This window comes from Mytilus trossulus, chromosome 2 (assembly GCF_036588685.1).
Source record: "Mytilus trossulus isolate FHL-02 chromosome 2, PNRI_Mtr1.1.1.hap1, whole genome shotgun sequence".
Taxonomy (NCBI): Eukaryota; Metazoa; Mollusca; class Bivalvia; order Mytilida; family Mytilidae; genus Mytilus; species Mytilus trossulus.
The window spans coordinates 102,775,561-102,847,649 of record NC_086374.1 but is presented as its reverse complement, the minus strand read 5'-3'; the positions used below and the strand labels follow the sequence as shown (position 1 = coordinate 102,847,649).

The following is a 72,089-nucleotide window of genomic DNA, read 5'->3' as shown; positions in this document are numbered from 1 at the left end:
GCGTGACCTGGTCAACCAACCAAGATGGCCGCTACCGCTAAAAAATGGTCAGTTGACCCCTTTAGGAGTTATTGCCTTTTATAGTCAATCTTTAACCATTTTTCATAAATCTAAGTAATCTTTTACAAAATCTCCACTGAAACTACTAGGCCACAATCATCTTTGGGGTATCTAGTTTGAAAAATGTGTCCGATGACCTGGCCATTCAACCAAGATGGCCGCCACGGCTAAAAATAGAACATAGGGGTAAAATGCAGTTTTTTGCTTATAACTATGAAACCAAAGCATCTAGAGCAAATCTGACAAGAAGTTAAATTGTTAATCAAGTCAATATCTATCTGCCCTGAATTTTTCAGATGAATTGGACAACTGGTTGTTGGGTTGCTGCCCTCCAATTGGTAATTTTTAAAGAAATTTTGCCGTTTTTGGTTATCTTGAATACTATTATAGATAGCGATAAACTGTAAACAGCAATAATGTTCAGCAAAGTAAGATCTACAAATAAGTCAACATGACTTAAATGGTCAATTGACCCCTTAAGGAGTTATTGCCATTTATAGTCAATTTTTAACAATTTTCATTAATTTGGTAAATTTATGTAAATTTTTACCAAATATAGTTCTCTGTTACTAATGGGCAAAGTTCATGATAGATATAATTGTAAGAAGCAAAATCTTTAAGTAAAGTAAGAACTTCAAACACATCACCATCACCAAAATACAATTTTGTCATGAATCCATTTGTGTCCTTTGTTTAATATGCACATAGACCAAGGTGAGCGACACAGGCTCTTTAGAGCCTCTAGTTATTGTTGTTGTTGAAAAATGAACACAAATGCAGAATTAATCATTGTGGTTTAATTAAGAGCTGCCAGAACAAAATTGAATATTTATTTTTGTAAAACTGATCAAAACACAATTTGATAATAAAAACATAAATAAAGTTTCTGAATTCGGAGTAATGATATATTTATCACAATCATCATTTATGAAACTTTGAATTCATGATTTATTTTTTACAGCACGTCTTCCACAAAGGCCATCATCGTCTGTACGTAGAGGCAGAGCTCCTACAGTGTCAGGCAGGTTATATGTCCCTGATGGCGCATCACCTTCACCTTATATTAATAGGTAAATTCAAACTAGATCATTTTATGACTTTATTGTTGTTTTCTGATTTGTTTAATTAATGTTTTCTTCTTCTTCTGAAACTAAAGTCATTTAGCCATAATTATGTATACTGAATTAAAGTTTTTAAAAATAATAAGTTTTTTTTATCTTTGTTGAACAAAGAGACAACCAATAGACCACTTTCGAGTTCATCCGTCACCGGCAAAAACTCGTCAATTATGCACGCCTTTATGACGTCATTTACCAGATAGAGGGGCTCGCCTGTATCCCTTCACTATTTACGTTCATCAAGCGTCTTAGTGATCGTCTTTGTGCAGGATAAACTAGAAATAATGGTTGCTCCGTAGGTACTTACTGACAATTCCCTAATGACAGCAGTGTTGATTGTCTATTTTCAGAATTCAATTTGCCGAAAAAATTCGTACAATATAGAATTATAATTTTCCAACCACTCGCTCAACATTGTAGGGAAGTGACGACGCCCCCAAACGCACAGATGACGGTGATAAAGGCGCATATAATTGACGAGTTTTTTCCGGTGACGGATGAACTCGAAAGTGGTCTATTGCTTTTTTTCAGTTTGGGTTGGTGTAAAAGTAGTAGTTAAATGATTGGAAAATTTTTGTCATTCTAAATTTGTATTTAATTCAATTTTAAATTGTATTATAATTGGAATAATTGTATGATACAATTACTATAGCTAATTTTGATTGTAATACATTGAACATTGAATGTTCCTAAATTGCTAGCTAGCAAAAGCATTGTATGATGATGTTTGGTCTTTCAATGTTGTTAATAATTTAGATATTTTTGAAGCTACGAATAAAAGAAATTTGCTAAGGAACCCAAACTATTTTTTTTTACAAAATAAAAGTATGAAGACATATATCTACCAGTAAAACTTTTGGGTAAATGCAAGCATATTATATGCAATTTGGTGTTAAATAAACATATGTGATGATGAAATGTGTAAAATTAAAGAATGTGTTTGTTAAATGTAAAAACCAAAAATGAACATCACCAATAAACAAGCTAAGAAAACTAATGTTTATAGGCTTCTTACATTAGCTAGAATTTGAATTTGTAGAATTAAACCAAGTCGAGAAGCTCTTCAGCCATTTAAGCTGCACGCTGTTCAGCTATTTGTAAAGCAGCACGTTTGGTAATCAAAACATTCTTCATTATGGCAAATGGAATATCATCATTTACAAATTATTGGATTATAGGAAATGTTTTGTCTTATTATGGGAAATTGTATTGCTATTAGAAATATTCTCTGTCGTTAACTTGCTGGACTGGAAGGAGATTGGCTAGATGGAATGGCTTTTAAATCAACTTAATTGGTAAACATTTAATGAATCTTTTCTTCATTAAAAAATAAGATTAAACAATGTTGATGAATGAATTAACATGATTAATATTTTAGCTGTTTCTATAGTAACAGATCTGTAAAATATAAAGTTCCCTATTATATCTGGAGTTATCTCCCATTAAATGATTTTGTAAATGTAAAATATTTGTAATTAGCATGTGTTTATTTGCTGAATAGAGATAATTTGCGACAGACAGCTAGTGCTCCCAGTAAACTTCGAAGACGGTAAGGTCAAAGTGTGAACCTGGCATGAGTTCATTAAAATGCACTTCCTCCCAATGTGAAATTATGTTATCAAGGTCAAAGTGTGAACCTGGCATGAGTTTGTTAAAATGCACTTCCTCCCAATGTGAAATTGTTTTATCTAGGTTAAAGTGTGACCCTTATTAGGCATGAGTTCATGAAAATACACCTCTTCCAATTAAATTATTTTATGTAGGTCAAAGTGTGAACCTGGCATGAGTTCATGAAAATGCACTTCCACCAATGTGCAATAATGTTATCTAGGTTTAAGTGTGAATGTGGCATGCGTTTGTTAAAATGCACTTCCTCAAAATGTGGAATTTTGTTATCAAGGTCAAAGTGTGAACCTGGCATTAGTTTGATAATATGCGCTTCTTCTCAATATGAAATATTGTTATTTGGGAAAGTTTAAATGCACATCTAACAAAAGTCTGCACCCCTGTCACCAATTGAAATTTGCATGGTTTATGAATTCACTTGTTAAATTGATCCTACACAAGTTGTTTTTTACAAACATTCCATATTGTTTATTTAATTTTGTCAGCATAAACTTGCAGGTAAGTTATACAGATTATATAAGCACTGAAAACAGTCACATTTGAAATGATAAGCAAAATTTCACATGAATTCCACATATGAATTTATAGTTTTTAATGGACACAATTTATGTTATTTCCTTCATCACAATGCTGGAGGTCTAAGTGCAGAAATTTCTTTACAATTCTGCCAATTTAAAATGTTAACTGACCGTGCCTTAATTAGACACTAAGTTTTTTACAAACAATTTTTATTATTTTTAAAAGTTTTATGTTATTCATTCAATACTTCAATCTACTAAGACTCTCATATCAAAATTGTATGTATAACATGTTTCAATTTGGGTGAACTTGTATAATCCAGACAACCATTTAAACCACTAAAACAGCAGCCAAGGGAAATAATTCAATCTCAAATTATCTGACTTCTAAACCGTTTCATAGGAGAATAAGACTTTATCAGTATGTATATTGTAATAAAGATATTTTATATACCATAGGGTAAACAAAAAATTTGTAAAGTGGTATGTATGTTAGAGTTCCCTTCCCAGTTATATAGTGTTTTGCTTACAGTTCTCAAAATATAATTTCTGATGATGCTATGAGCCTATCAATAAATATGTACCTTCTTTCAGTCTTTCATTCATTTCTAGCAGTAAGTCTTTTAATGTTGTATATTAATTAGTAGAACTTAGTGTAGCAGCTATTGACAATGAATTGTGTTAGCAGTGGCTAGACCAATAGGCATTAGCATGTAAATAATTATTTTGTAGGTTTTTAAGATAATGTTAAATCAAATGGAAGTACATCAAACATACCTTAAGTCAAATGCATTTGTATTTTGTGAAGATCATTTTTTCTTTAATTTCCTAGATCACTGGACTACACTCAGAGAAAAAAATTCCAAGAAATTATTATAAATATTCAATGTTTTTTGTTTAAATTATAGTTTCTTCAGGAAAATGATAATAAGCTTTTATTTTAATGTCCTGCTATCACCAGAGGCTCAGCATTCTGTGTTCCCCTTGTCTACCCAAACATCCGTCCATATGAACGTTTCAAAATTGGTTTCTGCTCGCTTACTTTAGTTTGCCTCAACCGAAATGTCATGAAACTTACACACAATGCTTATTACAACAAAACACAGATAAAGGTCGAATTTGGGTGGTGTCACTTTACTGTGGATTCATTATTCGTTGGATACTAATTTTTCGTGGATTTCGTGGGTACAACAGAACCACGAAATTAAATGTTCAACGAATTCAAACTTTTATATAGGTTTATATATACAGACTCGACAAAACCATGAAATAAATATCCACGAATATGCAAGATTTTCTTAATCCACGAAAATTGGTATCAACGAAAATAAATGAATCCACAGTAACTGTTCTTCGAAATTATGCCCATTTATAATGTTAAATGCAATCGGGGGGAGCATCATCTGTGTCCAATGGAAGCATTCTCCATTTTTTTTTATGTTCCTAAAAATTTTCATGGGTTATTCTTTTTCATTACTCAAAATTCCTTATAGGTTTTATGTTGCCAGCTAATCTATGTCCAGATTTATGGATTCTATTTTGTCATAATTCTTCTTTTTTTTTTGAAACAGATTGATGAAAACAAAATGTTCAGTTTCTGTCATGATAATTCAGCTTTTAAGAAGAATAAAATAAGAAAACTTGCATGTCTGAATTAGGTCACTTCACTCTACTTTTTGGATTTGCATGAATGCATCTGATCAAAGTCTCACTTGACTGCTATAGGAATTTATTATTATTATTAATGAACCTCTGAAATAAGGCTAATATGTTGAATATGTGAATTAGAAAATGCATCCATTTGCATTTAAATGACCTGCTTCAGTTAACCATGAATGAAGGTTGATTTAACTTTACCATCCATACAAAAAATGTTCTTTCCAAAATATTATGTTTTTGGAATACTCTTGTTAATTCTAAAAGATTCTTTTGAAAATTGTGAAAAGCTACAGGTTTTCCTGACCCATATTAAGAAACACTTAAACCATTGTAGAAAATTCAGGTCACAAAAATTATGTGTGAAATTCTCATTTAGAAATATTAAAGGTACATTGTTATTAGAAATTTCTTTTGCTATTTTGCAGTGGAAGGAATACACCGGCATCTTCAATCTTTGTATCACCTACAAATCGACAGAAACCCAAACCAAATGTTCACATCAAGTCTCCTTTCAAACATTCTATGCAGAAGACAGAAACATCTCAGGTAATGATAAAAAAAAATTCGCAAATATTTTGATTTATTGTTATTTTTGGAAATTTTCCTTTGATTTTAACGACTGATAATATCACTTCTCATCACAGTAGAGTAATATGAAAAGTTATCGCTATAAAGATACTAGGGGCGCAAGTTCACTTTGTCAATGAAATTAACGACGTTGTCATTATATGGTTAAAAAGCAATTAATAGATTATTATTGGTCATCTCAACTCGTACCGGCTCAATCAAGAATATCAATGTTGCGGAGATGATCAACCATAATCTATTATTATATCAAAAAAGAACATGAAGTACGGGTATATCAGTATATTATACTGTGTGAATCTTTAGCAATTTTTGCAGTACAAAATTTCCCATGAAATTTATGCTCCTAGAACATCTCATCGTTGATTAATAAAAAGGCATGAAAATAATTGAAGATTTAATGTGGTATCTAAGTCCTAACACTACAGGGAGATAACTCTGTAATATTAGCTAAACGTTTTAATAACATTGCATTGTGAAGGCAATGTAAAGCCTCTCAATGATCAAAATTAGTGTTTATCAAGCTGCTATATAACCAGTGAAATTTTCTGATAAAACGCTTGGTTAAAATTTTTTGAATTTTTTATATTTTTGTAAAAGGGTCAAAGTAAATACATTGTCAAAATTTTATGAAAATTAAACGAGGCAAATTAATTTTAGGGAAAGTGTTAGGTACCACCTTAAGGTGGTATGGGTGTCTTTCGCCATCTTGGATTGTAAAAAACAGAGAATCTAAGGTCAATATTTTCTATCAAGTTATCAAAATTTGATGCAGGAATGCAGAATTTAATGTGAATTTTCATCTAAAAGAACCACTTTATAAGAATATAACTTAGAAATATTAATATTTTTACAAGTGTAGATTAATTTTGGTTGTTTTTGAATATTTTTCAAATTGGCATTTTAAGGGGAGGTAACTCTATAACAGTGCATTTTCTGAAGGACTCTACATGAAATTTTCCTATTTTGTCTTTTCGATGGAAAAAACGTACGGTGACCCTATCTTTTCTTTTGATATTCTCAAAGCATTGTCTGAAAGCAATCTTTTCCTAATGTATTTTACAATTCTATCATTTTGTTTAGTTTTTATTCACAAAATGGTGTTTTTTCCTGTATAATCCATACAAAATTTGTCATTTTGTGACAACCTGTAGCTTGAGAAAATGCACGGTGACCTATCATTTTTATAAGGTGTAACACCACTAATTCAGGCCCGGCCAGAAAGCACATACCAGAAAGTAGTACATATTTAACACAAAATAGTTCCTACGCATGAGTGTAACTTTCAAAATATGTAGAATATTTAGGTATTTTTGGTATCAAATGAAAGCTGAAGGACTGGTGATCATTGTAGAACACTTTTGGACTTTTAGTTTTGAATATTAAAAGAACTGCACCAAATTTTAAAAAGAGGGTACATTTTGTCTGTTTGTCAGATCTGAAGTACCTGTTTTGGTACTTCTGAACTTCCGGGAACCAGTTCTTTCTTATATGCCATGCAAGGTATGTTGATTTTTTTAGTACAAGACACCATAAAGTGTTGCTTTGAAATGCAATGATTGCCACTTTATTTGAACTTAAAATAAAAGAGGTGTGCCTTTTTGAAACGGAGGAATTTAACATAGAAAGCAATGGGACCATGAATTAGTGGTGTACTTCCTATTACAGAGAATCACCAGAAATCCAATTTTTAGAAGTTGTACCTATTCCAATGAAAATAAGTCAAATATGATGTTAGTAATCATGTTTAATCATCTTTTTTTGGTCAACCAACCTGCTTATGGGAAATTTAAGCTCTTAAATTGGCATACTCAAGCATGTTAGCCTTTTATGGTCATACAACATGCATGCAGTCAGGAATTGACTCCAAGTTCTTATTTTTGCATTTTTTCTGATTGAAATCCATAAAACATGTATTTTATGACTTGTATAAGGAACAGAAAAGCTCTTGGTCAAAATAATTTTCTGATTTTCAAGATTATTTTTTTTCTTATGGTAGCCTTTTACAATCTAGGCAAATGGTATATACTCATATAAGAATTCTAAAATCTCACTGTGCATGCAATTTTGAACCAGTTTAGCAAGTTATATAGCTGAGGGATATATGAATTGCTCTTATTTGTCTATGTTTTCCCACAGAATTTATGGTTCATACAAAAAAAAGCCTTTTTTGAATTTCAAGAAAAAAGGGGGGATTATTTCTCATCTATGTCCTAAGTTTGGACTAATATATTTTTATTTAATGAAGAACTTCTGATAAAAATATGACTATTAGTAAGCGCATAGCTTTCTTAATAGAAATTAATAAATAAAACAATGATATTGAGAATAAAAAAAGTATATTGGTCACTGGTAATATACATATGCAGTTTTCTTTGAATAACCCATATGTTACTACCAGTCCAATTTGAGCTTTGAAGTAATAAAATAGTCTTTGGACTAAAGCTTTATATGTTTTTTATTGCTCGAAATAGATCATAGAATGAAAAAAAGTAATGCTCAAGTCAATATAGCAACTTTGGTTCTGTTATAGGTGTAACACCACTAATTCAGGCCCGGCCAGAAAGCACATACCAGAAAGTAGTACATATTTAACACAAAATAGTTCCTACGCATGAGTGTAACTTTCAAAATATGTAGAATATTTAGGTATTTTTGGTATCAAATGAAAGCTGAAGGACTGGTGATCATTGTAGAACACTTTTGGACTTTTAGTTTTGAATATTAAAAGAACTGCACCAAATTTTAAAAAGAGGGTACATTTTGTCTGTTTGTCAGATCTGAAGTACCTGTTTTGGTACTTCTGAACTTCCGGGAACCAGTTCTTTCTTATATGCCATGCAAGGTATGTTGATTTTTTTAGTACAAGACACCATAAAGTGTTGCTTTGAAATGCAATGATTGCCACTTTATTTGAACTTAAAATAAAAGAGGTGTGCCTTTTTGAAACGGAGGAATTTAACATAGAAAGCAATGGGACCATGAATTAGTGGTGTACTTCCATAATATTTTTGATTATGTATCAATAGATACTACATTTTGACAAAGTATGAACAAATTCTATCATTTTTATTTTAGACTCCCATACCACCTTAAATGCATCGTTTGGGCTTAACTGCAAATATAACAGAGTGTGTGAATAGCTTGATATATGATGATATGTATAAAGTATAAATAAGGATTTGAGCCATTGAGGTATATTTGACATATACTTTCATCATAAAAGAAATATGGTTCTTAACTTGGAAGAATTAATAATCAATATTGCAATGTTTTAATAGTACATACATACATGGAAGTTTGTATACATATTTTAGGAAAGACCTTCCTCTCCAGCACAAGATCTAAAAGACATGACAGCATTTGCTACGTTCCAAGTCGGTAAAATGTTATCCAGAGAACCAGTTGAACAAAAGGCTAAACTCCATGGGAGGCTCCTTAAGGGAAAGTAAGTACATGTATAACAGATTGGTACAAAGTGTGAAGGATCATTGTAGTCATTTTTTATTTATAGATATTCAACAGTTAGTATTTTTTTTAATGTATTATGAGAATGTTTGAAAGTATTAAGAAGTTTTACTTGGCAAATGGTAAAAAGAAAGTAACCATAAAAGAACCCTGCAGAATAAAGATATATATGTGTCTTTTGGGTCTGTAGTTCTTAATATTTTGTCTAAGTCACTATAGAGAAAACATAGTATTTTCGGTATTGCCCTGTTCACCAAAATACTACCAACAAATGTTTGCGAGTGATTAAGGAGGCTCGCGGGTATAAGATTTTCAGAAAAAAATTAAACATTTATTTTTCATTACAAATTTTAATAATTACCTTAAGTAGTTGTTACTTTATCATATAGTACAAAAATCATTCCAAAAATTCAATTTGTGTTGGCCCCAGGAGACTTTTAAAATGTAGTTATCAGTGAAAAAGCTCCAAATTATCTCCCTTTGGTGCAAAAATGCCATGTTTTGGCATTAAAATTGAAATATCTTTTTTAAATCATAGGTGACCTATATTTTTTATAGTTGTTTTCGAATAAGCTGTACGTAAACTAAATAATTGTAAAATTTAAGCGATTTCTGTAATTTAGTTCTTTTTTTATTTCAATATTACCCTTATTTCTCCTATTAGCTCAACAGAAAAAAAGGACATTAACAAAAATGTACGCTTCTTTCAAAGGCAGATTGTGAGAGTAAATGAACGGTGACCCCATTTTTTTATTTCATTTTAGTAGATTTGAAATTGGCAAAATTAAATTGCTGCAAATCGGGCTTGGAAGGGCTAAACGCGAAATAAATAATCCATGAAAATAAGTTGGTTTAGTTTCAGTAAATCAATGAACAAATTCATAACATTTCATCGTTTTTTTTCTCAATTTTGTTACAAAACATTAACTGAAGCAGATAACTTTATAAATTAAATTAAAAATCTTTTTTTTTATTCTTATTTGTATACTTGATTTGTAGAGATAATTACATGTAAGAAAATTATAATTTTTAATACAAATGAAGCATGAACTGGCTACACATATACATACATACAGGGAATATGGTTGCATGCAAGCATTTATTTGAATTTATACTATTTAAGATTACATTGCCTTTTAATTAGAAGTATGTAATTGGTGATCTAGGCCAAGAGGATGAATATCACTTATTAGTTAAATGTAGAATAGTTGCATGCACACCAACTTATAGAATGTCACCAATTATACAAAAATATATTATTGTATTTTAACATTTTCTTTGGAAATTGGGTTTTATAAGCTTTTCAAATTTTAATTTGTTGTTTCTGATGACCAAATGGAAGTCAAGTTCCATATTGACAGTATTCACTTTCACTGTTCAGGAGTTATGGTTCTTGAAAGATTGAAAAATGGTGTTTCCATTCATATTTGTGTTTTATCTCATGAACCATTCATCCAAAGCTTTCAAATTTGAATATGTTGTTACTAATTACAACATGAAGGTCAAGTTCCACGTTATTTGATGAAATACACCATCACCGTTCAGAAGTTATTGTCCTTGTGATATTGAAAAATGGCAGGAAACAAATACAAGTCTGGTTTGCTGACACTCTAACAGCCTCTTATATCAACCATAGGATAAACACACTTTTTTCTGGAGGTTATTGATGTATAAAGTGGGGCAATTAATTGACAGACTGAATAATAGTCTGAAGGAACTCACGAAATTCATGCATGTGTATTGTGCATGAAGAGTTCACAATAAAATGGACATAGGTTTTTGCATAGGTTAAGGAATCAGATTCTGCAACATGGTCTCTTGAGGCCTTTCAAAGCTCTGACTGACCAATACAGTTCAAGTATTTGTAGATATGCAAATCATATCAGAATCATTTCTGATTTAATGACTTAGGACTATGAAAATGCTTTTATTCAATATGCCATGTTATTTTTGTTTCCATTTTAATATGTTACACATTGGGCCTACATATATATCTTGCGCTTCTGGTGCAGCTGTTTATTAATATAGGAGATTTTCAGCACAATTTGATCAGTTGCATACTTTGGTGCTGTATAGTTACCTTTAAATTTTAGCAAACAATAAATATGCATAGATAGCGCAAACATTTCTGCAATTTTTTCATACATGATTTTTTCTTTAAAATGCTAATACTTCCATGAAAGTTGAAGGGTCAATATTGTGTTTGGTACTGACATGTTTTAAATGATATATATTTGTCTAGTAGATAATTTGAATAACAAAGGTTGCAACTCCTTCTGCCTAAGATGATTTGGATCATCATAATGTTTATTATTCTTTTATATGTTTTCTTTCTATACTGAGTGGTCTCATGTGTACCTTATAATGGATATTATCGTCCTTTCCTACGCCAATATAACCCTGCTCTGTCGCTCAGTAATTTTCGTATCAAGACTTCAAAACGAGACCAGGCATTATCAGCGACGTCACAATGTGAGAGGAGAAGTTATCAGCGACGTCACAATGTGAGAGGAGACATTATCAAGCTTCCTTTCGTCAAGCGTAAAACTGTCTTAGGGAGAGAAAAAAAGACCATTAATAGAAGGATAAACGAATATAGACCATTAATAGAACGATAAACAACTCGTTCCCTCTGTTCACTCTCCAAAAGGTTCACATTGTGGCTCGCAGCTGATATTTAACGATATCAATGTGTAGAAAACCTGTTAATCTATATGTACAAACCAACTAATGTTTTCCAGTGATTTGTGTTGATTAACCTTGTTCAATGTCTCTTTTTTATTGACGTTCTCTGTATAATTTTGTAGATTAAAGCCCTTGAAGCCTGTGAATGTTAAAGGCCCATCAATAGAGAAATGTAGAGGTATTGTTTCTGGTAAGTAGAAAGTACAATTATGGTACAGGTCTGTGAAAGGCAGGCACACATTCAGAGGGGGTGCTCCCTCATAAAAAAGTTAAAAAATGTAGTTTACAGACAATTTTTTTATTTAAAATATATATATATATATCATGTATAAATGGTCTGCTATTTACTTCTTATATTATCAGGAGTCTCTCAACTTATATCGAATCCTGAACATATGCCTGAATGAAACTTTTTTTTTTTATGAATTTGAATAATTACAAAACTTCTGAGATTGACCACTCTAGAATAAAGATAATTACATGTACTACTTTAAGATTTTGGGTTGCTTAATTCTCATCCTTACGTGTTATTTCAGATTTTAAACCTAGTAAGTATTTTATCAAGTCATGCACTTTTCAGGAATTTCCATAATCAGGAATGCTAATATCTCAATAATAAAAAAACAATAATTATTATATATACTTAAAAACTTAAGGAGCTATGTTACCAAAAGAGACCTAAAACAGCCATATATATTCTTGAAAAAAATACCAGCTAAAATTGTATGGTTTTGACTCTTGATTTGAACAATGTTTTTTTTTCCTCCAAAAAATTTTAACAATGTTAAGCCATTATAAATTATACACATGATTGAAATTGTTTTTTAACTGAAATGCTTACAACATGTACAAATGGCATATGAAAAAATTAAAAACTTTTCTTTAGGTTAAACCTACTCCTGGTAAAAACTAGCACAGCTGATCCCACAATTCACAGCCTTTTGACTATGTATTTTATAGGAAGTCAGGAGGAAGAAATCTTAAATAAACTTGAACTTGATCTTCATATATTTGACATGATGCACTGCTTATAATCTTGATCTTTATAAATTTTTGTAAATACATGAAATATAATGATAATTTTGATTTACTTTCTTTATATATAAAAAACGAATTTGTGGTATGATTACCAATGAGACAACTGTCCACAAGATACCAAAATGACACAGACATAAACAACTATATGCCTGAGTTGACAGACATGTAATGACACACCATTGTGTCCCTTAATCATTGACCAGTATGTCCATCATTATGTATTACTCTAACTCTATTTGTCCTATCTAATCTTTATATGGTTGATGCAGACACTTCCTATTTGACAATTCTTTTTTTTTTTTACTTTGAATTGTTTTTTATATGGACTAAAAGTAAAAAACAAAATGACATTGCCAAGGCAAAATAAAACGAAATAAAACTATCAAAAGACCTAAAAAAAAACCAAAAAAACACAACATAGAAAACTAAAAACTGAGCAACACAAACCTCATTAAGTACTGGTGGCACCAGGTCTAGGGTAAACAGAATGTGCTCCATATGCGACACCAACCTCATTAAATACTGGTGGCACCAGGTCTAGGGTAAACAGAACGTGCTCCATATGCAACACCAACCTCATTAAATACTGGTGGCACCAGGATTAGGGGAAAACAGAACATGTTCCACTTGTGACACCAAATACATAATTTCCACAATGTACAATAACTTCTATTGTATGCTTTACATGAAAGATGTGCAACTTCATATTTGAAGTATATCTTGAATGATTATGACTTATTTTTTTCATTTTTGATTTTACAATAAATTATACTGAAAATTGTTTTGGTTTTATCCTTATTAGGCTTATATAAACCTTATCCACATTTTACATCATTTGATGGGCATAAATGTTTTGTATCTACACTTATGGTTTATAAATCAACTACACAAATAATATGTAAATATATATTATAATGATTACCTGTGATGCACACCCTTTTCACTTGACACTTGATTTTCCTAGAAGGAATTATAAAAAGTTGGAAATTCCCTTTAAACTCACAGCACTGATGAATTAAAAATGCACTTTCCTAAATGTTTTCAACTTGTACAAAGTTATGATCCCAACACCAACCAAATACATATATTTTGTCATAATTTATTAAGGCAAACCAATCAGTTTGCTCTGATAACTATAAAATTTTCATAGCTATATGTATATAACTTAAAATTGTGATGCTGTGTTACATTTTGTAACTAACAGTAAAATGCCATTATATTAAAAAAACAAATTTTTGTTTTGGCTCATAATCATGATTTAAATATTAAGATTTTATTGATTTTTAAAAACAGGTATCATTTAGTTATTAATATAAACTACTTTAAATTCATGAATGGAAAATCAGCAACACTAGCCAGAGAGGAATAAAAAGATCACTTTGAGGTCAACATATGAGTATATGATTAGTAAGAAATCTTATTTATCTGTATTTTTGTCTACTTTTAGAAAACAGGACAGCACTGCCTCCAGCTAACAAAACTTTGGCCAGAAGGAGGGAGATCTTAGAACGTATACCCAATGTCCATGAATACCTGTATGATAGGCCCCGTACCGAGGAATCTATTCATCGTACATCTCGTGCTTCCAGTGTGGATGAAAACAGAGACCATATTATAAAGGAGGAATCAACTGAACTAGAAACACCAGAGTAAGACTGTGTATAGAAATATACTATTAAGGTGGAACCAAACAACATAACAAAAATCAATTTGGCTCGTTTAATTTTCATAAAATTTTGACAAAATATTTGATTTGACCTTTGACAAAATTTAAAAAAAATGAACAAACTTTAAGCACACTCTTTCTTTGAATGAAAAATTTCATTAGATAGCAGTTTGACAAACACAATTTTCATTTTTGAGAAGCTTAATATTTCCTTCACAATACAGCTTGATTAAAAAATTAAGCTGATTTTACTGAGTTATTTTTCTGTAGTGTTAGGTACCATGTTAACTGTTAATTCATCTTTCCTTGTTTTTTCTCTCTCTCAATTATAGTTGAAAATTGTATTTTTGGGGATGTTTGATTTCATGGTTTTGCCATAGGCTACATACAAGCCTATAGAAAATTATTATACTTGTTAGAACATTTAAATTTGTGGTTTGGAAATTCTCATGGAAATTGGTATCTATATGAAATATTACCATAAATTTGAATAAGAAAATTGTTGTAGTTGAGAATGGTAAACAATAAAAATGTCATTAATGTCATTATATTGAAGGCATATCTGTTTTAGAATTAATTTTGTTGTACATTTTACTTTTATAAAAGAAAAAACTTATGGTAACTTAAATCATCTTTTCTGATTGTAGTGTTTACCAAAGTGACTCATTACCAATAGGTCCAACTGGTTCACGAATGACTACAAACAGTGGGCTTTCTGGTATGTATAACATTAACTTATTTCTTATTTCTCAGAAATAGGTTTAAAAAAATATATTGAAATGATTTAGTCATATGGTAAATATAAAAAAGATGTGGTATGATTGCCAATGAGACATCTCTCCACAAGAGACCAAATGACACTGAAATAAACAACTATAGTTCACTGTAAGGCCTTCAAAAATAAGCAAAACCCATACCTCATAGTCCTCTTTTAACAGCCATGAAATTACAGACCAACAAACAACAACCACTGAGATTAAAACATGGATTTGAAATTATTGTGTCAGATTTTTAAGGAGATCAATAAAAACATTTTTCTCAAATGTTCAATTTTATGTCCATTTCAGGTCCAACCCCCACACCAAGAATGTTTGTTACAGAAATAAACGGGAAAGGAAAAGAAAATACACCTTTTGATAATGATATCAATAGTAGAATCAAAAACCAACTTGAACTTCAACAAAACCAGGAATGCACTGCTGGAGAGACCAGTGAGAGGACCGAGAACCAAAGTAGACCAAATACTGCAGGAAAATTGGTCAGATTTGCTGAGGGCTCTAAAGAAGATGGTGAAAAAAGCAAAGACATGAAACAATTCCAAAATACTAAAATTGCTGAAGGCTTGAGAGAAAACACAACAAACACAGTTTCTACTGAGAATACACAAATGGAAATAGCTATGAAAGTTGATATAAAAATTGTTGATAAAACTGAAAAATCAAAATCGGAAGAAAACAAAATAGTTAAAGGGGAGATAAAAATTGTAGACAAAGGAGAACAAATTGAAAAAGACAAGAAAAAATCTAAAGAAAGTTGTAAACCTGATGATGAGGTTACAATGAAGAAAGATGATGATAATGATGATGACGATAATATTAAAGACCAGAATGACAACAGATATGCTGAAAGTAAATCTCAAAATATCACTTCATCCCAGAATGCTGGGCAATTTAGTTCCCAGTCCACTGAACCCAGTGATAAAAATGTGAATGGGAAGCAGAGCTCAGTACATGCATGCAGGAATAGACAAAGATACAAAGCACCAAATACATTACAGATTCAGTCTGTGTTGCATGATGGGAGTGTTTATTATACTTTAGGTGCAGAGAGTCCTCGTCGTAGTCCTTCCCCAGCAAGATCACCAAGTCCTGGGGTGTCATCACTTCGTAGTAGTTCAGATGGTTCTAGAAATAAATTTAACAAGCTGGTGAGGCCTTCTTCAGCTAATCGAGGAAAAAACCACAAACGAAGGTCTTCTGAATCTTCCCAGTCAGGCATCTCTATGGTAACCAATAAAAAGTCTGAATCAACAGAATCTAGGAAATCAAAAGTTTATTTTGAAGGAGAACATCCTCCACACCAATCAATATTCACTGAGAATAAAGTTGGAGATCAGATAGAGATCTCTCTTAAAGATGACAAGACACTAACATTTGACGATTTAGATCAGGAACTGTTGGCCATTCAAGAAAGTATTCAGATGAGACGAGAGGAGACATCAGATGAAGCTACATTTATTAACCTTAATTCTGAGTCCACATTGACAGACGTTGATAGTGAACTCCAAAGACAAACTCAAGAAAATATCCTGCATTTAGAACTTAATAGTAAGACAGACGAGGATTATATGTCTGAGACACCAAAGGACAATGGACAATCATATACTGACTTGTTAGATATGTATAGAAAGAAATGTATGACAGTCAGTGAAAACTGTGGTTGTATAAGTGACTCATTAATGACACCAGGTCGTGTTACGACTAAGGTTAAAAGGAGTCATTCATTTTCTAGACCTTCTTCTGCCTCCAGTAGAAAATCTTCACCTAAAAAAAGGGAAAGAAGAAATAGTTTCCACTTTGAGAAGCCTACTTCCGATACAGATATTCCGAAACCAAAAGTATTATTCAGATCACCATCTGTTATTTCTATGGCAACTGACAGTGGATGTAGTATAGGATTTGAAGCAGACGACAAAATTCCTAATTATTATTTGACGTCTGCTGCAACTGATTCAGATGTTTGTGTGACTGATAGAAGTGAAGAGGAGAAACCATTACTGGCTATGGTTTGTGATCAACTGCCCCCTGATCAGGTTTGTTTACTTATACAAATAATTATTTATTTATTTACCTTTTTTTCTAAGAAGTAAATTTGTTTTTTTATGATCTTTATAAAAGAAGAAGTTACAAACTTAATGTTTGTGTCATTTTGTTCTTTGTGGATAGTTGTCTCATTGGCAATCATACCACATCTTCATTTTTATATTTGGATTTATTTTTGTTAGTATAAATTTTCATGGTAAGAATTTTTATTTTTCATTTATAACTTCAGTTTGTTTACAATCCTATAAATAATTTATACTTTGCTGATCATTTTTAAAAGTGAGCTATCTATCTATAACTACAAAATCATTGAATATTCATACCCAACAAAGAATAATGAATTCACAGTATACCATTTTGAGAAAATACCTAAAACAAACAAGAAATACCGGAAATTTATTTGAAGATTGTTGAATTTGGTCCTTTATGTCAATTTTTATTATTATAAACACATTGTTGATTTCTGTCAAATTGTTTTGCAAAGAAAAATGGGAAGTGCCTTTGAAATCATTATTTACAATAAACAAATTAAGTTTCAATTTTCAATTAGTTTTGTTAAGATTAATAATCTGTGTCCTCAAACTGTAATTGAAATTTTGTATTATAAATAAAGATTATGTTTGATATTGAGTATGTGTTCATGTATTTTTTGTATTTTGCAGACAATCAACACAAATATTACAAGGTAAGATTAGTAACTAAATAATGCTGGTGTTGTCTAGAAAAGAGGCAAATGATACCAAAGGAACAATCAAACTCAAAAGTCAACACAAACTGACAATGTAAGGGAAAAAACTAAGAAAACAATCGAAAGACAAACACAACACAGAAAACTAAAGACTAGAACACAAAACCAATCAAAAACCAGAGGTGCTCTGATTCAAGTGCACAGGAAAGGTAGCAGATACTTTTACACATGTAGCACCCATTGTTTTGCTCATGTAAGAGCAAACCAATTGACTAGCCAATTGCTGTATCTCACATTGGAGATAAAAGGGGAGGAATTGTTGTTATGACAAAATCTTTGCAAAGCGTCCAATCATATTTCATTTTTATCACAGTTTTTAGCAAGTAGTCTTAAGTAGATGAATCAAAACATATACAATTGCCAAATGTTTTGACCACTGTTCATTAATTACAAAAGAAAAATTAAATGCTTTGTGATGTCATAGAAACTTTTACCACTGTGATTAATGTTTTTAAACTTAAAAATCAACAATCTGAAGGGCATACAGATATTTTTGTCAGAAAACTATATCATATTTGAATAAATAAAGTGGTGTACCGGTATACCAAAATGAGACAACAACTCTAGATAAGAATAGAACAAAAGAAATCAAAGGTCAAGGTTCAGTCTTCTGTTTTTAAAAGCTTACAAGTAGTTCTTTCTTTCTTACTGTATTCTATATTCTTATATATACTTTTTGTAAACGAATTGTATAAAGGAGTGAACTTAATGTGCTTTGTTGGAAGAAAACAAATTCTAAATGATGCTTATTTATTTATACTGAATAGAAAATTTCTATAACAATTTCAAATCATCCAGTATACTGGCATACTGCTTGCTAATATTGAGTCTGAGGATGCTACATATATTTTTAAAAAGTAATGTTTTAAATCATTATTATTACTTTCAGTGATTCTACTAAATCTAGTTTCCAAGTAGTTGCTACAGCTGCAGAGATTTCTAAGCCAAAGTAAGTAGCTTTAATAAAAAGCTTGTTCATTAGTTATAATAAGATTTCAATAGTGTTTTCTGCTTATATTTTGTATAACTCCATTTCAGGTACGACTTTGTACAAAGGGATATAACTCTAGGACACAGAATACACTATGTGCATTTGTTAGCAAACAATATAAAAATGTGTAACTTTTATGAAACAATACAAATATCTCCATTTCCTGCCATTTTAAGCTGGTGTAAACAAAATAATATATTAGATCAATAACAGATGACTAACTTTAGTTGTATATCAGCACAAAACCATTGAAAGGCTCAGTAAACATCATAATTTCCCAGTTTTTAAGCTTTATACAATGATGTTTACCCAATATTATATATTGATTTATAGAATAATCATACAATGCCTGGAGATATAAAAGTCATTTGTACAATGCTTAAAACAGGCTGAATGTGAGAATCTGTCCAGCATTTCTATCCTGTTTTGAGTCCAGTAAAAATAAGATTTATAGATTAAAAGATAACGCAGGGTTGTTCTCTTAATACTGCATCTCTTACAACTGTTCCAAATAAGATATTTTGGATAAAAAAACCATCAACTTTTAATTTGAAGCAGACAACAAAAATGTCTGCAAACCCATTTTTTAATAAAGTTTAAATAAAACTTTACTTTCTATGGAAAATGTTCTCAATGACTCAATCAAGGCCATTTACAGTTAGCGACTACCAATATATATAACAGGAATGAAAATATGGTAAATACAATTTGACTGTTCATACAGTTGTAGAATAGATGGATGTTACAAATTTTTAATTTAAAATTATAGGCAAGTGAAGAAACCAGTAAAGAAGGAACCAGTTGCACCATTTGCTCCTCTATGTTTCACTTTGAATGCTAGAGCCCCTACAGGATATTTATATTACTTTGCTTATGGACCTGACATGAACCCATCAAGGTAAGTCTCACTTAAATCATCTGCAGTGCCAACTCCAAACAAAATGCTGTGGTATGTACAAATGTAAGGGTTAGAATAAAGAATAACCAGCTTAGGAGTAAAGATATGTCTGGATTAGCCTACATATTTTCCTGTATACTTTTATTTTTTTTAACTGGAAATCTTATAATCAGACACAAAGTATTGGTCCAGTACTAAAATAGAATATCAAAAATACTAAGCTCCAAAGAAAATTTAATGGTAGAAGTCCATAAAATTGACAAATCGAACTCTATCAATCAACAGAACAAGTGGAAAACAACTGCCATATTCCTGACTTGGAACAGACATTTTCTGAAGAAAAATAACTTAGCTTTTATAGCTGACTAGGCGGTATGGGCTTTGCTCATTGTTGAAGGCCATACGGTGACCTATAATTGTTAATGTTTGTGTCATTTTGGTCTTTTGTGGATAGTTGTCTCATTGGCAATCATACCACATCTTCTTTTTTATGTTAGACATTCTGTTTAAATAATATTAGCATCTCAACAACCATAATACATAAACAAGAAAACACTTCAGGTTTAATATGTTCATCCACAGAACATCATTCTAAACAACAGACTAAACAGCAGCTAATTTCACCAGTTGTGTCCTTAAGTAATGAATGACTGCATAGTGATCCAAGATCACTTCATACAATTAACATTTTAAAATCATCGATGCTTAAATGGTTTGTTCCATTGTCATTTGGTAATTTGTAGAGTGTCAGTATGCACCTTAATTGTATTCCACCGTGCACAACATGTTAATGTTTAAAAAGCTTGTTTGCTTTTCCATGATGTTTTACTTCTCTACTGATGAATAGTTTAATTTTGGATGTAACACGTCTTCTAATTGGCTGCCGTTATTTTTATTATGAGCCCATAGACATAATTGAGTCATGTGACTGTGATGTCATCAACATTTTTTCATAGTTTTCTATGGTTTAAAATGTAATTTAGAATTAAGTTGTAAGAAATGACTGTAATATTTTTCTGTTTATTCGAAATAACATAAAAAATGTGGTGCAAACTGTTAAATAACCTGATATTTCGCCTTAAATAAAAATGAATGAGCTGAATTATCAAACCGACAGCAACCCTTTGACAAAAACCCCAAAGGACAACTGTTAGACAAAAATGTAAAATTATGTGTTCATTTTCTGTTATTTCAGGGTATCTGCTTATTTAAAAAGAGAAGTAAATTGCAGGTATTGGGGGCTTTTGTATGGTTTCCAGCTTGTGTTTAACAAAAAAGGTTTGTCATCAGTTAAATATATATCATGATTATATTTTTATATATTTGTATATATGTTATTAAAAATAAGGGTCAGAGGTAAATTTGAAATGCTTTACAATTATGACTTTGATAGTCTGTCAGTAAATGGTTTTGTTGTAATTAAAATTAGATGGGACACTGAGCCATACAACAGAGGATTTGAGAGAAAGAGGATAAAAAGAAAAAAAAAGGAATGAAAAATGTTGAGCAACACAGAGATGGTTAGAATTTAAAACAAAACAGAAAATTGATAATTAAAAGTTTTGATATTTGTTGCAGTTTACTATCTATATATGAGACAATCATACATGTATAGAGTTATGACTATATTAAATGCATAATTTTCTGCATTAGTTAAAACAAATTTGCATAAAATAAATAAATAGAAGACCCAAAGAAGTTATTTAAAACATACCTAGCATGCAAAATAACCCTTTGAAAATCACCATGCACATAGATTTAAATAAGCAGAACACATTGAACGAGGCACCTGTCTTGCACGACTGAACTTCAAATGAAAAACTGTGATCATGTTGCATTATCACCCTTGTTATTTTGTGATAGATCAGGTTTAAATATATTATCACGAGTAATTCCCCTTGATTGATGGGATATTCTAGATTATGCATTAAAGTTTGAAGTATTTGTTTAATTGGATTAATTATATTTCAGGTTTAGATGTTGAAGCAGGAGGTTTTGCCAATATTGAGTTAAACCCATTTTGTTCAGTTGAAGGTGTCATTTATCAGATAACGGCAGAAGAATTACAATTATTAGACAATCACACTGGATATCCAGAGGTAAGAAACTTTGTAAACGCATGCAAAGAAATGATGTGTGACAGATGTACATGTACAAAAGATTTTTAATTATTCAATATATTGAGTCCTATTACTGTATAATTTTCTTACATATTTACACTCTATAACACACAACTTACAAATTTTATATTTCCACTGAATTCAAAAATAGGTCATATCTCGAGAAATAAACCTAACCACATATATCTATTTAAATCTTGTTGGGAAATTTACCATGTAAGGAGATGGTTCCTAATTCTCCCATAGGCAAAGTTTACTATATCAGTAGCTGTTTTTTGTCCTTCCACTAGTCAAAGAGGACCTTTTTGGTTGGTAGATGGTTTCCTAGATTAAACAAACTGCAGAAAAATGTATCATCTAAAACATACAAGATGCTTTCAAATAACAATGATCTCAAAGTTATTCTGAATTTTATTTGATGCTTTTTTTAAATTTATAAAAGATGCAATCGTGTAAATTTTACAGGACATTTACTCTTTGTGTTCCATCATACAGCATTATATGTATGATGTTACTATAGTCTGAAGTTATTGAGTTAAGAGTGAGTGTTTCTGTTACAGCATTATACACATTTGATGTTACCAGTGTGGATGTCTAACTCCACCAACCCTGACCAGTATGGAGTAGCACAATATTGTGTACCTGCCGTTATGTATATAGCTCAGGATAAATGGATAAACAAAGGTAATATATCAACAAGATATTATGTGGTTCACTTTCAATGCAGTGATATATAGAATCTTTTTAATAGAGGTCAATTTTTATTTTTGATTGAAGAATATTAATTTTTAATATAAGATTTAGAGTTTTGGACTATCCAATATCCAAAAGGTTCAAAAGTCATAATACATAAGTCAAAAATTTATATATATATATAAATATATTTGAATGGTCTTTATATGTTAAAGAGTCAGATAACATTGATACACTAATTTCGAGTTTGTTTGCCATTGAATGAATTACCAATAAACAGCTGCGCCATGAGCGCATGATACGCCTGACGTCTTGTGTGGAAGTTTTCTGCAATAATCATAAATAGTTTTTGAGATAGTTTTAAGCATACATTGTTTTTGATACACGGCAAGACATGTGAAACCCCTCACCCTGTTTTTTTTTTACAAAAAACTAAATATCACTTAAGGGATGACATCAAAAGTTCAATGAAGGATAAAAAACTTAATTCACATAGTTTTTTCACTGACCCTCACAACCCCCCTCTTAACTTAATTTTGGAAAAATTGATTGACCAATAGGGATATATGTAAAATCGATTTTAGATTAACAAAACTTGCAGCAATGTTGACCCCCCCCCCCCCCCCCCCAACCCCCAAACTATTTGAATGAAGTTTTTTTATCCTACATCGATCTTTTGATGTCGTCCCTAAAAAGAATTTTGAATCAAAACCAAAAAGTATACAAATCTTTAGATCAATATAACAAAGAAGTGTGTAAATTTTAAGCAATAATCATAAATTTATTTTTGAGATATGGTGCAACATGTAAAAAATCCTACCCTGTTTTACAAAATATTCAATAACTCAAAAGACAAATTTTGAATCACCAAAAAGAATACAGATCTTTAGATTAATATAACAATATTGTGTAAAGTTTAAAGCCATTATCATAAATTGTTTTTAAGATAGGGTGCTACATGTACCCCTCCCCCTATTTTACAAAATACTCAATAACTCAAAAAAAAAATTTGAATCATCACCAAAAAATATACAGATCTTAAGATTAATATATCAAAGACTTGTGTAAAGTTTTAACCAATAATCATAAATTGCTTTTGAAATATGGCGCGACATGTAAAAAACCCTTCCCCTTTTTCAAAATACTCAATAACTCAAAAATGAAATTTTGAATTATCACCAAAAAGTATACAGATATTAAGAATTGTATAACTAAAAAGTGTTTAAAGTTTTAAGTCATAATCAAGAATCATTTTTGAGATACGGTGCGACACGTGAAAAAAAACACCCCTGTTTTAGTTACAAAGTGCGGTAACTCGAAAAGTTTTAATCTCATTTTCACCAAAAAGTATACAGATCATTTGACCATCAATAGAAACAACTATATTAAGTTTCATGAAATTTAGATAAGTTGTTCTCAAATTACGGTGCAACATTTTTACCAGGACAGACAGATGGACACTGGACATTTGTATACCATAATATGTCCCGGGCATATAAAAATAATGTTATTATTAATAGCATAATTTTTGATGACACAGTCTTAAAGGGATTGTTTTTTGCAAATGTCAAGGAGCCCAAAATTAAAGTCATCCGTAACTATGTCTCTGAATTTTAAGTTGGTATATTTAAGATTTAATAAGTATTGGTTTTAGACTGAAATCTTAGAAATTAATAAGCTCTGAAATACCTGTCAACATGAAAAACATAGAAAATTTTAAGCCAATTTATAAGACATTTTCATTGAAGTATATTTATTTGGAATGACTCAGAAAATTCAAATATTTTTCTCTTTTCAGATGAAACAATCAACTGTGACTATGCATTACAGCAGTGCATCAAAAGTTCTGATTTGGTTACTCCTGACTACAGAGATCACATGGTCAATTACTGTCAGCCAATGAAAGAACAAGTTATGTGTGTATAGAAGTCACAGTGGACAGAAGTAACATTACTTTTAATTGGTTACAGAGTTAATATAACCATATACTGCTGGCAGATGTGTAAGAGAGAATGATTCTTATAATTGGACAAGTTCTATGTAAAATGTACAGCAAATGTTGAACAAATTTACTATAGAAATGTAAATCATTTAGTTTACAAGGAGTCCCTATCTTCCAACTTTGGATGGAAATTGTGATCTTAAGGGGGGGGATTGTCTACTAAAACTTAATGGCATAAGGGGAGACAATTGAATCCAAAACCTGTTGTTTTTTGGCCTTTCATGAGTAATTTTATATCCCAGTTAATGTAACTTTATAAGATTGATTTAAGAATATGTTGTATGACTGTTTATTTACAATAAATTATTAATTTAACATGTTTATGATTAATCAGCATTAACATCAATAAAATAATATAAGTTCTATGTTGCTTATCAAAATCTATGCATTTAATAACTATTTTAATTGTAAAATTAATTATAATTCAGATTAGTTCTAATTTTTTTTATCATAAAGTATTAGATTGTAACAGATTACATATAAAGTAGAAAAATACTTCTTGATGTTTAAATTTGAGTTTTTTTAAGGTGTAAACTTTCATAAATTGGGATAATTTTTAAATTCCAGACATGACTTTGGAGTCAGGACATTTCTTGACATTAAGTTATTGGTTTAAGACTTCCAGCACTATCCAATGGCAAATATTGAAAAAAATAACTGATTCTTCATCAATAGGTCTATATATTTATATCAGTAAATTTTTGATAATGCTTTCCAAAAGTTACTGCCAAACATGTGTCTACAATTATTTTTAAATAGTTGGCTGTATTTGATATTGAGTTATATATATTATTTGTGATATACTGTTTATTTGTGCCTTGATGAAAATCTTTAAGAAAGATTATTTCATTTTATAGGATGTTGAATGTGTTAAATCTGATCCAGTATTTAGCCATCTGCAGATGGTATCAGTTTATATTTATTGATTTTTTTTTGGGGGGGGGGGGGGGGGCTGTATTTATACAGCATTTATTAAAAGAGAAAGAATATGATCATGAATATGTTTTATTTAGTTTTATTATCTTGAAAATGCTTAGTTTTTGTCTCGACCCATTTCTTTATTTTCTTGATATATATATTTGTACATATTCATTAAACAGGTGAAACGTTTTTGTGTCTTCACTGTTTTAAATGAATTAAATACTTAATCTGTGATTATTATATTTATATTATATTTATATGCATCTAAATTATTTTGTTTATTTTTTAAGACAATTTTATTTTTATTTAAAAAGGTTATGTTTATACATAGTTATATATATTTATGATACAAGAATGAATGTACTTATAATGATTGTCCATTCTTGTTCTAACCAAGTATTTGTTTATTTGATTGTTTACAACTTTTCAGTTTGTTTGTTTGTTTGTTTGATTGTAGGTGCATTAGTCTTTTGCTATAGATCTGATAAGTTTTGTAAGATTTTTAGATTAACAAACCAATATTGGAACACATTTTCATTTTTAAATCAGTAAACCTCTTAGTGCCAGGATCTTAATTTTTTTTGAATGATGTGTTTACATTACCAGAGGAAGAGTGGATGGCTAGTGAGTGAATGAATTTTTTAATTTTTAATTTTTACTAAATAAAGATATAAGAAAATGTGCTATGAGTGCCAAATGAGACAACTCTCTATGCAAGTAGCAATTTGTAAAAACAAATCATTATATGTAAAATTACAGCCTTATATTTAATTATTGAATATTGAATTATAGCATTTCAATAATAAATCATCAAATAATGATATTTTAAAGGTTAGTTCTTAGATATAGGAAGATGTGGTGTGAGTGCCAATGAGACAACTATCCATCCAAATATTTAAAAAGTATTCCATTATAGGTTAAAGTACGGCCTTCAACATGGAGCCTTGGCTCACACCGAACAACAAGCTATAAAGGGCCCCAAAATTACTAGTGTAAAACCATTCAAATGGGAAAACCAACGGTCTAATTTATATAAACAAAACTTGAAACGAGAAACAAGTATATATTACATAAACAAACGACAACTACTGTTCATCAGATTCCTGTTTTGATTTTCAATTTAAAAGTTTTACCAGCATTTTAATAGATCATAATTTTTCGCATAATGTCCAGTGGAAAGAATTACATACATGTTCTATATATAGAAACGAGCAGTGAAAATAATGCATTATATCAGAAATAATTTTGTGAAAAAAGCTACATACTATTTTCTCTGTTGTCTATGCATATATGTTGTCAGTATTAAAGATGTACTTTGCCTTGGAATAAATGTAGTAAAATTTTAGTTTTAGTTTTAATCTGACCATATATAGTAGCACATCAATGAAAAAACACTAATTTATTCCAAATTCATGTGTTAGAACACACTTTTCTCCTTTACTTTCACCAGAAACACTCAAACCCAAATGGTAAATTTTGTGCTGACATGAATTTTCATTGAGATGGTTACATTTATAAATTAACTGTTTACAAGATATGGAATTTTTATACGCCCGTCAAAATTTTGATGGGACGTATTATGGTATACAAATGTCCGGTGTCCGTCCGTCTGTCCGGCGTAAACATGTCACACCGTAACTTGAGAACGACTTATCTAAATTGCATGAAACTTAACATAGTTGTTTTTTATGATGGTCAAATGACCTGTATACTTTTTGGTGAAAGTAAGATTAAAACTTTTTGAGTTACTTTGTAACTAAAACAGGGGTGTGCTTTTTTTCACATGTCACACCTTATCTCAAAAGTGATTCTTGATTATGGCTTAAAACTTTAAACACTTCTTTGTTATATTAATCTTAATATCTGTATACTTTTTGGTGATGATTCATAATTTTATTTTTGAGTTATTGAGTATTTTGTAAAAAAGGGGGAGTTTTTTTTTACATGTCACACCATATCTCAAAAACGATTTATGATTATTGCTTAAAATTTTATACATGTCTTTGTTATATTAATCTGAAGATCTGTTTACTTTTTGGTGATGATTCAAAATTTCATTTTTGAGTTATTGAGTATTTTGTAAAAAAGGGGGAGGTTTTTTTTTACATGTCGCGCAGTATCTCAAAATTAATTTATGATTATTGCTTAAAACTTTACACACTTCTTTGTTATATGAATCTAAAGATCTGTATACTTTTTGGTTTTGATTCAAATTTTTGTTTTAGTGATATTTAATTTTTGTTAAAAAAAAAACAGGGTTTGGGGTTTCACATGTCCCGCCGTGTCTCAAAAACAATATATGGTTATTGCTTAAAACTTTCTCAGAAACTATTTATGATTATTGCATAAAACTTCTAGGCAAGACATCGGGCGTATCATGCGCCATGGCTGTTTGTTAAAATACTAAGGCTTTTCTACCTCAGGCATAGATTACCTTAGCTGTATTTGGCAAAACGTTTAGGAATTTTGGTCCTCAATGCTCTTCAACTTCGTACTTTATTTGGCCTTTTTAACTCTTTTGGATTTGAGCGTCACTAATGAGTTTTTTTTAGACGAAACGTGCGTCTGGTTTATACTAAATTTAGTCCTGGTATCTATGATGAGTTTATTTATAAGTATTGCCCAGTTTATTATCTCTCCATCATGTTTTATTTTTAACCGAATTTTTGTGACAAAAATGTCGGTTATTGACTTGGGGATGTACGGCGGGCTGTCGGACGGGTGGGCGGGCTGCAATCAAATGTTGTCCGTGCATTAACTCATGAACCCTTCAACCAAAGCTTTTAAAATGTTAATATGTTGTTACTGGCAACTAAATGAAGGTCAAGCATAATAATGGCGATTTTGACTTTTACGTTCAGGAGTTAAGGTTCTTGAAAGATGGAAAAATGGAGTTTCCAGTCGTGTCCGTGCATTTACACATGAACAGTTCGACCAAAGCTTCCCAAATTTTAATATGTTGTTACCCATGACAAAATGGAGGTCAAGTTCTATAATGACGATTTTGACTTTTACCGTTCAGGAGTTATGGTTCTAAAAAGATTGAAAAATGGAGTTTCCAATCGTGTCTGTGCATTTAGGCATGAACTGTTCTACCAAAGCTTCCCAAATTTTAATATATTGTTACTGATGACAAAATGGAGCTCAAGTTCAATAATGACGATTTTGACTTTTACCGTTCAGGAGTTATGGTTCTTGAAAGATTGAAAAATGGTGTTTCTAGTCATGTCCATGCATTTTCTCCTGAACCGTTCAACCAAAGCTTTTGAAATTTTTATATGTTGTTACTGATGACAAAATAGAGGTCAAGTTCAATAATGACGATTTTGACTTTTACCGTTCAGGAGTTATGGTTCTTGAAAGATCATAAAATGGCGTTTCCATTCACATTGTTGCATTTACTCATGAACCATTCAATCTATGCTTTTCAAATTTTAATATGTTGATACTGACTACAAAATGGAGGTCAAATTTGATATTGACGATTTTCACTTTCACCATTCATCATTAATGGTTCTCTTGTGATATTGCCAGGACACAAATAAATGTTAATAAATCTGGTTTGCTGTCGTTGTGACAGCCTCTTGTTGTTGATTACTGTGACACATTCAAAGATTAGAACACATTTTTGTCTGGTCTAGACAGAGCCAAAAAGCAAGACTTTTGAGCATCAGTTTCCAGGGTCAAGTGGAGGCTGGAACAGGAAACAATTTATTAGTTTGTGATTAGGTCAGTTTATGGGGAACCACTAGTGGTATGATAATAATCGGTATACATTTTTATTAGCAGTAACATCTCATTTTAATAGAGATTATTTGACCCTGTCCCATTAGTCATGGTCTTTTGACGCTGAATTTCTCGTATAGTTCACATGGTGAATTAAATTTGTGTTTAGATTAATGTAATGTGAACCACTTATGATAACTAAATGGTATTTGGTTTGCATTTTTATTTTTTATTTCTATGGTTATTTGGTTATGATATCTAAATTTTAATCACTTGATAACATTTAAAATATTTAAAAAAAAATTAAAAAAATTGGAGATCTAAAATTTAAAAACTTTGATAAAAAATCCCCCCCCCCCCCAAAAAAAAAAAAATGATAAATGGAAATTATAAATTGATAAGTGCTACACGGTCAGAAAACCAGTAATTGTTACGGATTTGGCAGAAAGAGATTTAGTCATGCTACCGTCCATCATTCCATTTTGTACATACTACTTAGCTCTTACAAAATCTTGAAGTCTAATGATTGTCAAGGCCTTAAAGTGCATAACTGTGGTAAACAATATAAATATTGGCTACCATGAATTATCTGTTAAATCATCAAATAGAGATCTTTTTATTTGAAACTATTAGGCCAATTTTAATCAATTCGTTCACATCTAATTTCTATTTTTCTTTGATATAAAATGCTTTTCTATATTAAGTTTTAATGACAAATAGAAGATTTATTTTGATATACATTTCAGGATAGATTAAAGAAGATGATATTTGAGTGAATAGAATATAACACAAAGCAAGTTTAAATGTCAGCATGGAAATTGGTAACTATCTTTTCAAAATCCATTTCCAGTAATGTTGTCAGGAACATCATTTGGACTTCGGGTGTCAGCTAGCAGGTTGCTGTTAATCTTGGCTCTGTGATTATTTTCTGGCAGAATATACCAACATTAGTACAAGATGAAGTTGTCGGTGCCATATAGTTTCACCCTTGTCCGAAATTCCGTCCTTCCGCAACAAACCATTATACAGTGTTTATATACAACTTTAGCTATTGGGCTGATTTTTGGTATGTGAGTTAACCATGATGAGTTACAGATCAAGTTTAAGTTTCCATGATTCAAGAAGTTATCCATGTCCATTTTCTATATAAAAAAAATCACTAGAATTTTTTTCTTGACATATTTTTCAGATTTATGAAAGTCAATTCAGTAATGCCAATGTGGTTTGAGCGTAGGAAATAATTCAAGCACTATTTTTATCAATTTGGACCAGATCGATATGACTTCTAGTAGATGTAGTCAGCGGGTTGTCATTAGCTGAGTAGTTGTTGTTTGAGTACTTAAAATAAAATCAAGTTCCAGGTAGATGAATTAAGAAATATTATCTGTAACATGTGTAAGGACCACAATTTTAATCAGTGGGCAAGACATGCATAGTGTCCGAATTGTGTCATAAATATATAAGCTTAAGGTCACCCCCTTTTTCATATACTTTGATATGATTAATTTTCAAATGCTAAAAAATAAAAATGCATCAGAATCTGAACATTATTATTATGCTGTACACAATAAAAATATGGGAAGTAATTATAGTGAAACATGAACCGCAAAATGCCCCAACCCAATTGCAGATTTCTGCACATTTGACACATATACGAAGCAATGGTATTTATTCCCTCAATGTAAATTGAATAATGATGGATTTTGCTATTCCCATATTTGAATAGACAGTTCCAATCGATGAATTGATACTTGGAAATATGAATTTACATTTCAATTCACAATCCATATGAAAAACGTTTAAACAAACAGTTTGAATTTCTGTTTTCCCCCCACCTTTTGAATGAAAAAACTTTCCTCCTTTGTTGTCGAGCCTGCAACTTTTGTTAGTGATCCGGCGGCGGCGGCATTAGCTAACTTCTTAAAAGCTTTATATTTTAGAAAGTAGAAGATCTGGATGCTTCATACTTTGTATATAGATGCCCCATGTTACGAACTTTCCGTCAGTCACATGTCAAATGTCATTGACCTCATTTTCATGGTTCAATGACTACTTGAAAAAAAGTTAAGATTTTTTGTACTGTTAAATTCTCTCTTTATATAAGTAATTGGATAACTATATTTGGTATGTGAGTACCTTGCAAGGTCCTCATGCCCGTCAGACAGTTTTCACTTGACCTCCTCTTCAATTCATGGATCAGTGAACAAGGTTAAGTTTTATTCGTCAAGTCCATATCTCAGATAATATAAGCAATAGGTCTAGTATATTCGGTGTATGGAAGGACTGTAAGGTGTACATGTCCAACTGGCAGGTGTCATCTGACCTTGACCTCATTTTCATGGTTCAGTGGTTATAGTTAAGTTTTTGTGTTTTGGTCTGTTTTTCTTATACTATATGCAATAGGTCTACTATATTTGGTGTATGTAATGATTGTAAGGTGTCCATGTCTAGCAGACAGGTGTCATCTGACCTTGACATCATTTTCATGGTTCAGTGGTTATAGTTAAGATTTTGTGTTCTTGTCTGTTTTTCTTATACTATATGCAGTAGATCTTCTTTATTTGGTGTATTGAATTATTGTAAGGTGTACATGTTTAGCTGACAGGTTTCATCTGACCTTGACCTCATTTTCATGGTTCAGTGGTCAAAGTTTTCGAGTTTTGGTCTATTTTTCTAATACGTTATGCATTAGGTCAACTATATTTGATGTATGAAAATATTTTATGATCTATATGTCTGTTACGCAGGTTTTATTTGACCTTGACCTCATTTTCATGGCTTATTGCTCAGTGTTAAGTTCTTGTATTGTGGTCTGTTTATCTGAATTTATAAGCAATAAGTCAACTATATTTGTTGTATTGAAGAATTGTTAGCTGTTCATGTCAGCCTGGCATGGTTCATCTGATCTTGACCTCATTTTCGTGGTTCATGGATCAATGTTATGTTTTCTTGGTTAATGTTGAGTTTATGTGACAGTTGTAATGAAGCTTTATATTTGGTCTATCAACATAATATCTAGGATTAGTAAAGAAGGCGAGACATTTCAGTGTGTGCACTCTTGATTCAGTAAGGGGTATGCTTAAAATATAAAAAAGTAAAAGTAAACACAGAAGCTATGTCATATTGCCAATTTTTGTTTCAATAGTACTGAAAAAATCTATATTGTATAATTAGGTATCGTAGTCCGGGTTATTCTGGTTACCTTCATCAATGAGATGGCGTTAAACACTAAGAATAAAACAATGATCAATGTAGGTGGAAAAAAGACTGATCATCCATTGTAATAATCCGCATTTTGTCTGGTGAGTTTCTCCTGATCTATCTTTTGATGCATGTCCTTGCGCGTAACAGTTAAATAATAAACAGAACTACGCTATTGGTTGTTCAATTTAGTCGCTTCTGTCTGTACACGCGATTATATTACTAAGTAGTTTCATAATTTTCTAAAAAAAACTTGTGTTCAGCACAAAATGTATGATAGACAATATAAGTATTTGATTAGCTCATTATCGAAGTACAATAACATTACGCAACAAAATTTCAGTGGTATTGCCATTCAAATTTATTTTATTTTTTAAATGAGGAATAATTGTTGGAGGGTGTTGGCCATCTTAGTGGTTGGTGTGATTTGTAACTGTTGTTCTCTCCTGTATTACATTGTTATATTTGTTACATGTTTTATGTATAATTAATGACTTTATCCAGAAACCCTTCACCTCTTACTATAAATGTTACTTAAACAGTTTTTCCCAATTTCCGTATGTATCCCATCTACAAACTGATCAACTGGTAACACAGTTTAGATTATTGTTCCAGTAAAATGTTGTTAGCGTGAAGACCATTTATTCAATATCAGTGTTTGAAATGGAAATAAAACAATCGCATACCATATTTTAAGATGAGTGAAATTAAAAATATTCGGTGGAAAACATATCAAAGAGACACAATCGAAGTTGTGTAAAATACACAGTTGATCTGTTTGTAGAGATGAATAAAAACTACAATTGGGTAAAACCTTGTAAGCAATTGGTATAATATTAGGGCAAAGCCATCTGGATAAACATTGGAATATTGTTTCTTATTCTTGTTTTGTTTACTAGTATACTAGTGTTTTTTTTATTTAGCGTACCGTTTTGTTACATTAAGTGTTTTTCTTGTATTGATTTTTCTCGTGTGTTTTTCTTGTATTGATATTTCTCGTGTGCTTTTCTTGTATTGATATTTCTCGTGTGTTTTTCTTGTATTGATATTTCTCGTGTGTTTTTTGTCAACATTTTGTATGTTTACAATTCGAAAATGACTAAAACGTTAAAAATAGAAAAATTCTAACCTAGTTAAAGGATCGTATATCTTTGCAAAGTCAATTACCTTGTTTGTTGATACAAGTATTGTAATTTTAGCCACCAAAGCTTAGATTACAGATGCAATTTAGTATTGTCTATTTTTCTTGAAAAAAGATTAAGAATTTGACTATACATTTATGTGGGTTAACCCTGAGATAAGTTGGTTTTGGTAGTGTTGGTGTCTTAGTTACGTAAACTTTACATATTATTTTCATATAAGCTATCAACTTAGGTTAAACTTTTTTGCAGTTGCATTCAATCTCGTCTACAGTAATATGAATATTCTGTATTGAATATCTTTTATTATTTACTGCAGGTTATAAAAGAGGGACGAAATACTTTTACTTTTTTATATTTTAAGCATATCCCTTACTGAATCAAGAGTTCACACACTGAAATGTCTCGCCTTCTTTACTTATCATTGATATTATGTTGATAGTCCTAAGTATAAAGCTTTATTAAAAACTGTCACATAAACTTAACATTAACCAAGATAACTAAACAAAGAACATTGAACCATAGAAATGAGGTCAAGGTCAGATGAACCATGCCAGGCAGACATGTACAGCTAACAATGCTTCCATACAACAAATATAGTATTAGATAAAAAGAACAAAAACCAAAAACTTAACTTTGACCACTCAACCATAAAAATGAGGTCAAGGTCAGATGACATCTGTCCGCTAGACATGTACACCTTACAATCATTCTATACAACACATATAGTAGATCTATTGTATAAAATATGAGAAAAACAGACAAAAACACAAAAACTTAACTATAACCACTGAACCATGAAAATGAGGTCAAGGTCAGATGACACCTGCCAGTTGGACATGTACACCTTACAGTCCTTCCATACACCGAATATACTAGCCCTATTGCTTATAGTATCTGAGATATGGAGTTGACCACCAAAACTTAACCTTGTTCACTGATTCATGAAATGAGGTCAAGGTCAAGTGAAAATTGTCTGACGGGCACAATGACCTTGCAAGGTACGCACACACCAAGCATTATTATCATATTACTTATAATAAGAGAGAACTCAACATTACAAGAAATCTGAACTTTTTTTTGGTAATTGAACCATGAAAATGAGGTCAAGGACATTTGACATGTGACTGACGGACACTTCGTAACATGAGGCATCTATATACAAAGTATGAAGCATCCATGTCTTCCACCTTCTGAAATATAAAGCTTTTAAAAAGTTAAATAACACCGCCGCTGCCGTCGCCGCCACCGCAACCGCCGGATCACTATCCCTATGTCAAGCTTTCTGCAACAAAAGTTGCAGGCTCGACAAAAATCAGCCTCCTGTAAACATTTCCTGCAAGTCTGCTGCGAACTAGTTTATTTGAAATTTATAGTTAGATTAAGATTGTTACAAAATTCAACTAGAATTACAACAAAATATTTAGTTAGCGATAATCTAAGCCTATAAGGGAGTACTGTATATTGTATGGTTGTACATTTTTGAAAATGTATTTTAAACATTCATGCAAAAATCTGTGGAGGGAATGACTTTCATAATTGTAAATTCTATGATGAATTTGTACTTACAAATAATGTCTTTGGAAGCTAATTTTCTGTTATTTCCTGAACACCAATATACATCATGACACAAACATCACCATAATTTTCAAATTTCAAATCTTTATCTTACAGGAAGTTACCAATAGGCATGCTCAGTCGTTTTATGTAGTTTCTTGCAATGCTCTTGCAAACATATAAAAATGTCAAAGATTACTGCAATCTATCTGCGAACATCCCTTATATTCTAGTGTTTCCTGCAATCTTACTGGAAACATTTTTGTTTCTGCAAACTTGCTGCTGATCTGCTGCAATCATTTCAGTAAGGGATATCTATTTTAATGTATGCTATCTCTTGCAGGATCTTAAGTATAAATAAACGAATAATAATGTAAGGGAAAAAAAATATAATAAACGCTTCGGACGCTTGAACTTGATTTTTTTACAGCATTGTGTAGATACCTCTGTTGGTGGACTATAAGTCCCTTTGGGGTATCATCATCTCAGTAGTCAGTACATCGGTCCTGGCTTGATTTATACAAAGCATTGTGTAAATACCTCTGTTGGTGGACTATCTGTCCCTTTTGGGGTATCATCATCTCAGTAGTCAGTACATGGGTCCTAGCTTGATTTATACAAAGCATTGAAGACCTGTTGGTGACCTTCTGCTGTTGTTTTTTTCTACGGTGGGGTTGTTGTCTCTTTGACCCCATTCCCCATTTCCATTCTCAATTTTATTTTTCAAAATGGCCGTTTAAAAATTTTGAAATGATAAAACTAAGGTTTCAACTCCCTGAGGCAAAGTTTACCTTTGATGGATTTAGCTATTTGTATCAATCTTTTTGATCATATCGATCTTAAACTGTTTTTGTTCTTATACATACTTGCTTTCGTCTCGAATATTCGGTTTTATAGAATTAGTACTAGTAATAGCTATTTAACCTGCGTTGTACTGAACCGATGCAGTGAGTCTTATCTTTCAAGTTTTTGAAATGGGATTCACGTGGTGTACATGACATATTAATCTAACTCAGAGTAGAAAGGTCTGTGTTTTACTGATGCATTAATGTCACATGCATAGCGCAGAAGCAGCAACTAACAATTTGATTCAAACGATTTTAAGTGATACAAATGTAATAATAGGTGTATTATATCGCCATTGTTGGAGAATCTTGGGTTGGAATAATACGCCGCTTTTTATTATATTATTTATTTACATTATTTGATAAATGGCGTCAAATATGTAGTTAAATATAGTGTATTTATTTCAAATAAGTAAGAAAACAAAAATTACAATCATGTTTATATCTATTTATATCATGGTTATTCTCACTCGCTGTGTCGGCAACGTCCGGAAAGTAAACCCGATGCATAATTAATGAGATGAATATGCATGAATACTTGTGTTTGTCTGTTTGTCTTTTCCCCTTTTTAGCTATGGCGCAATAACATCATTTCGAAGAAAATATTTACGTAGCACCACACAATTGTCATATAGACTTAATTTCTAAAGCACACAGAACTTTTTTTTATATATCCAATGACCTTTAGGAGATTTACAAAAACATAATTTATTTATCATTGTATATGTTAAGGTACAAATACAAAACCTAAACATCATGAAATGGTTAAGTTCATTTTATAATTAGGAAAGAAAACTTTTAAAAGTCAGTAATATCTTCGACAGGAAGATTCTTTGTTAAGGACGTTCGAATGATGCCTTTTTTTTGTTAAAATGCTACAAAAACTTTCCTGGTCCAATGGTGAAAAATAATCTTTTTGTGTTATTTTCATATTCTTAGAATATTATATAACACCTCCTTACAAAAACACTGTATCAAATAAGGCGGTGATAAATAACATGTTACGTTTTCGATCAAATTTCAAATCTTCAGAAATGCTTTAACAAAAAATAAAACATCATGAAATATGTAATTTCATTTTATATTTGGAGAAGAAAACTTTTAATAGTCTGTAATTTTAGACAGGAAGATTCTTTGTTAAGGACGTTCAAAGAATGATTTTTTGTTAATAAAATTAACGGTACCAATTTTCTTGCACCAGATGCGCATTTCGACAATACATGTCTCTTCAGTGATGCTCGTGGCCAAAATATTTGAAATCCAAAGCTTATATAAAAGATGAAGAGCTATAATCCAAAAGGTCCAAAAAGTTTAGCCAAATCCGTGAAAAGAATCAGAGCTTTGCATGAGGGAGATACATTCCTTAATTTATAATAATTTCTAATATTTTGTAACAGTAAATTTTAATAACACAATAAATCCGTATTTTCATGCCAGTACCGAAGTTCTGGCTACTGGGCTGGTGATACCCTCGGGGACTAATAGTCCACCAGCAGAGGCATCGACCCAGTGGTAGTAATAAAATTAACGGTACCAAATGTACCAAATGTTAAAATGCTATCAAAACTTTCCTGATCCGATGGTGAAAAATAATCTTTTTATGTTATTTTCATATTTGTAGATTGTTACATAACACCTCCTTACAAAATTTTGAATCAAATTATAAGACGGTGATAAATAACATGAGACATTTTCGATAAAATTTCATATCTTCAGAAATGCTTAAAACAATAAGTTTAGTATAAATACAAGAACTCATAATCAGAATAATCACGCTGGTTCTTCCCTTCTCATAATAAATTTCAAGCCGAACTGAACTATATTCAGATACAAGTTATCATTTACAGTGAAGTCACTTCACATCGTGTCTACTTGTGCAGTTACGGGTAAGTATAATTGTATTTTTTAAATTAACTAAATAGTAAAAAAACGGAAAACAGTCGGAAAAGACACTATTATATAAATTAGACATAGCTGAGAGGGTGAAAGAGCAAATTACTACCATGTGAAAACATTGTCAACCGAGGTGACAATGCTTTTTCAAGGGGTACAAATCTGCTCTATCACCCTCTCAGCTACGAGTTATTTAATTTATTATTCTGAATGCTCTTTCATGATTATCTTATACAGTTGAATTCTTAACTCAAAGTATTATACAATGACGTCACGTACATGACAACGTTACGGGCATTCGAAAAATCTACACAAGTGAAGCAATATGTTTTTTTTTTTTATAATTTTGATATTTATGTGCCAAAACGTAGAACTTTGATTATTTGATGTAGATGAAATTCATTGTTCCTAAAATTATGGATTTTTGATCGGTTTTCACCAGAGGGTGGCAGTAAAAAAAAATTATCTCCGCCCAGCCATTGGATAGAATAAATTATCTCCCTCGCCAATTAAAATCTGACATTTTAACGTGATGTATAGTACAAATGTTTATCAAATTTTTAATATTTTTGAATTCTAAATCTAACATATTTCTTATTAGGAAATTAAAGATATTATTAATATGAAAGTATCTCTTTAAACTCATGTACTCTTTTTTGCAAATAAACCGATTTCATATAAAACGCTTTGATTTAAATGTCTGCACATTTGATTAATATTATTAGTTGGAATATTCTGCCGCTTTTTATTATTTTATTTATTTACATTATTTGATGAATGGCGTCAAATATGTAGTTAAATATAGAGTTTTTATTTTAAATAAGTAAGAAAACAAAAAGCACAATCATGTTAATATCTATTTATATCGTTGTTATTCTCACTCGCTGTGTCGGCAACGTCCGAAAAGTAAACCCCATGCATAATTAATGAGATGAATAGACACGCAACACGATACGAATGATCAATTATTAACAATCCTATAGTGTATGAAAACATTCTAGCGATCTTATTGCTTATTTTTAGTACATCTCTTTGATTTGAGCATCTTTATTAAAACGTGTTTATAATTTTGTGAAATCGTAGTTTCTATCCCTTTAAGCCATTCATACCGCCCAATACTAGTCAAGGAGGCACCTACATAAATTAAACACGTCGTTTAAAGTATTTCAAACATTTTCAAAACAAACCCTCAAACCCTGAATGAGAACGTAACAGTTGATATTTTTGTATTAAAACTAACATAAGAACACGTCAATAATCTAGATAAATATTTTTGTACTCAAAAAAAGAAGGAAGTTTAAGACAATGCAGAACTGTAATTATAAAGTCAAGTTCATGATGGTTGTAGTCTTTCCTAATGCGTGAATTAAGTCATTGCAATTGATAATTTATAGTGTGTCTTTATATGGGACAATATCTCTAATGCGCCTTGAAATGAGGAACTCAAAAGTCACGTGTAAACGAAAAATCTCTGTGTGGTTATATTTGACACATTTCTATAAAAAACAAATGACTGAGCTGAATCATTTGTGTTAATTTAGAAAGTTGGGGGAACACAGAATAAATGTGTAAAAACTATGGAGCTATTAAATTTGTTCAAAGTATTAAATTTTTAAAGCACTTATTGTGTTAAAAATGGGATTTTTTACCATGAGAAGCCGCATCGCAAAAGGATACTCGGGGTTTGCTTATTTACGGAAAAATGAATCACACTTCGTACCCCTAAAATTTAACCACATATGTAAACATGTCTCAGCTTCGAAACAAGCCATCATACTTATACAAGTTTACGATATGGGCTGAGCAACAGAAGAAAATGTTACCATTACCGCCTATGAAGAAATAATTACGCATATTGCCCAATATGTTGTTATTAGTTATCAAAGGTACGAGGATTATAATTTAGAACTTCAGACGCGCGTTTCGTCTACATAAGACTCATCAGTATCGCTCATATTCATAAAGCCAAACAAGAACAAAGTTGAGGAGCATTGAGGATCCGAAATTCCAAAAAGTTGTGCCAAATACGGCTAAGGTAATCTATGCCTGGGATAAAAAAATCCTTATTTTTCGAAAATTCAAAGTTTTGTTACAGGAAATTTATTTAAATGACCAGAATATTGGCATTCATGTCAACACCGAAGTGTTGACTACTGGGCAGGTGATACCCTCGGAAACGAAATGTCCACCAGCAGTTGCATCGACCCAGTGGTGTAAATAGTTATCAAAGGTACCAGGATTATAATTTAGTACGCCAGACGCGCGTTTCGTCTACATAAGACTCATCAGTGACGCTCATATCAAAATATTCATCAAGCCAAACAAGTACAAAGTTGAAGAGCATTGAGGATTCAAAATTCCAAAAAGTTGTGCCAAGTACGGGTAAGGTAATCTATGCTTGGGAGAAGACGATCCTTATTTTTTCGATAATTAAAAGTTTTGTAACAGGAAATTTATTAAAATGACCACATTATTGATATTCATGTCAACACCGAAGCGTTATACTACTCGTTCAGGTTAGATTAAATGTTGGCGTCTGTTAAAAAGTTTAAACATGCAGCATTTGTTTCCACCTTTCCTACGTCAGGAACCTGTAGTTCAACGGTTGGTGTAGTTCATAAGTGTTTCTCTCTTTTTTTTTTAAATATTGATAAGAACTTTTGATTTCACGGTTGACTTATTTTACATTTTGGGCCCATCTTTAACTTGCTTTTTGCTGTTAGTTAAGGCCCCGCGTTGAAGGCCGTACTTTGACCTATAATTGTGTATTTTAATACACATTGTGACTTGAAATGAGATAAGTCTCATTGTCACGCATACCACGTGTTCTTTTTTTCTATTGTCAAACCATGGTTCTCACCTAGTTGTTAACTATAAAATTTGTTCTGAAAAGGATGTGCCTTTCTCTGCTTAAGAACATTTACTACATTTGAATCGAATGCAGAATAGGGATGATCAAGGTTATGTTAAACAGGATGCTTTTCTACTTTAGTTTTATTTGTTTAAACATACAATGCATTGTTAAAAACTTAACAAAGTTTTTCCCAAACTTTAACTAAAAAATCTTCAAATCTGAAACTGTGAATTTAGTCACACTTGCTAAGTCATATAAAAAAGAAGATGTGGTATGATTGTCAATAAGAAAACTATCCACAAAAGAGCGAAATGACAAAGACATTAACAACTATAGGTCATCATTCGGGCTTCAACAATGAGCAAAGCCCATACCGCATAGTCAGCTATAAAAGGCCCCGATAAGACAATGTAAAACAATCCAAACGAGAAAGCTAACGGCCTTATTTATGTAAAAAAATGTTTACATATTATAAAAGGGTTAAAATTAAAATGAACATAAACGGGTGTATATTGTAAAACTGTTTCTTGTTAGGGTAACACCGGCTTACTCAACCATTAATACGTGACAGCCATGGGTGCCTGATGTGAGGTTACCACTAACAATCAATAAAAGACTATATGTAGTGGGGACAAAATGCTTCATATGTATTGTAATTTCACTGTCATCAATAAAACCTTGGTTTTTTCAATAATTTGCAATTTTTCAAAGTGAGTGAAAATATAACTGCATGATCCATCGTTTTATAAACATTTCGCGTCGCTCGCTCCAGTAAATGTGCCATCTCATGTCTCGTCCGAGTCATTACGGATCGTTACGATTTGGCATGTTTTAGTTGTTTTAAGTTAACACGAGTTATGTATGGTTTATAATTATACGGGTTATTACGATTGATTTTCGGCAATCTTCGACAAATATTTACGAGTTATTATGCATACCTGCAGACCAATTTTCAAATACTTTCAAAACTTTTGATTTATTGTTACGTGTATATTACTGATAATTACTATTCATAGAAGATTTTACCTGTCTGTTTTATGTTGTTGCGAATAGCAATTTTACAAAAATAAGTGAAGAGTTCTTGCAAATCTATTGTTATCTATAATCGAAAACAGAAATATTTGTTTTTATCTCTGCGACGTAAACACCAGTAGTTTTTTATTCCATTATAAACCTCCTTTGTCCCACTGCATCTAATATAAGTTTTTTTTTATTATCAAAATTCTTTAATGAATGTAATTTATTATTTTTTGCAGGTCTCAACGTTTAGATCATGGCAACGTTTGTTATAAAGCACAAATCTGGTGGTAAATTTTTACATCACTTAAAAGGTCAATCGAATCCTGGAAATGACACTAATCTAGTTTTATACGAAGGAACACATGACCAAACACATTTTGCCTTTGATGTTGAAGATGATCATTGGGGATACATACGACACGTAGCCAGTGGTAAAGTTATACATCCGTATGGCGGAGGATTGAACCCGGGAAACAATACGGAACTTGTCCTACACCGGGACCGTCATGGAGGCGCTCTTTTCTGTATCGATAGTGCAAATGATGCCATTATGCACAAAGGAGGAAAGTTTATGGTGCACCAACCTTACTTGGAAAGTGGAAAATCATTAATATGATTATAGATCCGGCAGCAGAACACAAGCATACCTTCCAATACAAGGTTGGGAAGTCCAAAACTGAGAGTACTAGTTATTCCTTTGCGTTTAAGTGGGAAATGACAGCAGGTGTAACAGCTGGTATCATGTCGGCGTCAGCGTCATCATCCTTATCAACAATGTTTGAAAGAACGTCTGCTTCAACATGGTCGGAAGAGACAACAGTCAAACGAGAGATAACAGGTTTTTTTTTTAGATTAATTGATCTCACATTACTTTTGCATAAAACATAAGTTGACGTTGCTCTACAAATTTTGAAAATTAGAAAAAAAACAACAAATATTCATTGGGCGTGTATTTAGTAAGTTGCGATTATAAACTTATAGTAATCATTCATCTACGTGAAATTTTCAGTTTGTCTGTTTTCATTTTTAGCCATGGCCTTGTCAGTTTGTTTTAGATTGATGAGTTTGACTGTCCCTTTGGTATCTTTTGTCCCTCTTCCAAAGATTCTACAAAGTACATTTTCAAAGATTCTACAAAGTACCAAAAACAAGGCCTTCTCAGCTAATGATAACCTTCTGACTAAATCAACACGCAGTCATATCCATCGAGTCCAAGATAATAAAAATAGCGCTTGAAATATTCGTTTGCTCGAAACGCATTCGCATTACTGAATTTTCTTTCATCAATCTGAACAATATTTCAATAAACTTTTTTTTCTGCAGAAAGGTGTTTTTCCTTTCTTTCTTTTATATCGTATGGGTACTCAATTATATCAACACATTTTTAAAATCACGGAAGAAACGAGAAAATATAGAAATAATTAAAACTGCATTTGAGTATTTCAACATTCACATCATGTGCTAGTATGCATGTTCCCTAGTATAATTGTTGTAATATTTCGATTTTTTTGCACAAAACATATGTCTCAAACTGTGTTAATTTGAATAAAAAGTTTTTCTTAATGGAATATATCTATATTGTCCAGGAGAATCTGTAGTTACTTGGCAGTTAAACAACATCTTTATGTTTCAGTTAAGCCAGGAGAATCTGTAGTTACTTGGCAGTTAAACAACATCTTTATGTTTCAGTTAAACCAGGAGAATCTGTAGTTACTTGGCAGTTAAACAACATCTTTATGTTTCAGTTAAACCAGGAGAATCTGTAGTTACTTGGCAGTTAAACAACATCTTTATGTTTCAGTTAAACCAGGAGAATCTGTAGTTACTTGGCAGTTAAACAACATCTTTATGTTTCAGTTAAGCCAGGAGAATCTGTAGTTACTTGGCAGTTAAACAACATCTTTATGTTTCAGTTAAGCCAGGAGAATCTGTTGTTACTTGGCAGTTAAACAACATCTTTATTTTTCAGTTAAACCAGGAGAATCTGTAGTTACTTGGCAGTTTGTATTTACATGTGAGCAGCTAAATCACAGATCCAAGTTTAACAGTAACCTGCTAGCTGACACCCGAAGTCCAACTGATATTCCTGACGACATTGCTGGAACTGGATTTTAAGCAGATAGCATATACTTTACATGCTAACATTCAAAGTGGCTTTATATTATATTATATTCACTCAAATATTATCTACTATTATATATCCTGAAATGTATATGTATATGTAAATAAGTTGTTTCCATTTGACTTTAATTATAGAAGAAGCGTTATCTGAAATATCAAATCGTCTGACCTATTTGTATGGGCGACTGTAGACGTTTTGACTTCTATATCTTCTTTGTAAACTCCATATGTATCTTCATCAAGATATAAGTTATCCATAACAATGACCCGTTTTCAATCATATATTTTTTTTTTAAATGGACAATTTTTTCTATGATTTTGCGATAATGAAATCATTTTATGATGCTCGAAAATGCGCTTGTTTTTTTCATAACTAGCCGTAGGTGAAAATCTGAGGTACAATATTTTTTGTAACGATTGTGCGTTTCAAAGTAGTATAGAAACAAAACTGTTTACTTGGGTACATCTCAATTTGACATAAAAACTATTTTATTCGAATATCATTCCGCCATTCCAAGCTGAAATTATCTTAAGTGTGAATACTAAGACCAGCGAGATCATTTGTTGGACAAAGAAAGTTGTAAAAGGATTGACAACGGCAGATGGATTTATTTTACTCTACAGATGGTAGAGAATGGTAAATTTTTCAGGGTATTATTTTATTGACATCACTCTTTAAGTTTGTGTATATTATTCATGCATAATAAATTCCGAATTAGAAAACAGATTCATGACATCTACAATTCGAAATAAATTGAACAATTTTCAATTTCAAAATGAATGTTGAAAGAAATATGTTAACCCTTAAGCAAACTTTTCAGTTACTTCCATTCATCATCACATTTTCGAATAAGTTATGACGATATAATTGGTTAAACGCAGTTATGTTAACCCTATATTGACCAACATATAGTTAGTATATATCATATGGGTTTCATGACGTCATGGTACAATTAATGACGACGTCATCGATTTATGTTTTTGTATTGCGTTGTATTTTATACACAACTTAGCAGCTAAATTTCCTTCTGCGATTAATTCGTTAACAATTCACTACTGACCCCCCTGAATCCATGGAGGGTAAAAAAAATCCATGAGAGTTTCGGTTTTTGACCTCACCGACTTTGGATCCGTGAGGGGTCAGTAGCAAGCCATATAACTTATATTATTTGAAAGTTTAGCATACATGAAAGAAAATAAGAAGCATATTGGCATAAGTTGAGAAGGCTGAGATTGTAAATTTCGTAAAATTAAAAACTAAAACATATTTATGCAGCCAGATGCATGATCATGTGACATACATGCAAATCACCGCTATTATTTTACCTGCAAAAATTCAAATTTCTTTTACTTTAAATCTTTACCAATAAATGCTTTGCGAATTTTTTTACATGTTGTTATATTTATATAAAAATAAGAAGATATGGAATGATTGCAAGAGACCAAAAGACCAGAAATAAAGAACTATATGTCACCGTACAGCATTCAACAATTAACAAACCCCATACTGGGGGATACCATCCTTAGTATTTCAAACAATGCACAACACAACTCTTTCGGTAGGAAATTTTTCATAACACCCTGATAATCATTCATTCATGACATTAAACATATAAAATATCTTGAACCCAAATTGTTTATATTAATAACATTTGGTAACTCTATTTTACAAAGCCAAATTGATTTGAATATTATGCTCCGTGACCAGAATTCAACTGTAAAGTATTGTCATGTGTATCTATCTTTTATGATTGACAGTTTTTGTTCTTAGTTGTGGATTATAGCGAGTATTAAAAATTAAAGTCACAAAAATACTGAACATATAGGAATATCAATTCGAAAAGTCAATAATCACGATGGCAAAATCAAATAACAAAACACATCAAAACTAAATGGACAAGAACTGCTGCTATATATAAGTACATAGAAATGAAAAATTCACAATTATTAAGCTGATACCATCAATTTTGTCGAACAGTTTTCTTTCATTCGTAAGTGATGATATTTGTCTTTATACTTTTATGAAACAAAGTAGGGCTAGTTTTATTCCAACATTTCTTTTTCGTCCCCAAACTAGTGGGTACACAGTGTAAAAGGTATAGAAGGTTATTATTTAAAACCATTGCCAGAGGAAGGAGATTACAATGCAGATTGTTTTTATCTTTGTTATATCAATGTTCTAAAAAATATCCGGTCTTGTTTCACACGACCAAAGGACTGAGTAGTTTAACAGGAATTTACACATGTCTAGGACCTTGTTGTTCATATATTGCTCTTCAACTGTTTTAGTTCTTACACATCCTTGGCTATCAAATATTTGGCGTTTGAGATCAAGATGAAATAAAATCCCGATAAAAATATGTTTTGGACGCTTGTAATTTTTTCAAGTGTTGTTTTCTATCAAATTGACAAATTTCAATTTCACAACAGTTGTATATCCCCTGTTCATTTGTATGGCATTAAAATATCTTACCCTGCATTTGTACATGTTCACACTCAATTGATACATAAACGGAGGATGCTCCTGACACAAAACCTGGCCAAACAAAATTAAGAGGAAAACAACTACAAACGATACTACGTACATACGTTTAACTGCCCTATCACGGGTGGATTTACCGATAGTATGTTTGTGTGTGTTTGTTCCTATGTCACAAGTGGCATGTTTTAGCGGCCTTTGATCTTAAAAAACAAGCAATCTTACCATTAAAGATTAAGCGATTGGGACGTATTATCGATTGTGACTAAGGATATATAATGAGTGGGGACTCGTATGGAAGGTAACGGATGCAGAGCAGAAGAATTTTACCATGTCGTCTCTGTACGACCTTTGCGTTTGCATTGACCATAGGTATTAACTTCATTAAACTATCATACAGTTTTATCCATATACTGAAGAACTTTAAAAACACAATACACATTTTGGTACTTTTGCTTTTACCAATTTATATTCATATAATTACTATTTATGGTTACCAAAAACTTTCTGTTTCGAATAAGCTTTAACTAGTTTCCCTGCGATAATTAAACACATATATAAGAAGTTCAAAATTTAATGACAAAGCCACTTCATTGAAAATAACATTTTTGAGACATCTTTACAGAGCAATGTCAACTGCTAATCAAGTCGTTGAATTCTATTGTAGACAGATTCACGACATACAGATGTTTTGTTGTTAATTTGCTGTGCCTAAGTTTTTAATTTTGCCAATTTATAAGAGACTCTGCGATTTGATTATTTACCGAAGATCGGTATTCGTGATATTTCACTTTTTCTATATGCTAAAATGTCCAATATCAATTTATAAATTTACTGTTTACAAATTTTTGATTTTCTTTTTATATACTGAGGCTTTTCTACTTCAGGCATAGAATACCTAAGCTGTATTTGGCAAAACTTATTATTATGCTTAATTTGGTCCTCGTATCTGTGATGAGTGTATCTACATACAATCATTTTGAGCCCTTAAAATAAAACTGCATAACTGATAAAACACATTGTATTAGCAGAAACAAATGCCAATCAGACGGTACAAAACCGAATTCAAAACATTCCTAACAGTACTGGTTTACTTTTCTGTCAATCATTTATGCTATGGTTACATGCATTCATTACCGTCGACAGTGACATATAAATCTACGGAAGACTTTTAGAGCCATGTTAATTCAATTTTTACAATTTGATATAACAAATTATCAATAACAAATTATCAATTTAATATGACAAATTGTGATTATTTCTACCATTGTTATAATTTCATCATAATCTATACTATTAAACGAGAAGACCTCATTTTGGGTGTCGCTTCTCTTCTTTCCACAATAAATTAATCAACACGGTTCTGTGTCCTATAAGTACAGTGCATATTGCCATTTGTCATCCATTCATATGATTATTCAGATTGAGTTATTTTTGGAGAAAAACAAGAAAAAAGGCATCCGGATATTGTCCCGTCATTGGGCGAAATTTTAAGTTAGATTAGACTTCCGGTTAGCGTTTTTCTGTATACTTTGAACATACATATACAAAGAATAAAGTGTATTTTCAGAATTATATCTGCTATCATTATCAAGTTTACTATCCACGGCAGTCACAGAGTTTATTAAATAGAGAGGGTATGTATACTATATCAATGACCACTATGGATCGATTAGTAAACTTAGAATTGAAAGTAAATACACTATATTTATATAGTAATGAATGTTCATAATTTACAGATAAGCGCTAAAAATATTCATGTGAACTTTTGATTCCTTTTCTGAAATTCTCCATTCATTAAATCTTTTACAAAATTCATTGATTACAAAAAAAAAGAAGATGTGGTATGATTGCCATGTTGAGACAACTCTCCACAAGAGACCAATATGACACAGATATTAACAACTATAGGTTGCCGTACGACCTTCAACAACGAGCAAAGCCCAAACTGCATTCTCAGCTTTAAAAGGCCCCGAACAGACAGTGTAAAACAATTCAATCCAGAAAGCTAGCGGCCTTATTTATTTACAAAAAAATTAACGAAAAACAAATATGCAACACATAAACAAACAACAACCACTGAATTACAGGCTCCTTACTTGAATGTTCATAACAAACTAAATGTAAGTTCATATCGAAATTGATAAAAAAAACAAAAAATGGGAATATTGGAAATAAAGGAAGAAGGATAAAAAAAAGCATTTTCCTGTCCCCAATAAGAGGAGGGATATGACCTTTATCGGGACTCCGGGATCGTGTGTTTTTAAACTCGGGATTTCGGGATTGATCCTTCCGGGATCCAGGAATTACTTTTTTTGATTTCGGGACCTCGGGATTTTGTTTTTTTAAGCCCAGGATTTCGGGATTTCATGTTTTAAAACCCGAGATTTCGTGATCAGGACCCCTTCTATCCCCCTCCAATAACTTATGACTTTTTTTCTAGTCCTTTAATATTTTACAAAATTCTTCCAACAACACTTTACATACATACTTTAAACTACGCTCTGAATGCCCGCGATTTCGCGGGGGTGTTCTAGTAATGGTTAATTTAAAAGATTGCATAACCAAAACTGGATCATTACGTGTACTAATTTATTGTTCATTTGACATGATGTGACAAATACCTAATGCATATTCAAAACTCAATTTACAGAGTTAATGTTTTTATAACTCGCCCACCAACCTTTTTACCCTTTATTTGGACAGTTTTCGAGACTATCAATTTCGTATATGGGAACAAGTATAAGGCAGAAAAGGCGGCATATTTTATCAATTTACATTGCATATTTACAAGTCAAAATTAAACGAATAGTTCTATTGAGATATTTTAGTTTCGTGGAACGCCAATCCATTCATAAATAATTCGACATATCAAATTTCCTTTTTTGGAAAATTGATAAATCGTTATGATATCAAATAATAATAGCCTGTTATATAAAATTTATAATCTGTAATATCAAATGAATAATTTGTTATATCAAATTATTAATTTGTATTATCAAATTAATAATTTGTATTATCAAATTAATAATTTGTATTATCAAATTAATAATTTGTATTATCAAATTAATAATTTGTATTATCAAATCAATTATCTGTTTTATCAAAAAAATAATTTGTTATATCAAATTAATAATATGTTATATTAAACACATTGTAAAAGTGAATTAGAATGCCCCTAAAAAGCTTCCGTATAAATCGATAAGGGACAAACACGTTTTGCATTGCATACCACAAGATTTGAATAATAACCATGATGTACTCAATTTAACGTTTGAACTGAAAACTATTTTATACAATGAAGTTATAAATGAAATTGATGTTTATAGATATAGAAAGATGTGGTATGAGTGCCAATGAGATAATACATCTATTTGCATATTTGAAAATAAGAATAAAAACACTTATCATGTGTTTCGTTTTTAAAGTCCATCAGTGTATTCATTGACGATGATAACTTAAGCGGGTATTTGTTTTTACTCGAGCGTCCTTGATGAGTCTTTTGTAGACGAAACAATCGTCTGGTGTACAAAATGTTAAGCCAAATATCGATGATGCGTTTATTTATGTTGAAGAATTTTGAATTAAATCACTGAATAAATGTTTGATCGTATGGCCAATTACTGACAGTCCATCAAAACCGATACCGATGCAGAGTCCGACAATAAATGATTCGTTTGAAAAAGATAATAGTTAATACATAAATTGATTTCCATAAATCTTGCCTTGCAATTTAAAGAAATGCAATGATATTGATTTTTAAGTATCATCAGTTGTATTGTTAAAAGAAAAACTTGATCAATTCCATGGTCGTATCATCATCAAGGCTGTCTTCAATGATTGATATCCAGTCCATGTTAACCATGACATGCCTTCACCTCCCTCTACGATTTGACCAGTCAGATGACTATCGAAACAGCAACGATACCAGTACCCTGCAGAAAAACCAACAGGACAACCACCACACATTGGGGAGAGATAAGTGTCATTGTCAAATGTAGCAAAGTTCATACCGTTATGGTCGATCATAGAATCACCTGAAATAAGAAATTTGACTCGGCTATGGATCACGTACATCAATTTAAACGAAAGTTACATTTTTTTGGAAGATGGAAAAATTCATACTTGGATTTCTATCCCGTGATTTAATTTCCTAAGATGTAATTTTCAAAACCTTATGGAATTCTGGGTCATCAATGCTTTTTAGCTTATTAAATTATTTGGTCTATACAGCTTTTTTGTTTCGAGCGTTCTTGATGAATGAGTATTTTGTAGACAAAACAAGCAATGGGTATGTTTTTTTTAGAATAAGTTGTTTTAGTCCGCATTTGGTTCGTGGGATTTTCATTGATTTCATTATCTTTTTTTTTTTTAACTAAACTCAACGGCAAAAAAGTCGGACCACATACAATAATATCTTTGTGCTTATAATTTATATTTCATAGATTCATTTTAAAGTGTTCGGCAGACGTAAAATATTTTACACGACATTTCTGAAGTCTGAAGTCCCATCGAGTATATAGATGAGTTTTTTTTTAAATCAGTTCCTAAACTTTTGTCCCAAAAAGCTATGTCGATACAATTAAGGCCACACCAAATTAATTTCTTGTTCTACGGATTTTTGGACTCCAAAAATTGGGGCGAGCGAGCGATTTGAAAATTTTAATATAAAATATTTAATTTGCAAATTTTTGAGGCGAAGCTTCAAATGTAAAGGCGAGCGATTATATTTTTTTTTGTAAACATAAAATAGCAGGTTTTGACTGTATTAAAACTTGATTTATCACTTGTACCTTGACATTTCTTTAATTTATGAAGTATTTTTTCCCTGTTCAACAAGAAATAATTGAATAATTAAATCTGGGTATGTATGTGTGACTGACAATGAGACAATTCTCCATCCAAGTCATAATCAGGTTCAGAACAACCCCTAAATGTTATGAATATCCCTTTTATGAGGGGTCAAAATAAGTTATAATATTTTTTTTTTTGTAAAAACACTTTAAGTACAAAAGGGCTTATATTTTCAAAAAGAACTATACTATTTGGTACTAAATGGTCAAAACATGTCCAAGAATTTTGTAATATTCCTGGACTTTAACCATGTTAACACATTTACTTTAACAGTTTAATATTATTCAAAATAAGTGGACCCATCCCTCTTTTAGAAAAGTTGTTTAAAATATAATGTATTTCTCCTCTTTTTGAGTCAAAAATTCTAAGTTGTCAAAGGTTTTATATAGTAGCACTGTACAAATCCTTAGTATTTCTATTTTCTTTTCTTCAACAGTAAACATGGTAAAATGACCCCTTCAAGATCCTTCAAGGCCCTTGTCGGAGGGAGGGTTGGTCCCAACCTGATAATTACAAACATTGGTCAAAGTACGGCCTTTTACACAGAGCTTTGATCAAGACCAACCAGCAAGCTATAAGGGACCACAACTTACTATTGTACACAATTCGAACAGGAAAACCAACGATCTAAATTGTATTTCCAAACGGGCAAATACCAAATTATGAACCCGTGTAAACCACATCAACAATTGTCAAACGATATAAACTACTGAACAACAGGTCCCTGAATCAACCAGGACAAGTGCACCAACCTGCAGCTGGTATGACCGTCACCATGCATTATAATTGCAGTTGAAGGCAAATCCTTCAGAAGTTCTTTGTACTTTATTTTAACAACTTACATTTTTTTATAGGGAATATAAGTTAGGGGGAAAGAAACCAACGTTTTGTTCTGTACTGGTATTTCTATTTATATCGGAGCACTCCCGCTTGAAATAAATTGGTTTCATGCTGAAACAAATATTATCGCAGATATTTACAGTGTTGTGGGGTGCTGGTAGGTTTAAAATCGTTATATATTAAAAGGCCAGACTGTGATTTTAAAAAACAAATGTTGAGATCTTTATATAATATTTACAAAAAAACGATGCGGGAAATGGACATGATTTCATTTCCGGATGCGGGAAGCGGGAATTTAATAAAAATAAAAAAAATCTGTTTTGATAAAAATAGGTGCGGGCGGGTCCGTCGAACAAGGAATCAAATTGGTGTGGCCTAACGTTTAAATGATGAAATGTGTCAATTGTAATATGAAATATGGTAATTTTTTTTTTTTTATCAAAATATATAAAATAGTGTTGCTAATATAAAAAAAACAACCACCAGAGGTACGACGAATATTTTTGCCCAATGGAATAAAATTCACAAAATTATGAAAATCGGTATAGGGACAACAACCTTTTTGTATTCAATATACTAGTAGTAGAAACCACCTAAGATATTCATTATACGTGACAACATTACAACTGTATGTCTAATAATGTTGTTTCATGTGATTGCAGTCATATTTTGATGCTGATTTTCAATTTATATACTGTAGTCCATAGCCTTGTTATAATAAGTGAATATCCTGTTGATAGTTGCAACGTGTTGGTTTTCTTTAATTGTGTCATACTTTTTTTTTTCAGACTAAGGTGTATCGTCTGAAGCTAGTTTATTACTTCAATATGTTGTGCCTTTTACAAGTCATTCTATGTCGATCACGGGCTGTTCCTTATTGTTTGTCTCATTCTAGGTTCTTTATTTTTTGATGAGTTGGGTTTTAGTGCAGTCTGTAAGCTGTTCAATAGTTTTGTGTGATTTGTGTTGCCATTTATATGTATCATTGCATAAACACAAATATAAGTCTATTTAAAAAAATAATAAGACGTGGGATAATTGTCAGCTCTACAACAAAGACCAAATGATAAGGAAATGACATTCAAATTCATAAGTCGAAAATAAACTGACATCACCAAAATTACATCTTAATTTCAATTTACTGCATAGTCAGTCAGTTGTCGTTTTATGTCGTATATTAATGTTTTTGTTTTTTTTAGAAGTTAGCTTCGAAGAAGGATCCTTTTTTATACTTGACATATTGTATAAACCCTAATAATAAGTATTCGTTCTAAGGACTGCATGTTGACCTCTAATGTCATTCAACTATTATCTTTTTTAAATTGGTCTTCATTAACGTAATATACGACTCGTTTTTGTTTTTCTTATTTTTTAAACTTTATTTGAATTTATATTGTATGTTATTTTAAAATTAATATGTGTCTGTGTATACTGAAAATCTGGCGGAATCTAATCATGGAATACAGATAGGATATCAGAACAACATTAAAAAACCTACTTAAACTGTTAAAAATATCAACGATTATGACGGAAAACAGTTGCAACACTATTTTCTGGACAAATGCATGTTTGAAACGGGAAAAAGCTGACAAAAAATCTTTGGACTCTTTTTTTAATTCAGTAATGAAGATAGTTGATATACGTATTCAACATTTTAAAGAACATTTTACTATTAATAATAACCACAATAAACCTATTTCTCGTATCAAACATAAACTAAAAGAACTAGCCAAGGAATTTGTTTTTGTCCCGGCCGATAAAGCTGCTAATAATATTATTATTGTTTGACGTAAATTTTATATTGAGGTTCTGAAAAAGGAAATCACCAATTCACCAACATTCCAACTGACTCTATTTTCAGAAAACGAAATCTGTAACAAACATAAACTTTTAGCCACCGCTTTACAAGCAGAGCCAAATACAATGAAAGTCCCAACTATGTATTGGCTTCCGAAGCTACACAAAACCCCTTACAAATATAGATTTATTTCGTCTTCAAGCCATTGTTCAACTACTAAATTGTCTATTATTCTTACCAGCACACTTGGTACAATTAAAAACCTTATAATAAATTGTTCAAATAAGGCCTTCGCAAATAGTGGAATAAATTACTTTTGGAGTGTCAAGAACTCGTTGGAAGTACTTGATAAATTGCATGCTTATATTGGTGATTTTGAATCTGTTCAAAGTTTTGATTTTTCTACCCTGTATACCACATTGCCTCACATTCTCATTAAGAAAAAATTCACACACCTAATTAAATGGGCATTCAAAAAATCAGAATGTGAATATATATGTTCAAACTCTTTTAGGTCATTTTTTAGTAGCAATAAACAAAAATACTATGTTAATTGGACATGCTTGGATACTATATATGCCCTGGAATTTTTACTAGATAACATTTTTGTTCGCTTTGGGGATTCCGTATATCGTCAGATTATCGGAATTCCAATGGGGACTAACTATGCACCACTTATTGCGGACCTCTTTTTGTATTGTTACGAGTTACAATTTATGACAAAAAATAGCAAAGACCCATCAAAACAACATCTGATAAACAAATTTAATAATACTTTTAGATATTTGGATAATATTTTGGCTATCAATAATGACGACTTCAGTATGTATATTAATGAAATTTATCCTGGTGAACTTACTTTAAATAAAGCTAATACTAACAATGACCACTGCCCTTTCCTCGATCTTGATATCTATATCACTAACGGAAAGCTGAATACTAAAATTTATGATAAAAGGGATGATTTTTCATTTCCTATCGTTAATTATCCGTTTTTAGATGGTGACGTTCCCTTGTCACCATCTTACGGTGTTTATATATCTCAACTTGTACGATTCGCTCGTGTATGTAACAATGTTTTAGATTTTAACGAGAGAAATTTATGTATTACTGAAAAATTATTACACCAGGGTTTTCGATATCACAAACTAGTCAAAACATTTACTAAATTTTATCATCGGTATAAAGACGTCATTCGTAAATATAGCTCAACATGCAGACTTTTTATACGTTCAGGTATTTCACATCCAATTTTTTATGGAAATATTCTTTATAAAGCACAAAGGTGTCAGTATTCACCTCATAAACTTACAAAACCTTTGAATAGACTTATTAAGAAGGGATATAATTACGATACTGTCAAGTCATTAAAGATTGCATATTTTGGCGTTAATATTGAGTCACCGATAAGGTCTTTGCGTCGGAACTAAACACATTTATTCTAAAAACAGTTGTTGGCATGACACGGGTTATGTTCTTCTCATATATGTTATGATGGTATGATACTAAACCCCTTACGGGAAGGATTGTGCCTGATGTTCATATGATGAAATCATAATCTTTCAGTCAGTTTAATTGAAGTCTGGAGCTGGCATGTCAGTTAACTGCTAGTAGTCTGTTGTTATTTATGTATTATTGTCATTTTGTTTATTTTCTTTGGTTACATCTTCTGACATCAGACTCGGACTTCTCTTGAACTGAATTTTAATGTGCGTATTGTTATGCTTTTACTTTTCTACACTGGTTAGAGGTATAGGGGGAGGGTTGAGATCTCACAAACATGTTTAACCCCGCCGCATTTTTGCGCCTGTCCCAAGTCAGGAGCCTCTGGCCTTTGTTAGTCTTGTATTATTTAAATTTTAGTTTCTTGTGTACAATTTGGAAATTAGTATGGCGTTCATTATCACTGAACTAGTATATATTTGTTTAGGGGCCAGCTGAAGGACGCCTCCGGGTGCGGGAATTTCTCGCTACATTGAAGACCTGTTGGTGACCTTCTGCTGTTGTGTTTTTTTATTTTGGTCGGGTTGTTGTCTCTTTGACACATTCCCCATTTCCATTCTCAATTTTATTGAATTAATCATTGTATGAGAATTCTCCTTACCATTGCATGTATAAATGTGTATTTCATTTTGTCATTTGCCTTATTAATTTATCATTACGCTGTATATGTATAATACAAATATGTGTTTATCAAACTATTGTTTTTCACGGTACACGTTTTATAATTTGATTTTGCAAAATCTAAAGGACTATGAGTGATCCAATTGTTCGGACACCAAAATGAATATAATGTCATTGGTTGAATTTTCATTGTTTATAACGTTTTTAACCAATCACAATGCTTTGGAAAATACTACCCAGAACTCATTAGATTCTGAAACGGAGAATTAAAGAATATACCTGCACTTCCAGAGTACCCGCCGATAGTAAGTTTATATCTTTCATTTTCTGAACCAACAGAAAAAGTGTCGTAAACAGCATAAGGTGTGTATCCAAGGAAGTCCTCCATCACTATACGCAATTGGTAATTCTTTTGGTTGGTCAACAAGTTGAGATTTTCGTTACCTTTTAATATATGAAGGACAGAAGTATAACACAATAATAGTAAACCAAAACAAAACAAACTTAAAATACTTAATTACAAATTATTAGATGCTGTACAGTCAGTCCATAGAGTTTCAGACCTAACAACCTCAACTAATCCAGTACTGTCCAAACAATTAACTTTCAATGAATTAGTTAAACCTGTTTAAACTGTAAGGTATTGAAATTCTAATTTGCTGGTAAAAAAAACCCAACAATTTTATTGCATGAATATTGGGGAATATTGTCCCGAGTAGAATTTTATATTGCACGAGCTTGCGAGTGCAATATATGTTCTACGAGGAACAATATTGCACAATATTCGTGCAATAACCCTTTAATTGTACAGCAATATAATATTTGAAAGTAAAAATTGGTTTAAACTCATATTTTGTCGTTGATGACGTCATGAATTCTGAAGATTCATTGCACTAGTGCAATATTGGAATTTATTGCACGCTAACTTTTGGTTACTTTCCGTGGGAAATATTATATTGCTATACAATAATAGCAATTATTTCACTGCAAGCTAAATGTCTGATAATATCTAAAATATAACTTATGCCTTAACCATTTTAACCATTTCTAGATTAAGACTCTGCTAATAATAGCAGTATCAAAATGTTTTTTTCATACTTTCATTTGACCCAGTCGAACAAACAACCCTTCACACTCAAAACAAAGAAGGTGAAATAATGTTTTTGCTGCATTTTACGTAAATTAAGAAAAAAGAGATGGAAATCGATTGATCAACAAGTTAAGAATAATAGTTGTTGTCAAATTCTGTGTTTGAGTTTTTGATTTTGTCATTTGTTTTATGATTGTCCGTTTTGCATTTTCCTCGAAGTTCGGTATTTTTGTGATTTTACGTTTTCATATAAATAAAATTAACAATACATCACATAAATTCAAAAAAGAAGACCAAATATACAAAATGTTGTGGTGTCTCCCAATGTATAATTGACAATTGCATCGTCAAGTATTTTAAAACGTTTCGTCCCCGAGGGTATCACCAGCCCAGTAGTCAGCACTTTGGTGTTGACATGAATATCAATTATGTGGTCATTTTTATAAATTTCCTGTTTTCAATTTTTTTTATTTTTCGAAAAACTAAGAATTTTTGAATCCCAGGCATAGATTACCTAAGCTGTATTTTGCACAACATTGCGAATTTTGGATCCTCATGCTCTTCAACTTTTTCCGACGTAGTCGATATAGCTTCGGTTTATGCCCTTTGAACTTAAAAACGCTTTCCTATGGCAACATAATACGCATGCTCGAAAATCCTTTCTGTGATTGGACTAAATGCTGTCATGGTGGGTGATTTGGTTGTGTTTGAAAAAACGTCTGGAAAATTATATCGTGATGGAAAGCAAGTGAAAAACTATAAATTTTGAACTAGATGTTACAAAGATTTATATTTTTATTAAAATAATTTCTCCAATAGCTCTTTGCATCCATGACAGCTGTTTATTCGGGATAATTATATATTTTTAATGTAAACTTTGTTGTACGAACGTACATGACTTTTAGAACGCACCTACGCATGTGAGTTTTTCGCGGGGTTTTGGTGAATGTAAACAGAAAGACCAATAGTTTCTAGCTTTTTTTAACCATCAATTAAGTTTAATGTAAACAGTAGTAAATGCATATTTGTTTCTTGTTATTTGCACTGGATTTTTTGACAAATAAAATTTGTAGTTGTCATCACAATATTCTTATATATTTTAGCCTTTATATAACCAGACTTAGTAAAGAATTTCTTGTAGTTACATTTAGATGGAGATTTTATTAAAGAGGTCCTAGCTGCATCATGTCATTGTGCTTCTGAAGGTTATTGAAATGATAGTTTTACACATGTACTCAAATTCAAATACGTCGGATATCTTTGTTAAAGATAGTTCTTGTTACTTGTTTGGCTTTATAGCTATTTTGATATGAGCGTCACTGATGAGTCTTATGAAGACGAAAAGTGCGTCTGGCGTACTAAATTATAATCCTGGTACCTTTGATAACTATTTACTTAATTTACTGTTACAAATTTATTTTAGCAAAGTTTTTTCGCTTGCTTACCGATCCAATATTCATCAAATACACTACCAAATCCTTCTTTATATTGCTTCCAGTTCCGGTAAAAATTTGTTAAACCATTGATTCGTCTGAGCAAAACCTTTTAAGAGAAAATAATGGTTACACTTTCGCTTACTAGGCGTAAATAACCAAGGTGTTGAGAAAATTGAGACCTCCGTAACTCCTGAAAAATTTCCGGAATGCTTTATTATGAGTCAGATGCATTAATATTTTTTTTTATTGTAGTTCCATAACATATCAATATTAGCTTATTTTGTCCATCAACTAATGCTTTTATGATGTAAAGTATCAATTTCAAATTCCAGATTTTTTCTTATTTCACAGTTTTTAAAGTTTAGATGGATTTATTTTTAAAAATCAATATGATTAGATAATCTCAAAGAACTTTATGAACTTTAAATGGATATACGTGCACATAATTTTGCAGATTTGTATCAATTTGTTTTGTATTATCTTATTAACGATATCTTGTAAAATAAAATCAAAATGTAATGCAATATGGTTCACTTAATGATTGTTGTGCGAGTATGTCGACACCAAGCAGGACCTTTTTTATTGTCATTTAATGTTCCCGTTATGATATTGGCCTCTGGATAACTATGTTTCACTTTGGTTCAACATTTCATTCCTAAATCTTTGTTCATGTTTGAGTACTGTCACTGAACTGAGAACCTTATTGTAACTTTGCACATTTTTTCCTATCTTTTAACACATTTTGAGAGGTATTGAAATATACAAGGCTGTTGATTTTCTCTAAAAACATCATGTGTACAAGCCATCTGATATTTGTGATGTTACAATGTTATTGGCTCATGCAGTGTAATCAGGTAACAGTTAGAGATATAAGTACAAAATCCAATAACAGATTTGGTTATTACCTTATTGCGAAACATTCTAGAGTTCACATTTAAGGAATGACTGTAATATTTATTTTGTCTATGAAGAAATAACATTATAGACAGCAGGTTATTTTAAAGTGTGCACCACATTTTTTATGTTATTTCGAATAGACAGAAAAATATTACAGTCATTTCTTATTATTTAATTCTAAATTCTATGACAAAACAATGTACAGTGAAACCTGTTCAAATCGAACCTCTTGGGGACTTAAGATTTTGTTCGGTTTTGAGCGATGTTCGGTGTTATCAGTTTCAGAACGTACATAATTTGAGATGGTGGTGTTTAAGAACATGTTTGGTTCATACAGGTTTTCGGTTTATACAGGATTCGGTTTAGTCAGGTTTCACTGTATATGAGCTTATAAACATAACAACGTCAGCAAATCAGAAGACGCCTTACTTCCACAACTAAATTATTGATTGATAAACATAATTTGTCTCATCTATGAACTTTCCTGTATTTTACAGACATATTGACTGTATTTTTAACATTTGTAATGGGAGATTTTCGGAATCTCCAAATCACTAGTGATGTTTATACATATTATCAAAGGAAACATATTGTTGTTTTCACTAATTTGCATGTTGGTTGTATTTAATAATAAAGACTTACTGTCCATGAGTATCCGTAAGTCTCCATCATACAGAAAACATCTACACCACATGAGCCAACTGGATAAATAGTATAAACGCTGCTGGTACAGGCGTTACATTGAACAGAAATGTCACTACAGTCCTTTGGTCTTTCGCCTGTGAAATATGTGGAAATGTAATTAAATTATCATACTAGACATAATTTATCTTGAATGAGATCATACCAGTATGAAAATAAAAGCGATGTATAATATGTCCATATTCGCTCACTCCACTGGTTTGGAAACACCATGCACGATATATGTATAATTCTATCAACTGTCATCCTATGACCATAGTTTGTTCATCATACACACTTCATTTATGTATATGAAAAAAATAATCGAGGAAAATTCAAAAAGGAAAGTTTCTTATAAAATGAAAGAATGAAAATCTCAATAAAAGTAACAGAAGTATACCGCTGTTCGAAATTCATAAATCGATCGAGAAAAAACAAATCGAGGTTACAAACTAAAACTGAGAGAGACACATCAAATATAAGAGGAGAACAACGACACAGCAGAACCACTAAAATGCAGCACACACAAACTATATAATAACAACTGTCATTGTCCTGACTTGTAACAGGACATTTTAAGAACAAAATGGTGGGTTTATACCTCGCGCTTTGATGGCAATGTTTAATATAACACTAAAATAACAACATAACATGACAGGACTTCAGTACAAATAAATGCAAGAACACACAGGACAGAGAAATACACAAATAAACAATACATTAAAACATTACGACATGCTAATAGTTATCAAAGTCACTTGTTTTTAAATGCATATACATCCATCTCTCTTGTAAAGCTTCGTCAGTTTTTTTTAAATTATTTTCAATTTAATGTATAACTGTAAAAAAAAATCTACAGAACCAAAATCGGCATATACGTGTCTCTGTTAACCATTTGAAGTTAAAATATGTTTGAATTAAAAATAAATCATACAGACTTCGTACCCTTTCACAGGTAATACCTGCTACATATTAAATATGATACCAACTTTGACATTACATATTGAATAGTGCTTTTTATTATTGTTTTTAAATGTATTTCCATACCCACTTCGGCACATTTGTCTCATTGTTTAAACGTAAATCAAAGAGTTTGAAATCAATACTATAGTGTCTATAAATTATAATGATAGGTAGACCAGGCAAACAAAGTTCAAATACTTTGTAAACATTTCAAGTCTTTTTTTAATGTAATGTTTTCCGGTAAAAATCAGTACGTGTTATTTAGTTCGTATTAAACAATACCGTCAAATATATGAGAATGAAGTCTTTCATACTTTGAGTTTACTTTTCTGTGTTCATGAACTTCTAGCTTGTCCAACATGAATGTAATTATTCGTACGAGCATAACCTTTCAGTTTTACGAGAAAAAAAAAAAATAGAGGCTCCAAATAGCCTGTTTGAACAATGGTCATTCTCTAACATTAGAAAAACACAATTCAGACCTCAGATAAATGTCTTAATAGTTTGTTTATTGCTTTTTATTTTGCTGTTTCCAGTTTCCCTCAATCTTTTATTTTTTTAATAACAAAAACCCCACAAATAACAATGCCAATCACTTTTATAACATCTCAAACTAAAAAGCTTAGCGTTTTCCAGTTTTAATTTTTACTATTTATAATAAAAATAGTGTTTCTCTTCATTTTTACGGAATAGACGGACACGAATAAACATTAACGATACATAATTTTATTTTATAAGTTGTTATTTGCTTTAAACTAGCTTTCAGTAAATGTAACTGCGAGTATTCTCCGATCTGTACTTAGTGTACATTTGTTGTTTAGATGCAGCAGTTCCGTCCAAGTCTACTGTGTGTTTTTTTCTTTGATGTATTTCTATATTTATCTATCTGATGAGTTAAGGCAGCAACCATTTGAAATTTGGGGGTGGAGGGGGCTATGTATTTCACCCCGGACAAACCTTTTTTTTTTTTGGGGGGGGGGGGGGGGGCGACAAGTCGATCGAAAACATTGTTTTTCTTTTAAATTTAGCATGACAAACAGTACCAGGCAAGGGCGGGGTTGGGAACCCGCTAACATGTTCAACCCCGTCATATGCTGTATGTGCCTGTCCAAAGTTCGGAGCCTGTAATTCGGTGTTACTGCTGATTGCTGTGCTAAATATTAGATTTTTGTTCATCATTTTGTATATAGGTAAACCGGTTGGATTGTATTTTAGTTGGAATAGTTTTACATTTGTCATTCCGGAATCTTTTATGAATGACTACACGGTATGTGCTTTGCACATTTTTGAAGTTCGTAAGTATACGGTAACCAATCGTTTAAATTAAGAATGGAAATGGGGAATGTATAAAAAAGACAAACCGACCAAAAAGCAGAAAACAGCCGAAGGCCACCAATGGGTCCTCAATACAGCGAGATATCCCGCACCCGGAGGAGTGTTTTAGCTGCCCCTTCACAAAAATGTGTCATTGGATCTCATATGAATATAGTTGTCTTATTGGCAATCTTACTACATCTTCCTTTTTATTACAGGGCAACACAAGTTGCTGAATAAATATCGAATTACAATTTTTGCCATGTTGTAAATATGAAAAAAAGAAGATGTGGTATGATTGTCAATGAGACAACTGTCCACAAGCGACCAAAATAACGCAGACATTAAAAATTATAGGTCACCGTATGGCCTTTAACAATGAGCAAAGCCTATACCGCATAGTCAGCTATAAAAGGCATCGAAATGACAATGTAAAACAATTCAAACGAGAAAGCTAACGACCTTATTTATTTACATAAAAAGGAAGCAAAAAATGTATAGTCTTGGAAGGGCAATAACTCTTATTATTTATCAGCTTATTTGTGACCATCTTGACAAATTTGTAGATATTGTTCTTCTTGTAATTTTTACTTTATACACTAGGGCAAGATTTGGTAAAACCGAAGATCGAGTCGATCGACTAATTCGGCCATGCAACATCATGTAGATCTTGTCATGCCGATCCTACTTTCTATTGAATGTTTATCAGTATTTATTATAGTTATACCATTATAAAAAAAATTTGTTGTAGATCTGATTTTGCATATTATTGTTGCAACTTAAAGTGTCCCTATATAGATATAAGAAGTTTTGTTATGAGTGCCAATGAGACAACCCTCCATCTGCAATTTGTAAAAGGTGAACCATTATAGGTCAAAGTATGGTCTTCAAAGGAGACTATGTCTTTCAAATTTATCAATTTAATAGGCAAACAGAAGCCACAATATAGACATGTTAGGGTAATAACTCCTATGAAGAGCATCTTGATTGTTTTTGTGTCAAAAGACAGTATGTATAGATTTTATTATTTTACCACATTTGTTTCCATGTCAGGTTGTGCTATATCTACCTTTAGCGGTGTTTTAGGTAGATGAAACCATTTGTACACTATCTGCTTTTATCCATGTCGGCCATGTTGGTTGGTAGGACACATAGATACTTTTTAAAAAAATTAAATAATTGAAATGCAAAAACAAAATCAGAAATATTTGGTCTGTCTAGCGGTCGTTAAAGCAAAAAGTAAATTCAAAAAGTAAACACTACCAAAAGATGAATAATTCGACTGAAAAGTTCTGATACCTGACAGTTTGATCATGACATAGGTGTCGTCTGCTTGTCCTGTTTTGACGTCACAACACCCCGATAGATCAATAGTACATGCATTGGTGTCTCTGTTGTAGCTTGACATACAGCAATCAGCGTTCTCCAAACATTTCACAGTACATTCTATTCTAGACCGTGCTGGAATCACTGTCCCGTATGTTAGATTTCCCGTCATCCTTCTCTCCTGCTGGACATCAAATCTTTCGGTATTAGACAAAGACTCTGTCAACGTGAATGATATGAAAATTGTCATTAACAAAACTATATCGAACCACATCTCTCTTCTTTGATTTTCCTTATGTCATATAACGAAATTTAAATGTTCACAATTTTCATTTCCCTTTTTTCAATACCGGTACTATACAAATTGGTAATTTATATATGTATATATATTTAAAAACAAATGATCAAGCTCTACTCCAATCATTTACAGATGCAAACAGTATAATAATACGAACGTTTTCAAACGATAGTATGGGACATATAGATAATGTTTAAACCAGGGAAGGACACGATTTGTATTGTTCTTTACTAATTTATGATTTCTATAAATTTGATGCTTGCACATGGATGTGATATACGTAGCAAGTAATCTATCTATTCATTTGTGGAGTTAAAATATAAAAAAAGGTTTTATGATTTTAAATTCAACTTTGTAATAAAATATTTTTTATTTTGTATCACCCAGAATTGCACAAATGTCGATTTATACTGTGAGAGGATATATGAAATAGTATAACATAGTGTTATATAGTCAATTTTAATTTACTTAAAATTTTCTGAAACGCTATTTTTGTCCATAAAAAGGCATATTTTCTATCATTTCAAAATACCGAATTCAATGGAAATTCAAACGTAAAATCCGTTAACTAATGGCAAAATCAAAGCGCAAACACATCAAACGAATGGACAACTACATGTACTGTCATATTCCTGATGTGATACAGGCATTTCTCTATGTAAAAATGGTGGATTAAATCTGGTAATATATGTAGCTAAACCTCTCAATTTTATAAGCTTGTAATAAGAAAACTAGAAGCTTTAAAAAAACACCTTGTAATTGGACAAACAGTAGCTTTTCTCAAATGATAAAACATTTCAGATTTCTTAAGAACACACACTATGAAAGAGGAAGAAATAGAAACGTTTTTAGTTGAATTTGAGTTTTGGTTAAAAAAACCCACATACATTTATAGTAGCTAGATCTTTACATTTTGAACTTCTTTGTTATGTTACATTTTCTGTTCAATTGCAGGATGGTGCAAGTCCTGTGGTAACAGACGTTGTCTGACTTGTCAACAAAAACTAAATACTCAAACATTAACTTGCCACTCGACTTGGTCTGTGAACACTATATTTTGCAATGTAACTTGCAAAACCCAGAATGTTGTATACCTCCTTCAGTGTCGATGTGGCATACAATATGTTGGCGAGACAGAGCAACCATTCAATAAACGCATGAATGGTCATCGAAGTGACTACACTTGCAACCCGACCTACCCGTAAGTCGTCATTTGAGGTCAACTGGGCACACCCAAGCTGATCTCAAAAACTTTACCCTCACAATCAAAGACCACATCGAGGGTTAGTCGAAGGTCGACAGAGTCGCTCGGGAAAGATTTTGAATAGTTTCCCAAGAGGGAATAAATAAAAAAAAAACATAGAATGAGTCACTCATTTTCCTGTCATCACTTGGTCCAGTAATTCCGGCTTCCGTTCTGACTTTACAGTTTGAAGAATTAAAAAAAAAACCAGTTCAAATTACAGGGCTCCATTGATTTAGGATGGATGTATAAGTACGTAACCACGTTCAATTATTTTACCTTATTAGATAAAGCTTATTTTTCTACCCATTGTTAAACTGCTATTCGTTTGGGAGGCTTCAACGTGTACCCTACCGTTGTCAAATTTGAGATATTATACCAACTTGGATATGTTAGGGCATTTTTGATTTTTTTGTTCAGTGAGGACTGCCCTCCATGCAGTTATAACATTTTTATTTGGCACATCTTTGTAATCTTTGCGCCGTGTTTGGAAATTTTAAAGATTATACCAGCGTCTGTTGTGTCTGCTTAAATTGGGTATATACTTTCAAGATCTTGATAGAGTCTCAATTTGAGTGTATTGACATGATTCATTTGACATCGTGCTATTATTGAAGAAGGGTATCTGAAATCCGAAATATCTAATATTTGTTCTTTTTATAGTTATTTAATGGTGATGTTGTACCCTTTTTGACCTGTTATATATTATATTTTGTAGTGAACAGAATCATATTACATGATACATCGCCCTGTAAGATTAATCTTTGACTATTTATTCAGTCATTGTATATTAACAGTATACCTAGACTGCTCAACCTCCGAGGCCACTCCAGAAGACGACGACGACGGACGACAGGTACCAAGTGAATTGAACAACCAATTTGGTTCAAAGCTTTTCCAAGATCAAGTCACCCTGCTCGAGAATAAACTTAAGACTGTAAATTTTAATCAAGATAGAAACAGTAGATATCGTGGCATTACGAATACCGTACAAAAGTCGCAATTTCTTGAACATGTTGAATGTTTCTCGTTAATATTTGAATTTGAATTGAGATAATATCGTCTGGTATAAACATAAGAAAATGTGGTACGATTGGCACTGAGACAACTATTCACTAAAGACAAAAAGAATTTAAAAACTATAGGTTACCCTACAACCTTCAACAATGAGAAAAACCCATATCTCATAGTAAGCTGTTTAAGGCCATATGAACATAACATTCAAACGAAATAACTAACGACCTAGATCAAAACAATGAACGAAAAACAAATATGATATATAGCAACAAATTAAACGACAACCAATGAATGATATTTACAGGCTCCAGATTTGTGACAGGCATATAAAGATGAGGCGAGGTTAAACATGTTTGTTTGTTACATTTGTTTATCCTTGCAACATGAGGTCGTAAAGGTAATTTCTATTTACATTTTTTTTTAATTATTTAAAACTGAGTAGAACTATCTAAAACTACTAGTAAATATGATTAAACAACTAGTAAATATAAATACTGACAAAAGTTCTGGCATCACACGGAATATCAAGGTCGAGGTTAAAGCATCGAGACAAGAATTTATAACTCACAACAAGATCACAAGTTTATAACTAAATCAGTTAAGACTTTCCGCTGGGAACTTTTAACTTTTAAAAGTCCATTTTCTTGCAATGAGCTAGTCGTGGGACTGAAGAATCGAACCCATTTCGATTTGATTTTGAAATAATCGATTGTTTGCGAAGATTTTTTCATCAAAACTTTAAGTTACATAAATCAGATGGTCGCTTCGTCTTGAACACAACATTCGGAATGCCTTTTCCTTTCCTCAGAATCATTGTCACTGTTAGAAATATTCAATTCTTTCAAGGTTTTGTCTACAATTTCTACATGGTTCACATTCTCGAAAATATTCCACAATGCATTCCTTCTAATGATGTGTCCTTTTTGTCCAGTAATCATGGCAGAACTGTCTTTTTCGATCATATCCAAAGTCACTTGTAAAACAGACATTCTAATATTGTTCAATGAAAACGTCTTTTCACTACAAAGATATGTAATATACTACTTTATACTGTATACTTACACGCCTTATATTTATATAGGTCCCCAATACGTAGGATGTCTCCGCATGTTAAAACATATGTATTAATCACGGATTTTAAAACTACGTACAATGGAAGTATAACTGCTTTGAAATATTATTAATATTTATTTATATTACGTGAGAGTAAATCTATCATAGGTATATTGTTACACCTGATTCAGATAAACCTACGTACGTCATAAGTAAACAGTTTATTTATAATAAACAACACAATTGTATCTATTGAATTAAAATAGTGTGACGTTGTAGTTAATGAGTGTTATAAACAAAATATGTATCTCATTATTAATTAACTGTCGTTGTTAGTGTAAACAAACGTACGTCTTAAACTTAATTAGTACATTTTGTACTTAACAGTAAACAAAGTACATATAGTGTTTCATGTTAATAACATTGTTCAATTTCCAGTGGTGGAACTACCCTTTTTTTGACAATCAATGAATGTGAATGGGCACATATGGTTAGAACCCCCCTTTTATCCTGGGTCGGGAAACCTTCCCCGGCTTTTTTCCAATATGACTGGATCCACACCTGATTTCGAGACTACTATAACAATCTGGCCAAGTTTACTTAGTATCTGTAGATCTGACAAAGTTATATTTAGGGTAATTACCAAAATGGCTAAATTCTTGTTAGTTTATTTACATCATGTACTTATTTGTTTTATTTGTCTAGCAAGTTGATACAACTGTAAACTGGATCCCTGTTGTGTTTACTTATTGTTACACCTCGGTGCAAAGCTATAGATGGAACGGCTTACCAGTTTAATACAACTGCACAATTAACAGTAGTGGTAATATCAATCTTGACAATACGGGTGCCGCATGTGGAGCAGGATCGTCATAAACTTCCGGAGCACCTGAGATAACCCCAGCTTTTTGGTGGGGCTCGTGTTGCTTAGTCTTTAGTTTTTTGTGTTCTTTTTTCTGTATTATTATTTGTCTGTTTGTCTTTTTATTTTTAGCCATAGCGTTAAAAATCGTCAGTTTATTTTTGATCAATGAGTTTGACTCTCCCTATGGTATATTTCGTCTCTCTTTTACATGTATCTACATTTAATGAGACACACATTTCAAAGAAAAATAATGAGGGCAAAATGGGTGATTTACCCATAACAAAGAAATAAAAAAAAATGAAGGTTTTGTTGCAAATAAGATGGGAGTTTTTTTTTAATTTTCAAATTGCATTATTTGAACTTAATATTTGTTCAGTGCTTTAAACACCAAACAATATGACAAGCAAGACTTTAACATTCCATATATTGACCTACAGAAATGATAATAATTGTTTGAACGAATATAATATAGGAACATTTCAAAAGACAAAATAAAAAAAAACTATTAAAAAATAACAAAAAAACCAACAATTAATTCACAGGGGAGGGTTTAATTGTAAATAAGTATATTAAGTCATCACAAAATGTATATATAGACATTTAATATAAAAGTAAGGGCTATTGAACAGCTGATAACTTACTTTCTTAATGATTTAAAATATTTTCAAATTATTAAAAGCAAGAAAATAAAAAGGGTTCGGGCATTTATTGATTTTGAAAAAGCTTTCAACAAAGTTTGGTGGGATATACTATCATGGTAAAACTTTCTAGTAAATAATTGAAGGCAACATGTATACTATAATTTCAAGTGCATATAGGAACAAAGTCCTGTATTTCATATAATGATTGAAATTCAAAAAATTCCGAGTGTGGTAACGGTCAACGTCAAAGCAAAAATTTGTCCCCAATGACTGAAAAAGATTCAGTCTAACGAAATTGAACTCAAACATAGTACACATTTTGAATGATTTGTAATTGTATAAGCTGATGATATGGTGCTAATGGCAGAATCTCCTGTGGATCTGTATTCTCTATAATATCTTGTAAAAATGAAGGCTTACTGACAAAAAAGATATATATGAAAGAGTAACGGATTACTATAAGTTAACAGCTTGCTTCTGGATCCTATCAATTATTCAGTTGCATCAATATGTTAATGCCAATTTGTGTATAAAGTTCCATATTTAACCAGAATCTAATTAAAAAGATATGTTTACACTCTAGCTACAAAAACGATACAGTTATGCTCTTAATTATTGTAGGCGGGACATGATAATTTAGTTACCACAAGTCCTTGACGTGGGAAAGTGTCATGAACATGTATTTTTTGTAAGATTATGGTACACGTCCTGTACATGTGAGAAATATCAAAAAGTGTACATGTGAGTGTCGAAAATAAATTAAGAAAAAAGTTCGATTTTTTCAGGGATTTCTAATTGTGTTTTCTTAATTTCTGTGTAAAAATAATTTTAAAGAAAACAAACTTTGTTTTTCTCAAAATTTACTAAGTACTAATAATAAAAAAAACTCCTAGGTTAATTCAAATGTTAGACTATAACAGCCAGAGGAACGAATTCAAAACAACTGTCCAGATTTGGTACAGTCATTTTCCGAAGAAAATGGCGGGATAAAAATTGTTGTATTAGTTATTGTTTCGAGGTTAAATCTATTATTATTTACATGACGACATTCAAAGTTACATACAAAAGAAACATTTACCAGATGGAAGTAAACTGATATAAAAAAATATGCAACCGAGAAAAATGTACAGGACGATGGTCTTCATAAAATAATAAAACTACAAATGATCATGCATTGCACCTGGTATTTTGGTGTTTTATAGATATAGGAAGATGTGGTGTGAGTGCCAATGAGACAACTCTCCATCCAAATAACAATTTAAAAAGTAAACCATTATAGGTTTAAGTACGGCCTTCAACACGGAGCCTTGGCTCACACCGAACAACAAGCTATAAAGGGCCCCAAAATTACTAGTGTAAAACCATTCAAACGGGAAAACCAACGGTCTAATCTATATAAACTAAACGAGAAACGAGAAACACGTATATATTACATAAACAAACGACAACTACTGTACATCAGATTCCTGACTTAGGACAGGTGCAAACATTTGCAGCGGGATTAAACGTTTTAATGGATCCCAACCTTCTCCCTTTTTCCGAAACAATAGCATAACATCACAACATAGAAAACACACGATAAAATATCAATTGGCAGACTTAACTCAATCAAAAAACGTATGATTACACAATGAATAAATTTGATCTACTTACTAAAATTGTGTCTGGATAGTTTCGTTTTTCTGCATAGAAACAAGTACAAATTTACAGTGAAACCAAAACATAAATGTTTTAATAAATTATATGCTAACAAATTATTTTCTAAAAATACTATTCTAAAATACATTTGAGAAACGTAGTAATTACATGTGCATGGTTTTTGAGAAACGATCAAATTGTAAATTTACCAATTCATTTCTTTGTTTATAAAATATGCGCATTTTGTGTATTAATCATGATCAATATCATATAATTTAAAAAAAAAAATTTATGCTATTCGTTTAATTGATATTACGAAATTAAGTTTATATACGTGATCTGCAAAATATTTGTAACTAATATCTAAGTAAGTATTGGGTTAAGCCGCTTTGTATATTCACAATCTTCGTTTTTTTATCAACATTAGGTTGTTGATAGCTTAACGTTCAGTGTCACATATTTCATGCCTATTCATGACTTGACCATTTAACAATTAATTCAATATGTCTGTTCTAAAAAAGAGTTAGACAGGAATGAAAGGCGACAAATTCGGGCTGTCACAGTAAACGAGTGCATGATAGGTAGGGTCCCAAATTTGTCTTGCTACATGTCACAATAGATTCCTTAAAAGTAACAACAACACTTCCTAATAAGTGACGATCAAATGGTCATCTAGAAACGGTTGATTGTCCTGTCGTATGTGGTTATTAAATCTATCTGGACCTGATTGAATTAGAGCAATGTAGAGATCAATTTAAAACCAACTTAGAAGGTTTATGCCTGTTAATAAATTGTGTTTGGATTCATATGATTTGGGAAAGAATTGCTGATAAATGATTTTTTTTTGCGTGAAAATGCGATGTAGTCTTTACAGGGTACTCGAGCATTGTCTTATAGAAATTTGTCTGATATTGGTTAAATTATAACGAAAGCAATAAAAAGTTTAAGAACCCCTTGGACTCTAACGTAAGAACAAACTACGATCATACAAAATACTATGATGATTCTAATTATCTGATTCCCTCCAGCTTGAAGCCAATACGTATTGTCAGCAAATTTATAGGAGAAAATAAATACAGCTTTTAGATGGTTGATTTGATAAATTAACTAAACGACGAATACTTGTTAAACTGTCGGGGTTTTCTTTTCAATTTAGCAAATTCCATTTAATGAAAAATATCATTATTAGCTCTACACAGAGGATTGAGGTTTTCGTTAATGCACTTACGAATTGTTCTAAGAAACTATTTAGTAAAAGGTGCGTCTTTCCTTTAGCTTTGTTTATTTCATCGACAACATCTTATTTAATCTTTTAATGTTAAAACGGCTAATGTTCTTTTCGCCTCAAGAAACCATGTTGACGTAAATATATTCTATTGTACAAAGACTAACAAAAGGAATGTACGTCATTGTAGTATTTTAGCTTCGGATTTTCCTAACTCCTCCGGATAAAAAGGCGTATATATCTTATACAAAGGTAATTGTATAGCGTTGCTGATATATCATATACATTGAAGGTCCATATATTTATCTTTCTCTCTATCTAAGCATCTATCTA

The 72,089-nt window shown here is 31.5% G+C and overlaps 3 protein-coding genes and 1 pseudogene across 3 annotated transcripts in view; 2 read left to right on the top strand and 2 right to left on the bottom strand.

Annotated features, from left to right (window-relative positions):
- The window catches only part of LOC134706180 (general transcriptional corepressor trfA-like), a 34,675-nt gene extending 8,663 nt beyond the window's left edge, over positions 1-26,012 (top strand). The window contains exons 3-17 of the mRNA XM_063564888.1: positions 1,022-1,130; positions 2,680-2,727; positions 5,407-5,527; positions 8,884-9,014; positions 11,842-11,909; positions 14,205-14,406; positions 15,071-15,141; positions 15,491-17,235; positions 17,908-17,930; positions 18,877-18,942; positions 19,754-19,882; positions 21,078-21,160; positions 21,854-21,981; positions 22,563-22,686; positions 24,494-26,012. Of these exons, the coding sequence (XP_063420958.1) occupies positions 1,022-1,130; positions 2,680-2,727; positions 5,407-5,527; positions 8,884-9,014; positions 11,842-11,909; positions 14,205-14,406; positions 15,071-15,141; positions 15,491-17,235; positions 17,908-17,930; positions 18,877-18,942; positions 19,754-19,882; positions 21,078-21,160; positions 21,854-21,981; positions 22,563-22,686; positions 24,494-24,621 (3,176 nt within the window). The 3' untranslated portion in view covers positions 24,622-26,012. The remainder of the gene's footprint in view (positions 1-1,021; positions 1,131-2,679; positions 2,728-5,406; positions 5,528-8,883; positions 9,015-11,841; positions 11,910-14,204; positions 14,407-15,070; positions 15,142-15,490; positions 17,236-17,907; positions 17,931-18,876; positions 18,943-19,753; positions 19,883-21,077; positions 21,161-21,853; positions 21,982-22,562; positions 22,687-24,493) is intronic.
- An 11,865-nt stretch (positions 26,013-37,877) lies between these two features.
- Positions 37,878-44,738, top strand: LOC134705599 (uncharacterized; annotated as a pseudogene).
- A 5,425-nt stretch (positions 44,739-50,163) lies between these two features.
- Positions 50,164-56,503, bottom strand: LOC134705598 (fibrinogen C domain-containing protein 1-like). The gene is made up of 2 exons (XM_063564321.1): positions 56,349-56,503; positions 50,164-50,490 (listed from the first exon to the last, which is right to left on the bottom strand). The coding sequence occupies exons 1-2, from the start codon at positions 56,455-56,457 to the stop codon at positions 50,252-50,254; spliced, it is 348 nt and encodes a 115-aa protein (XP_063420391.1). The 5' UTR covers positions 56,458-56,503; the 3' UTR covers positions 50,164-50,251.
- Positions 56,504-59,219: 2,716 nt separating this feature from the next.
- On the bottom strand, positions 59,220-63,996 carry LOC134708638 (uncharacterized). The gene is made up of 3 exons (XM_063569285.1): positions 63,750-63,996; positions 60,135-60,271; positions 59,220-59,324 (listed from the first exon to the last, which is right to left on the bottom strand). The coding sequence occupies exons 1-3, from the start codon at positions 63,946-63,948 to the stop codon at positions 59,220-59,222; spliced, it is 441 nt and encodes a 146-aa protein (XP_063425355.1). The 5' UTR covers positions 63,949-63,996.
- Positions 63,997-72,089: the final 8,093 nt, after the last annotated feature.

Coding starts and splice junctions, on each gene's coding strand:
- LOC134708638 (XM_063569285.1), bottom strand. CDS start 63,948: ATGACGGGAAATCTAACATACGGGACAGTGATTCCAGCACGGTCTAGA. Junction 60,272..63,749: donor TGTCATGATCAAACTGTCAG/GTATCAGAACTT, acceptor CATATTTCACAG/GCGAAAGACCAAAGGACTGT. Junction 59,325..60,134: donor CTTACGGATACTCATGGACA/GTAAGTCTTTAT, acceptor ATGTGTTAAAAG/ATAGGAAAAAATGTGCAAAG.
- LOC134705598 (XM_063564321.1), bottom strand. CDS start 56,457: ATGGAGGACTTCCTTGGATACACACCTTATGCTGTTTACGACACTTTT. Junction 50,491..56,348: donor CGGGTACTCTGGAAGTGCAG/GTATATTCTTTA, acceptor TTCTTATTTCAG/GTGATTCTATGATCGACCAT.